Raw genomic sequence first — 65265 nt, forward strand, 5'->3', positions numbered from 1 at the left:
GACATGGTTTAGAACTGGAACTCACCTGTCTGTTGCGCTCGTCCGTGATCCTCTGGATCTGAATCTTTTTCCTCCCCATGTTTGCGGTGTTGCGGTGGGAGGAGCAGGGGAAGTGGCGAGGTCAGAGGTCACAGGTGAGTGTCGTGTTGTGCGTCTTCCTCCTCCTGAAGCCTCGGATCAGTTTGTTCTCTCCGTGCACGTGGACTCTGTCGGAAGCGGCCGGGCCGAGAGGCTGTCACCGAGTAGAATGAAAAACAAAACCCCCAAAAAAAGAAAAAGAGGGAGAAGGAGGAGAGGAGAAACGGGGTTCGGTGTGCGGCGCCCTCTTCAGATCATGGTCGTGATTCCCACAGCAGGTCATCCGCACTCAGGCTGAACTGGGTTCCTCTGCCCTCCCCTTCACCTCAGCTGGGCAGCTCCTGGAAAACAACAAAGAGGAATTCATCGGACTGAGATAAACAAACTGAGAAGTGAGTTTGTGTTCTGTGACCCACTTTACTACAAACACCGTCTTTGCCCTGACCCTCATAGACGAGAGAATAAATGATGCAGCGATGCATCGGAGCCGCCGTCAAATCAGGAGGACTTTGGGCTGGAACATGAAGGGGTGCGGGGGTGGGGGGGGTGTTTGTGGTGCCTCATGAGGCCCTCAGGGGCCCGCGAGGAGGGAGGCTGTGCTGTGTCAGCTTCATTAGAGGCATCACCGCCACATCACTGATCTGCTGGTCGCCCGCGGCAGAAGGCAGCCCGGCCGGGGCCGCCTGACACGCCGAATGTGAATCCCCCCCACCCACCCCCCCAATCGAAAGCAGAGCAGAGATGTGGATTCTACAGATTGTCCGTCTCCACACACGTCCCTGTTCCTGTTAGTTGACAGGAAACAGGTTCAGCGTGTCGCGTGCGGACGGAAACGCTTCCACCATCAACTGCTCTTCACAATCCAGGCACATCAGCAGCCGGATTAAAAAGCAAATTTCTGCAGTTTTCAGATTCTGGTTTTCTAAAGATCTCAGGACAGATGTCGGGCGGATTTCTAGTGATGTCACATTAAAGTGGTAATAACATTATTATTAACCAACCTGAACACTGGCCTAATTCCCCGTGACAGAGGGTGTAAAGTGCATCTAACTGACCATGAAATAAAGGTGCTCTGCCAGATTCCACAATGACTGTTGAACTGAGGATGGATCAAAATCCTCATTTTAAATATGGGCAGAGCAGAAAGCGTTTGTGTAAACTCATGAATGAATGAGAAGGCGTCATCAGCACAGGAATGACAACAGAGCGAGGACTGTTTTAGGCCCTGTTGCTACTATTTGTGGTTCAGCTTTAAAAATAGCACTCTATATATACATACAGTCTGTGCACACACACACACAAACACACACCCACACCCACACACACGACAGTCGGAGCCATTAACGACCTGAAATCTGCAAAGTCATGAGAACATGAGCTCAAATCATGACACGTTGAGATTGTTTGTAGATCAGTTTGTTAACTTGATAAATAAATCTGCATAAAATGTAAGGTTTGTTCTCGTGAAGGAAACAGCATGTGAATAAACACCGAGATCAAAGGTTCCACATACGAGAGCTTTGATCCCGTCTTCACACCTGAATCTTATTGGACAATGACTTCATCTCGGTTCCAAAAGATTCACAAGATGGCCGACGGAGCGGGTTCGTCCCAGACCCAGTGCGTTTGCTCACGTCCAATGATGTGACAACACTGAAATGAAAAATGTCCCATGTTGTGTTTGTTGGACGAAGCTCCGGCGCCGCACAACAAGAAAACGTGAAAGAATGATTTGTCACTTCCAAATCTCTTCAGCCTCAGCTTGAGCCCATGTGAGCAGAGACTCCACAGCAGCTCTGGAGCATTGTTTGCATTCCATCTACCTGGGAGAGCGGCAGAAGAAGAACGCCCTCCATTTACATCCATTCTTATGAGATACAAAGAATGCAAAATAGTCTGTCATGGGACTGACGGTCCTTTTGTGCTGCTGTGGGCGCTGTGCACTCGCTCAGAGTGGATGCAATTGACTTAGCTCTGGCGATGAGTCGCTCATGAATTATGCACTGATGGAGGAGAGTGGAGGGGGTTTGAAGAAAGAGGGTGTTATGAGTGTCATAATTGTTTTGTAAAAGGCTTGATAAAGAGCTGGAGGCTGGCTGAGCCCGGTTTCTCCAGCGAGCTGCAGGAACTAAATGTACAAACTACTGGCAGCATCGGTCTCATATTTGGTTCCAGCCCCTTCAGCGCGATTACTATTATATTTTTTAGGGAAATATTCAACTCCTCCCTTTTGACTGGATCAGATTTAATAAGAGAAATCAGTGAAGGATAATGAATCCTTCCTGCACCACCTCATTAGTGCGCCTCTAGAAAGTAATCTCTGTTCCCAGCATGTTGTGAATTCTTCCTTTTCCATTCAGCCTCAGTAAAGAAGTGTCTGCAGCGTTTTTACCACTAAATAATAACAAGGTGTGTGTTCATAACCTCTCGAGCCGTCATCAGCCGCGGAGCGAGCGGCCGACTCGCTCCAGCTGAGATGAAGTTCAAAAGCAGAGCGCTGAGGGATTTGTCTTCAGGCTGTGGGCTGATCACACATGAAAAGGCGGCTCTATCTGCCCGCGGTGGTCAAGTCCCGACCTTTTACCCTTCATGCTGCCGGAGCTCGCTTCCCATGTCTGATGTCAGGCAGAATCTCTGCTCTCACATGGGAAGCGAAGGGCCTGGAGTGTGTCTGCTGCCTCGCTGAGCAGGCGAGAGTGACAGAGCGGCTCTGGACAAGGAAAAGATAAACGCTGATAATTAGGTATCTACAGCAGCCCTAGATTAGATCCCTGGGGAACGCCTACAACGTCTATTTCACACGAACCCACTGACAAGCTCTTCTTTCACATGATATAACAGAGAATATGGACATAAAAGCACAAATTGGGAATAAAGGATTCGAAAGCTTTTGAGGAAACTGCAGAAATATCAAACCCGGAGCTGCTGCAGCCTCGATAGCTCGACAGTTTTTCAGCACAGACGCTTGAATATTACGGCTGTCATGATCTGATTAAAAATTAATCATCCCTTTGGATAAACTCTGTGTCGATGAAGATCTGCCGCGTCTGTTCGCCTTCTCATGCGAGATGTTTCCATGCACCAGGAAAAAATATATTTTCCAAGCAATTTCAGCCCTTTTCTGGAATTGGCTTCGTTCTGGACTGGTTCCAGTGTCTCAGGAAGGAACAGGGAAACTTGAAATCGACCAAAAGGCGGAAATATCAAACAATAAACTAACCTAAAGGAAGACATCGTACACATTGCTATAGAAAGATGTTATTTAAGGGGATAGTGTGCATTAGAAAGGGAATATAAACGGCTTCACTGTGCTAATGTGTCCACTAAGCTTCAGTGAGTTCACATCAGGTCATATCCTCGGAGCAGCCTGCGACAAAGATTAGTCGGTAAAAGAACAGTTAGAAAAAAAGCGTCATTATCCCGGACATCTGTTGCTGCGGCCATTAAATATTTGAAAGCTCCAATCTCCTCCTCCGACCATGTGGGGGGGGAGGGGGTTGAGCCGCAGGGGCAATATTCAGATTTTAGCATTAACTGAGATGTCTTCTTTTCTTTTTCTTTCAGCTACAACACGGTTCAAAGTTCGGCACAGTTGCTGCCGGAAGCTTCCCAGTGCAGCCGCGGCCTCCACAGCTGCAAAATAAGAAGCTTCCCTGGAGCTATCTGGGGTTAAGTGACTTGCTAAAGAGCACGTCCCCCAGATTTTCCCAGCTGGTTAGTGAACTGCTGACCTTTCTCCTGACAACCTGCCCTGCCGTCCTCTCGGCTACCGCTGCCCTGGATATTACTGATACGCCGGCACCAGTGTTCCTGCCACCGGCTGCATGTGTCACAACCTGCAGGGAAGCGGCACAGGGCCGTGACTGAGTCGTGACACACGGGAAACAAGCCACTCACATGCACTCTCAAAGGTAACACATGCTTTCTTTAATAAGAGAACTGCATCTGCATCGAATGCTCGAGTCTGAAAACATGGTGAAAAGGTCACGACTGTGTTGCTGTGTCTTTGATGATTGTTGCAGAGTTAAGAAGACGGAAAATTAAGAGCTTCAGATTTCTCTCAATTGCTGCCGGACTTTTATTTCTTGAAATCTTTCGATCTGAAACTGGGACTGAACCAGTAACTACAGTTCTTCACTGGTCCAATGGAAAGGATCTACTTGAACCCGACCCTGACCAATCTATCAATTGAAAGCTGAGACCCGGACCACTGGAAAGAAGACACAGACTTGATCTGCACTGATTTCACCGATACATCTGATTTATTAAACAAGTTCAAACTAATTCACAAGGTGTCAAAACAAAACTTTGTGTCTTGTCCAATGAAACGTTAGCGCAGCCTGCAGCTTGAAACAAACACAGCAAAAGTGTTCATGGTTTCTAGAATCAGCCTCGGTTTATTGTCCTTTAAAATCTGAAAATTAACAATAGAATTTCAAATTTGCCCTGCGCCCCCCCTCAACGCATTTCCAATGAGCTTTATGGAACGTGTTGAAGATCCTAAACCTCTGAGGACACACAAACGCCTATTCTCTTAAATTCATTCAAAATCAATGAGCGTTGTCGTCAAGCTGCAGTATCAGTGTATTGGTTGGTCCTAAGTGTGTGTTATTCACTTATGCTTTTTGTCTGTGTGTGTGTGTGTGTGTGTGTGTGTGTGTGTGTGTGTGTGTGTGTGTGTGTGTGAGTGTGTGTCTTCTCTTCCTGCCCTGGTGTGTGAAGTGGCAGCGAGCAGCCTGGAGCAGAGTGATAAGGCTCAGAAGTGGGCTGCTGGTTGCAGGGGAGGGAGCGAAGCTGCTGGGAAATCCATCACTTTCCCACTCGGGCACCAAAATCAGCACCAACCTGGACCTATCTGGCTCTTTACGGGTGGAGCGAGGTGCAGGTCCTGCTGACGTGTTAGGAACCGTCTGACACATCAGTGCATATTCATGTGCTCACGCCAGCCGGGATGGAAACAAGTGAATAGAAGGGATGTAAATACTGACAGGAGTCAGAATTTGGGCCAAATCAAGACAAAGTTACAGATAAAAATCTGTGGATGAACTTTCTATATCTGTTTGGAAACATTTTCTACCAAGTGTCAAACATTCGGAGACAAATGACCACGCTAACGTGAGGTACCTATGATAAATCTCACTCTGCTCTGACCTAACCCTACCCCCCCCCCCCCCCCCGAGAGTGAGACGCATTATACCCTGAACCACAGCACCTGCATTTCACAGGGAAGTGCATCCTTCTTAAATCTGCCCTATGAGTCACTGGCCACTGTTCACTAACGTTGACATGGTACTTGACATTTCAGGGTCACATTTAATCCATTTACACCTGATGCAACATCTATGTGAACAGACCTTTGAGACCTGGTGCGAGGTTTGTGTGATTTATTCCTCTAGAGCCGGAGGAGACGAGTGCCTCCATCTCTACGTACATTCTGAGGTCACAACAAACCGTTATAAACACAGCGTTGTGCGACAGAGATGGCTCGGCCGACAAATCAAATCACAATGGACTGAAGATCTTGCTTGTGAAAGTTTCAACTCAAACAAAAATCCCTTCACGTCACATGTTACCTGAAATCTTAGCAGATCACATTAACCGTCAATAGCATGTATGACCAACTCTCGTATCAGTTAACATGCTGTATTGAAAAAGTATCACCGCAGTCACCCCCGAGATCAGGAGGATATGAAGGCCTCAGGTTTCAGTCCTCGGGCGACCTGCCTGCACGCAGCTGATGGAGCGGTGACCTCTGCAGCGGGTCATCAAAGTGACTGATCTGGGCCTCGGTCTGAAGTCAGAGCGGATCAATACTTCACCAATATCCATTCATCACTCCAACCGGCCTGACGTGATGGAAGAAACACGAGCTGACGAATGAGGCTCAGTGCGACTGGGAGTCACGTGGAATCAAATCAGCAAAAAGAATCTGAATCTGAAGTTAAATGAACCTTCAACGCAAGTTTTAATGACAATTTGGATTTACCAGGTGTCTCATGATCTCATGATAAGATGCTGGAGTTTTATTATGTAGGATCCAGTGGTTTTTGGAACAAGCTAATAAAGTCTCATTCTGACAGAAAACACCAATCTAAGTCTTATTCTAACATCTGTCTCCGGTGGTCAATGAGGATCATGCAGCTTATTACTAACATTTGTTTTCCTGTGGTTCCACCAGCTTCATGAAGATAATGATGCGTAAATCAAGACAAATTAAAATGACGTCAGTTTTTAAAAGTTATACATATATTTTGACATATATCGGTTGGAGAGTATGGACTCCGGGTGTAAACACCTGAACTCGACTTCTCCTGCTTTGATTTCTCACGATTGTTTTCCTGTGGCCCCCCCCCCCCCCCCCCCCCCAAATCTGTGAGGGAGCAAAACTAAACCTGTTCAAATGTCTGCTCTGCTCATAGAGCTGCTTGGATCATGAACACATTAATGTCAAGGTTCATAACAACTCACCAGCGTCAACCTCACTTATTAAGAAATCTGACTCACGGTTCCAGGACACAGTGTAAGAGGTGAAACCGAATGGGCTTGTCCCTCGTCGGGTTACCAGTGAGGAACGGGGGGGGGGGTCGATCTTCCCCTCATCTGACCCGGCGAGGCTCGGTTTGCGGCCCAACCTTGAGGCTGTTCTGCCAGCACCAGCTGTGTGATATTTACAGCCTGTTGCCTCATGTTCCCGGGCAACCATTGGACATGGCCCCCGCCGCACCCCGGCCTCACCACCCAGCGTGCGCCTTCCATATATCAACAAAACCCTGTGGCTGATAATGTGGCAGAAGCATCGGCAGGTGGAGGGAAGGTGGAGGAGGGAGGGGGGGGCTGATGAAGCTGCTGGCCTTAAATCTGAAGTCTGGCTCGCGACTGTTATTGTGCCTGTTCGTCTGCACTGCCAACCCTGGCAGTGGAATATGATCTCCCCTTCCCCCTCTTAACCAATCATGGGAGAGACTATGGAGAGGTGGGGAGCGAGGGGGGGGGGGGGGGCTGATGCAGTGCAAGGGCAGCACTTCTAAGGTGGTGGTTCGGGGGGAGAGGAGGGAGGGGTGGGACAGGGATATGTGGCTCTCGGCTCGTGAATCACGCCCGCGCTGCCGTGCCACTGTCAATACCGGAGTCTACCCGCGCACGTAAACACACACACACACACTCCCAAAAACAAACAACCTCACACAAAAGAAAACCACACACCCACGCACTTAACACAGGCGCCCTAACTGACACTGCTCTGCTGTTTGAGCTTGTAGCCTCCAGCTTGACACAAAACATGTGGAGCAGGGAGGACTCACAATACTTTGTGTGGTTTGTTGTTGACTGTGCGACTTGCCCCCGTCACTGCATTACTGGCGTGGACTATGTGGTTTGACCTGTCAGGTGACATCACTGCCGGAGGGAGACGCACTTCTCACGCCCATCCCAGGGAGGCGACTGGGGGAGCCGGTGGAACCATCACAGGCAGGGAGCTCACCGGAGTTTCATGTTTGTTGGCACCGAAGAGGTTCAACTCACAATGTTCCTGCAAACTGCACAGAGTGAGCATCTGCTTCTAGAACGTCTCTGGTTCCACAAGTAAATGATCCACTGACCTTCTGCAGCGACTCTTCAGAAAAGAGGTTCCAACCTGGAACCAGGTCGAGCAGCTACCGGATGAATCGTGACCACGATCGTGATTCAGTGCAAATATTGGAAAATGTTAAAAAAATCAAAAAGGTACAAGACTGTGAACATTATTATACTCAGAGATAAAGAACTACACATCCCAGAAACCAAGAAACAACACAGCGATGGTTGAATCACCTGCTTTTCTATAGTTTCAGTTTGACAATATGAACTGATATCTACACAATTTGCTTATAGATCATTTTAATTATAAATATATAAAATAAAGAAATGTTCAAGTTCTCAGAAAGGGAAGTTTTTACATTTCTTATCTTGGATATTAATCCTTTCAGCTCCGTGGAGTCAAACAGACAGAATAGACAGATGCTCCTGATGAGTGAGAATCTCATTGGATCGCTTCTTAACTTCTATTCCATTAACCTGAAGAACTGAGTGTCGACAAACACAGGAAGTCTCCAGCGGGGACGTCTTGATTTATTCATGTTCACTGATGGTTACGGTTTCTTTCAGAGTGCGCCGTATAAAAGGTCACAAGTTCAATCCCTGCCACACTCGCTTGTCCAGCTGAGCTGTGACCAAGCACGAGCCTCATGTTTATTCAACTTGTGAAATTAATATTCTTGAGCAAAGTGCTTTTTCATCCAGGTCCTCGGAGCCAAGAGTTAAACAAACCTCAGGAGCGACTTCCTCACTTCAATTATCAGGTCAATAAACTGAAGCAACTAGTTCATTCTGTTAATTGTTAATTAATAAACAGTCAAAGTGTCAGAAATTAGCTGTTTTCTTAATTGTCAGTTTTCTGGGCCGTCAGTCGACATTGATAATTATCACGAAATATTTTTTTTCATTTCCTTTTAACCTAAAAGAAGTATGTTTGCTGAGTGACTTTTTTTTTTTTAATTCTCCTTTTACTCAAACACTTGATAAACGTTAAAACATTTGATAAACCTGCACCCCCACAACTCATGAGCATTACATCCATGTTTCTTATTGCTACTGATATGTTGTGATAATCACTGATATTGTTTTATTGCTCCGTCCTAAATATTTCCTTATTAGTCACCATTTTAGAGACTAAATTATTTGACAATTAATTGTAAAATCAACATTCAGACAGTAGATAATATAAACTAGTTAACTTCCTGACAGAGGTTTAATAGTTTCAACTACCTGTTTGTTCACTGTAAACTATTTAACCTCAATTTGAAGAAAACGAGTTAACAATGAATGTATTTACTGTAACTGCTTATTAGTGGTCCAGTTGTCAGCTCATGTGTGATCTGTGTAAAGTGCTTCCTCAGCACAGTGTCTCAGGAATGGACACAAAGACACAAAGTGAGCTTCCTACCACAGCGTCCCTCCCACAGCTTGGCCCTTTGTCTTTGTGGTGCAACAACAAAAAGACATTTTTCTCTATGACAGAGAAAAATGTCCTCTAGACAAAACACTGATGACATCAATGTGACACTCGAGGACGCGGGGTGTGCATGCCGGAGACGACGTGCGTACGTGAAAGTTTGGCGTCACCGGTCCAGCACGTTCTCGCCAGGGAAGCCTCTCACCGGGGCGAGCGAGAGCGAGCGGCCGACATCACACGCGCTCTCGTTTGTTGTCGTTGACGCAGGTGAGTGGGAGGAGGAATGCTGTTGTTTTAATCACAATGATACCTGCCTATTTTAGGATTCACTACGAGATGCTGTGCGAGATGTGTCCGTCATCAACTATGAGACGCTGGCACCGCCGGTACGCTGCAGGCTCGAAACAATAATAAACACTCAGCCAAGAGTCTGGCACCGACGCTTCAAGAAGCCAAATGCAACCGTTTCCACAGATGAACCCTCCCTGAAGACACCAGGGCTGTTACAGAATAAATCACATGTGAGCGTTTGTACGTGCGGTCATTCAGAAGCACGCGCCCCCTCAGCCCGGCTCAGAGAGGCATCTCCCAGTCCGGCCACAGGAGATTGAGCCGGGGCGGCTTTGTTGTCAAGATACCCTTCAAAACAAGTGGCCAGCAGCTGCTGTGAGGCCTGAGAGTAGTCCGCTCGTCTTCTGAGCAATTTAAAGTGCAGCAGGCGACCAGGGGGGCTAATAAACTCTAGAAACAGGCGTGTGGAGCAGTATCAGAACACCGCAGAGCATTCGACTCGTGACTGATTCCTGTTCTGTCAACACGCGGAGCAGCAGAGAGCCCTGCACCACACAGAAGGTTCATGATCTGCAGGTTGAGAGAAGGATCTGGAGAAGATGTGAAGTCAGACAGACGGTTTTTCATGTGAGGAAATGAAGATGAAGCTTCTACCTCCTCAGCTCTAAAGGAATAGCCCCAGGGCGCTGAACCTGGATAAACAACTTCCTGTTATTCATCTCCTGTTCCACTTAACTTGGGTTTCAAAAGAACCAAGATATCAGCAGAGAAAACACCAAAGTGAACCGTCGGCTACGCAGCTTCAAAGTATATCATCCGTGGGGCGACAGGAAGTAAACATCGTGTCAAGGGCACTCACCCGACACCCTAATGGCCGCACAAGCCTCAATTGAGGGGAGAGAAAGAACAGGTGTGACGCCGTCAGCTGCACGATGACACAAGCTATCCACCATAAATCTTCACAGCCCCCCCCCCCCCCCCCCGATGTGGGGTCTGGGGGAAGGTGTCAGCTCGGCGGCTGACGACGGAGAACAGGCCTCACGCAGAAAGTCGCCTCGCTATCTGCCTCGGAAAGTCCTCGGAGGCGCCGGCGGGGGGGCAGTCCAGCTCTGATTAGAGACCAGCTCTTCACCACTTAAACCAAGCATGAGCAATTTGGACAAAAAGGTTCGTTCCAGCTGCGAACATTTAAAAACTGTTTGACATTTTATCTTCAAGTGATCACTGATCCGAGCAAAGCGCCGCTAACGTCGGCTCAATTACAGCCAAAGGAAACACACACACACACACACACACACACACACACACAGACACACATTTAAGAACATACAGGTCGCTCTTACCGTCAAAGGTTAACGGGACCAAAAGGCTCCGACACGAAACCAGAACTAAAAGAGTCTTGATTCTGGATCGAGGCCAGTGCGTTTGAACAAGACGTCCGAGTGGGCGATAGTCCGAGTCCCTGATGGCAGAGGGGAAACACAGGGTCCGACTCAGAGCAGCACATGTGCCACTCGACCATCGGCTGCTCAAGTGACAACTGCTGCTGGAACGCCTCACTCTGGACGCCCCAAATCACCCTCCTCACAGGACACCCCCTCCCTAATGCTGCTGCTGCTTCTCATCACCCCCCCCCCCCCCCCGACCAGCAAACCCCTCCCAGGTCACCCTCTGCCCTAATATGCCTTCAGCAACTGCCACCAATTCATCAGTGTCCCCGTGTTGGCGATTGAGGAGCTTGTCGGTCGTCTCTTTAACCAGGAGATTCCAGGTTGTGTTTCAGACCCTTTAACTAAAAATCATGTACTGACGTTATTCTACAAACAATTTATATCCGTGAAAAGTATTTACCACGATTATCTAAGTCCTGAAAATCTACTGAGAGACTAATTTTGCTTTTGTCAAGGTTGAATTGTTGAGGGGTAGAGAGGTGAAGAATTTAAACGTTTACAAGTGTGAACAATAAATATTTATCTACGTAATATTTAGAGAAATCTCAGTTTTTCTGTTTTCTGATGAGTATCTCGAGAACCAATCCTCTTGTTGGCTTCACACTATGTTAAAGACTGTTAATCCTGCCCCCCCTCCCTAAATGTAATGGTTCTACACAGAATTTAATAGTAACTATAATCAGCAATTTTTCCATAATCCTACTGAAAACTAACAAATCAAACACTATTAAACAGATCTATAATCATTGACTGCAGCTCGACACTGATGGACTAAACATCTCTATCAAGTTTGGCCTCATTGTACAAATACATTTATTATTGTACCGAAAACAAATGGGTTCATAGCGGTGTGTGTGTGTGTGTGTGTGTGTGTGTGTGTGTGTGTGTGTGTCTGTGTGTGTGTGTTTATCCACATTAGCTCAGGATGTCAGATCCTTGTTGTACACCAATCTGTCCCCGTGCACATGTGAGCGAACATCCTACATTGAGATCATGAGCTGCCGGCAGTCGGACGGCAGCTGCCTACATACCTTTTGTTCCAGTGGACCCTTCAAGGCCCCCTCCCCACCCCCCAGATCTACACACACACAGACACACACACACTTGCATGCTCAGCTGTCGGAGTCGAACACACCAGTAATGTCTCGTGCCACTCAGCCCAAACGCCCCACACTTGATTTTAGAAACCAATCCGCTGCTGTCCTGCTCCGCCGGCTGCAGCGTCCCCGGCGGCTCCGATGAAGAGCGCTATCGAAGCCGTGGAATTCAAAGCGCTCTCAGATCTGAACTTGGCGAGATACAGTAAGAGGACTGTAAAAGGAGAGATCCGCTGTCTGTGATCGCTCTGCTTCCCAACCAATGATTCTCAGCCCTTGCCCTTTCCTGACCTTGAAATCTCAGAGGGAGCTGGGGGGGGGGCTGTGTGGGAAACGGGAGGCCAAGAGTCTGCTAAACAGTTGTGTCATTGAGTTTCCACACAACACAGCGACTGTGTAGTTGCTGCTGAGTGTAGGGGCGCAGGCGTGTCGCTGCCCGGAGCCCGACGGGTTAAACAAGGGGCAGAAATTCCGAGGAACGATTTGGTCCTGAAGCAGCAACTTATATGGATAAATCTGAGGGGGGGGGGGGTGGAAAAGAATGAACTCCCTCCGAGTATCTGGAGCAGGGAATCTGGGAAAAATATACAACACCAGTAAACACAACAATCTAATGTCAGAGCAGTGAGGACACAATTGCTTCAACTACAAACACAAGCAATCAGTAATAGCCTCCCCCCTCCCCCCCCACACACACACGTTTGCTTGCCGACCACACTTGTCGTCCGGGTGTGCGGCTGCTCGTGGGCCCTCCGTGCTCAACACACAGTGTTGGCCCGCAGCCTGACACGGGGATCTGTGAGCCTACCTCCGCTCTTCCCGAGACGAGCGCTCGCCAAGCCTGTGCTGGCTGCATGCGGTGGGGATCCGGCACGGAGGAGAGGTGGGGGAGGCACGATCACAGAGAGAGAGAGAGGATATCTATTCTCTCTCCTCTAACAGAGCGGTGAGAGGAAGCTTCGCCCGGAGGCAAGTGTATTTATGTTGAAAGAAAACACACAAGCGTATAAGCCCCGGCGCCGGAGAAGATAAACCTGCGTCCACGAAGCGGCACATTCTTGGGAACAGTTGTAGGAACGGTTTGTGTTTTGGTTCCGTGTGAAAGGTGTGCCACATGAGGGATGTGCCATCACAAGAGGAACTCAGGAGGTTCCTGTTAAAGACAAGATTATTTGGTACTTTGTCTTTGTATGAAATGAGTAATAGGTTTGTGGATCAACACGTTATGCTTTCAAGGGTTTGACAGTGAATACCCTGCTTATGCAAATCTGCCTCCCTCCAGAGGACTGGGTGAATTAAAACAGTGACAAAGCTTTTCTCTGGTGTGCGACCTACATTATTGAGGAATTCTCCACATTTTTGTCAAGCTCTCGACAAATCTCGCAGCACAATAAAGCTCACAGGAAGAACAAGCTTTTTCCAGGAGGACGTGAGCGGCCACAGGACGAGGAGCCGGAACCTGCTTCTCCTCAGCGTATCGGCTAAGACTTCTGACTTCTGACTTCTGCCGCATGCTCAATGATTTCAAACGGGTTCCGGTTCCCCTGTGACGACAGCCGTGGCTTCGGTTGGTTCAGTTTCACCCACTGACTTCCACTGAGGTCTGCACCTTCAAAGGGAACGCAGTGATCCCGAGCTCGCAGTGTTTCAACGTGCGCTGAGTCAACCCGCCTGAAATAAAAACCACCTACACGTAGTTTGAGGGATCTTTCATTCCAGTCTTCACGCATTCTGCTTCAGACCGTTCACCCCAACACACGGGATTTTATTACATATTCAAATACCAGTACTGTTCTCTGCTGAACCGTCGTTGAGTTGTTAAATGTTGTCTTTACGACAGGCACTGCTTTAAAAGACGGATAATGAGATTGCATTGGAATCCCGTTCTGGATTGTTCTAGATAACGACAGTAACCGGTATCGTGTCGTCTCTATCTGACGCTCCCGAACCCGGGGAGGTTTGGCATCTCCCAGCCCCCGGAGGTGTCACAGTTAAAGGTTAAAGGTCAAGAGCAGCAAGACGAGCCCTAACAGACGCAGGAACCTGTTCCCTTCAACCGTCTGCCCCCCCCCCCCCCCCCCTCAGCTGCCAGGCTCCAACGCCCCCTGAAGCCAGTCCTGCTTTTTCCAGGAACCGTTAAATGTCCGACTGCACTTCTGCACCTTTTCTGAGGACACGCAGGACTCAGAATACTCGTGAAAGCTCTTCCTCTTTAGGATTGAAGGTCGTTTTAAGGTGAATTCTATAAACTCCCGTTGACTTGTCTACTCCACAGTGAGGAAAACAAACCATCTCTAAAGCTGCTACATGCCTCTCTTGGTGCTCGACTCTATTTTAGTGTGTTAGCTCTTTCTGTTCCTGCAAAGGGAACGTAAACAGCACATCAATGTGGTTTTCTAATTAATGCTCCATTCCTGTTGCTGTATAATAATCCATCAAGTAAATTAAAGCCATAAATCACTCTGCACCTGTGGCTCCCAGGCCAGCGTGAGCGACTGGAGAGACGGCAGACATTCAGCTGACGCCCAGAGAAATTACACCAGACGGGTTTCTTGTTCTTTTTACAGCTGCACAGGTTTAAGGAGCATTTCATATTAGACAACTTTCATTTTGATTGATTCTTTTTTGTAGAAGGACGTGTCTGGCAACGTACGGGAAACAAATGCCAGACAGAAAGAGAAGCTGTTTTTAACGCTGCCATTTTCCAAAGAGGATTTAGTTTTAGTTCAACACGTCCATAAGTTCATTTCACCACTGACCTGCCTTTCAACCTTTAACATAGTTGTTTTTTTTATCATTACCCACAGCTTGATGCACTGTGACTTCTGATTCAGAAGAATGATGTTCAACTGCCTCGAGCTGGTCCCAAGCCTCGAGGGGTCGGAAGATGATTTAAGGGATCATTATTTTTCTGTGTCTTCTCTCAATGTTTTGCTTTTGTCCGATAAGGAAAAATAAAACTTCTCCGTTATAGCATCCACGGGACAGAGAAGTCGTAAACAAGTATATTAAATAAAAGTATATTTTGGAGCAGAATAGAGTTGAGACAATTTATCAGGAACTCTTTCAAAAACCCAGAAGTTTAAGTGATGTAGAACTTTTCTTTCGAGAGAAAATTCATTATATTTCTGTTCTGGAATTATGCTCTGTTAAAAATAGACAAGTTCCCTTGGTCTAAAGTATAAAAGGTTATTTTCTTGTAGTTTTAGATTTTGGAAATGAAAACACACTCGCAGATTGCAGCCTCGTTATAAAACTGTTTGTAGAACAGGAGGAAAGGAATTCAGTCAGTCTGGCTCCGGCAGAAGAAACAGCTGTAAACCACAAAGTCTCCATCTGAACCTGTTGAACAAAGTGTCGCCAAGAGTCAGCTTTTCATTCACCAGATCTAAGAACTCTCCAGCTGCTTGTTACCGGTTCCAGACACAAGTTTCCAAACCAACAAATAGTGAAAACTGATGAAACAGAGGAATCTGTTTCGTTTCTTTCATCACGTGTTTCATCATTTAATTTGAAATCAACATTTTGAAATTTTTTAACTGTATTAAAATGGAGTTAATGGCATCAGCCTCAGCTTCCAGAGTGGAACACAGCATGAAGAACCAAGTGTTACTGACCCTGTCGTCGCTGCTAACAGCTGCTGTGCAGTTACGAGTGTTAACATGGAGGAGACGACATGTTATTAGAGCCACAGTGAAACTGAACCTGAAGCTGAACGCTCATGTGGACAGAGGTGGTTTTATTTTGAAAAAGCCATTTTCAAAGTAAAGTGGATGTAGCACTGGTTTTATTTTGTTTCCGAGTTGTGTCAGAACGTCTGAAATAAAAACATTAAAAGCTCAGACAACGTCCTGACACTGAGACGGACAGAAACGATGACATGTGTGACAGGTTCCATGTTTTTCAGATGTGTTTGTTTTTGAGCGTGTTTTAACCGGAGCAGCTTCACATGAGCAGGAAGGAGGCAAAGTGAGACCCGGTGGCACCGGTGCTGGACGCAGGCACGAGGCGCACAAACAACTCCCCACAGGCGACGAGGCGTTTCATGTGCAATGGGGCGGTGAGGGCCACACAGAGCCAGCCCCCCCCCCCCCCCCCCCCCGCCCCCAACCCTCCAAGAGCTCCCTGACATTGACTAACACACACACACACACACACACACACACACACACACACACACACACACACACACACACACACACACACACACACACACACACACACACACACACACACACACACACACACACACACACACACACACACACACACACACACACACACACACACACACACACACACACACACACACACACACACACACACACACACACACACACACACTTCTCCTCAGAAACAGCTGACGTTTTAACAGGCTTACAACAGCTGACAGGCTACAGGTGGGGCAGAGGGGACCCTTCATAAGCCCTCCAACCCCCCTCCCCCTTTTAGTACCCAGCTCATAACTCTCCTCAGCCACACACACACAAACACACACACACACAAACAGACTCACACACACACCTGTTGTGACTCCAGAGGAATTGTGAAAAACCTTCCTTCATACTGTATCACCCACCTACTCACACACTCCCTCCCGTCGGAGCATTAAAACGGGGCTTTATGACCCTCCAGCATGTGTTTGAGTGGCTCAGGAGTGTGTGTGTGTGTGTGTGTGTGTGTGTGTGTGTGTGTGTGTGTGTGTGTGTGTGTGTGTGTGTGTGTGTGTGTGTGTGTGTGTGCTGAGTGCGACTATAACAACAGATGCTACCATAGCACAGGAGAACGGGCTGAAAGCACTAAGCTTCTTTGCTTTGCTCCAGTGGAGCCGGTGGCAGCGTTACGGCAAAGAGAAAACCTTGCTGTCATGTTAATCCAGTGATTTCATCCCACTATGCCCAGGTCCTCCCTTCAGTCACCGCTGTGCACCATCACAGTGCCGCTTTGACCGTATGACGAGGAGCTTATAATCCGGAGGTCGCGCCCGAGTCGGGGGGGTAATTGACCTTTTGTTTAAACTTGTTTTACAGTCGCAGGGTGTTAGCGACTCATCCGTTGTGGAGATCGGTTGCTGCAGCAGCTCAGCAAGATGCCTCCTGGGAAATCTGTCATGTGTAGATACCCCCCCCACCCCCCCATGCACATTCTCCAAACTCTTTTCTCAGACGAAGTTTCCTGCAAAGTGAATTGTGTAGGCGGGATATTTAGGCGGACGACTATCGGTTTGTAGAAAAGAGCAAAGCTGCGAAGAAGAGGGGGGATTTGAAAGCGCAGCACTTCTTTGGATTGGATGAAGAAACCATGGGGTGGAATGAAGAAGACATAACACATCTTCGGATTAGGTATTCTTGCTGGGTTTGCAAAACACAGCAAAAGACAAGTTTTCCTCAACTTCTACAGAGCCGACGCTCTCACCACCAAATGTGTTTTCTTCTTCTCATCGTTCACTCCCGTGGCAGAGGAGATGATTTATCAACAGTCATTTCCATCTGGGAGAATAACTCGATATGCAGAACACGAGGAGGCAGGCTGAACCAGAGTGCTGCTGCTTTTGTGAAGGAGGAGGCCTGTTGCTACCAGAGGCACAGAGCTCAGGGTCCAGCACAGTGAGGGTGAGAGGTCACGTTCTCACATTGACTCCACAGTCCAGGAAACAGAGGGAACTAAACGTACCAGTGGAACACTAACAAGGTCAACTGAGGACGTTAGAAAACTGACAAGGAGGATAGATAGATAGATAGATAGATAGATGGATACTTTATTAATCCCGAGGGAAATTCAGAAACCCTTTTCCAACAGACACAGACTCACTTCAATGGTCTTCAGTGAGGAGAACCACTTGTCAAAGCCCCAGAACATAAACCTGCTCCTGGGAAGATCAGGTTTTCTGATCCTTGCACAGAATAAGTCAAGACGCTGATCAATGCCGTGCAAACACATTTCATCGTCTTCTTATCTCGTCCTCTCACCGCTCTCGCTTTGCCTTTATTCCCTTTCTGGAGAGAGCAGGAGGATTCTTTCTCTCCGAGCCCGGTGCTGTTCCAGCTGTAATGTGATAACCAGTTCAATAACATAAACAACTGCCAGAATCCTCGGGAGGAAAGATGCAGAGAGGGAGAGTGTGTTTTAGTGTGTGTGTAAGTGTATGTGTGTGTGTCTGTGTGTACATGAGTCAGTGGGCGGTTGTCTGTGTGTGTGTTTCAGTTCTACATGGCAGTGTGTGTGGGCTGGAGAGCAGGAGAGGCCTGGGCGAGAGGTGAGAACGAGTCAGCCATTGAACACCATCAAATAAAACGTTATCTAATGCCTGCGATGACACGGCCCGACAGAAAACAAGTACACCCTCCATCGACTGGAAGCACGGCCGTGAAAACAACTGGGTTTTCACATCAGAGCGGAGAGACGAGGTTTCAGCAGCACTTAGCAGAGCCATCAGGGTGTTTGTGCACTTTCTGAGCAGAACTTCATTCCCTCCTAAAGACCTTTTTAATCGTTCAATAGAAAGAGAAACACCGTCTCCCGAGGCCTGACGTAGAGCCTCGGCTCAAAGAAGGTTCTAACCCTTCCACCAGGTCTACAGCCACCTCCACAGGAGCAGGGGGACGGACGACATGCAGCCATTACATCCACATTCAAAAACTGTTTTAGATCTTGAACTCAACTGAATAGGAAACCAGTATATGTCTCAGTGAAGCACTTTCTTCCACCAAGGACCAACAGTCCCTTGGAATTCAATCAGGCTTTATAGCTAAGCCAAAATAAAACCAATTTAGATCATGGAATCATAATCTCCACCGCAAAAGACCAATAGGTTGATAAAACAGACAAACCAAATTAAAGCCCAGCCCCTTTATGAAACCACATTTAAATCAGCTAGATCCAGATTTTTATTTGGATCCGAAACCAAATTACTCACATACAGAAATCACTCTTCTAAAAATGTGGGATTAATTATTCTATCAGGATCCATGAAGGTTTCTCATCAGAGAAAACGTCCAATCACATTGTTAAAGGAAATTATTGATATACATTTCTGGATCCGCCCCTTTTTACCAGATCAGAGCCAATATCTAAACTGTGAAGATTATTATTATAATCATTTTTATTATAGAATGAATTCTTCAGGGCCTTGAATGTGAGTACTGTGGAGAGAGAAGTCGATATTCTCGTGGTCGTACTTTAACAAACTCCGTCTGGAGGATTCGTTTCTGAAACATACCAATAAGCACATTTTCAAAAACGTTGAACTACTCTTTAAATGTAAATGTTCTTCTACGGCTGTTTCATGTTCAGTGAAAGTACTTTCTTCAATAAAAAAAATATTTTTTAGGGGAAAAACATAGTTTGGTTTTGGTTCTTATGGTTTTTACTGCGACTCCAGTGATTTGAGCTGCATCGTAAAACTGAATGAAAATCACACAATCACTCAGATCCAGTGTGTGTTAATGCATGAATACACACAAACACGCACACGCCTACAGTCATGGCAACATCACACACAAACACACAAGCACAGGGAAGTGTGTGACTTTGTAAGGAGGGAGGAGAGGGACCTTTCTTCTTCTCTCTCCATGAAACCACAGCTTCCTCAGAGGAAGAATAGAAAGGAATAAGATACTCATCCACCCCCCCCCCCCCACCCCGCACCACCATGTTAGCTCCGAGCTAACTTAATGAGCCCTGCGGAGGGCTCATTAACGACGCCACGCCCCAGCGAGGAGGAGGTGGACATACATCCACATATTCAAATGAGGCCGTAACCTCTGCGCCTCACTTCGCTGGAGGAGGAATCACTGGGAGACGGGACCAGAGGGACCAGGAGGATGGATGGAGGCTTGATGATGATGATGATGAAGGGCAGTAGAACGCCAGGCCCTCAGATCAAAGAGAGGCAGGCTGAGGAGGAGAGAGGTGAGAAGGCGAGAGGGGGGGGGGGGGGGGGGGGGAGTGAAGCCTGGGTGTACAGTTTCAGCTCCTGGCTCGGACTCTTGCTGTTTCAGCTGTGCCGACCAGCAGCCCCTGCTCCCACCGCTCTGTAACCCCGTCAGCTCGGTGGCACGGCACTGGAAGTTTCCCAAATCGCTTCAGACTGAATAAACAGAGAAATCTGGAAACGCTGCCGGCCCTGTTGTAGTTCGACACCTCAGGGCTGAACGGGCTGAACTGAGGCGTTCGGGGCGACGCCGCTCACGACCTCTTGCTGATTGGCTCTTTGCAGGCACGATGTAGCCTTCGCTGATTCGTCGAGCGTCTATCACATGACCCTCTTCTGGTAGAAAACAACCAGCTTCAGCTACCAGTGTAGACCACAACATGGAGAATCAATACGAGTGCTACTGACTCTGATGTTTTTGCCAACAGCTGCTGTGCAGTTAAATTCTGTATCTTACAGTTTACATGTGGAGGAGACGAGATGTTATCTGGAACATGTGAGGTGTCACGTGATGGAGGGTTCTAGATGTGTGTGTGTTGGACGGTGATTAAAAGAGACGGAGACGAAACGCTCGTGGGGACAGAGATCCTTTTAGTTTGTGGTCTCACAGAACAAGTTAATCTCCAATCGATCATGATCATCCAACACTTTGACACATTCACAGAGAGGAGACAAGGAAACGAAGCAGAACGCAGGTCGGTTGGTTTTTAGGACGAATCGTGACAGAGTGACTGTTTTGACTTCAGGCTACAGTGAAGGGATGTATTGATTACTCATGCGTGACAATCGTGGCCCATTCAGCGCGACTGGGGTCAAATCTATGAAAAGAATGAACTGGGATCCAAAAAGGCACATTTCAGAAGAAACAGGAGGCAGGAGCAGCTTCTTCACTTCTACCTCTTTGTGTTGAAAAGCCTTCAAAACTCAAAAAATACAATATCTGGCCAAAGCAGCAGAAGCAACTGTGTGACTGTCTCAGTTTTAGATTCAGGAAAAGAGCTTTGATTCTGGAACATTTCTGCTCCTGGATCAGAGTAAAGAGAAGTCCTCCTCTCCTGCAGCTTCTCGCAGGCCTGTAGGTGTTCGACTTCTTCCTTTATCATCTCGTGTGAGGCATTGTTCTCTGAGCTTCTTGGAAACACTGTCAGATAGACCTGAGCGGAGCCTGCAGCTTGACTCACTGGACAGAGGAGCCTTAATCCAAGATGAACGTAGAGCGGTCGATCGCAGCCCGTTGTTGATTCTCCATAATCCGCCTGGTTCGTGCTGCTCTGACTGGAGCTCTGGCAACAAGTCACCTTCAAGTGCAGCTGTGTTATGAAACATATCAAATGTTCTGAGCGTGTGATGCCACAATTAAAAGATTAGTGATGTGACAGTGATATAAGAACAGGTTCTGTGTTTCTGCAGGTCAGAGATTTCAACAATAACATAATGAAGTCACAATTGGGAATTAGATCATAATATAACGAGAATGAAGTCATAATAATACAAGAAATTAGTTGTGCTTTAATGAGAAATAAGTTGTAATTTTAAGAGGATAGAGTCATAATTTAATGAGAAAAATTTGGAAATATTAAAAGATTTAAGTTAATTTGAAAAAAGTAAAAGATATGAAAATTTAATCGCAATTTAATGAGATCATTTTGTCATATAAAAAAAACTGGTCTTCGGATATTCCCCCTCTAAAATGACATGTAGCCAAAAATGTAAACTTTATTCTTATTAATATTTCTTTAATCTTGTAATATCATTATTAGTAGAATTGATATTATATAATTTACTCAATGACTTCTTCTCATGTTTAACTAAATGTTATTCTCTTAATACTACATTGTTTTAACAGTATTATGACTTTATTCTCAAAACCTGGGATCTTTAATGGACCCTGATACTCACTGGTTCTCTATGAGCAGATCAGAGCATAAGTCCCATGTTGACAAGTATCTGTCCTCAGATAAAACACTAAGTCTGTGACCTTCACTGTCCCCGGAGCTGAGCCGTATGGGAAAGGTTTCCTGAGGTAAATCACACATCCCATCTACTGCAGGTTCAACTGGTTTATTCACCTGCTTGTGATGGTTGACGTATCAACGTGTGCAGCACCTCCAGTGACTGACTGGTATAAATAAAGCAGTCATTGTATTTGTACTACATGAATATTCACAAATAGCAGCTCCTCTGACTCGTCCTCCGTTCACTTCCCGTGTTGCTCATTTATTTTATCGCTTCTCTCCTTTTCACTCTCTTTCAAAAGCTCCACGACTACTGAGAACTTAATGGAATTTTAAATAAAAGCCCATTTTGCTGAAGGTTGCCAGAAGCTGAACTAAATGGATTCAAATTGAAAGTAAGTGGATTTTGACACCGCGGCCCGTTCAAGGTCGAGCCCGGCCTGGTTCCGAGTTGTGCACCACTCAAGCTCCTGTTATTCAAGGTTAATCCCACAAATTGTGTTGGGTTTAAGTTGCATTTAACCTACATAGGTTGTGTCTTGATCCAGGGCCGCTGGTCTCTGATCCACCACACACTCTGCACAATGTCCATTTGGCTGGCTTTGCATCACATGACCTCTTTGGTTGGTAAAGAGAATATTAAAAGAAGGGAAATACAACTTAATCTGGATAAAGTGGTGCAAGCAAAAGGGAGGAGAGAGAGAGAGAGAGAGAGAGAGACGACGGGACAGCAAACGCCCGGAGATGAAATGTAATAGCGAGGCCAGATTCCTACAGATTCCATAATCCCTGATCAAGATAAATGTAACGTGCTTTCTCTGTTTTCATTTGCTCATCTGTTTCCACCTCACAGCGAAAAAACCAGGTCAGCACAGATTTCCACTTTGGCTCCAAAGCCGGATATTTTCAGCAATTTCTTCCGAGGCGGAGCAGATAAATTTAGTTCCCTGAGCGAGATATTTTTATCAACAAAAACTCAACAACGAGTGGGGATTTACCAGCGTTCCCTTTATTCCTGCTGAACTTTTATGTAACAGACGTTCTTAGAATGAGGCGAGAGCAGATCTGATGAACTTTGACACACAACGTAAACCGTCCCATAATTACATCATCAGTGAAATACCACAGTGGGCGGAGCAGGTGAGACTTCAGCCTCTTGCTCGAGGGCACTTTGGCAGAACAATCAGATGCACTCGGATCCTGTGACCTTTTCGTGTTACAAGAAGATCTCTGCTGCTCTGTTTCTCTGGGATGGAACCGCCTGTGGTCGACCACAGAGCGCTGGTCGTGACTCAGGCCGCTCTGGCGTTCAACTCCACCGAGCGGGAGTGTGGAATCCCACGTTCTCGTTAAACTCGGAGGTTGAACGTGCCGCCCGCACCTGAAAGACGACACCAACAGTTGCCGCTCGTCCAGAAAGCCACAGAATATCAGGTTGTTTTCACGTCAACACAACTTCCTGATGTTTCACCTCAAATCTCCCTGAGGAAATAAGGAGGGAGTGAGCCGAGGTTAAAAAGGTTCTCCTGCCTCAAAACGTCTTCGAGAGGTTTCATTACACGTATGATGCATTCAAAATCAACATGTTGCTCTTCATGTGTTTCTGCTGTTTAACTGGTGTGTGTTGGAACAAAGGGGAAAAGCACTGAAAGCACCAGAAGGACAAAATGTCTCCAGAACCTTTTGGTAATTCTCCAGCTCGAGCACATAAAAAACACAGTAAAGATCTAATTAAGCTTTGTTTTCCCTCTGGATCTCTGCTGCGTTACCTTGATGAACAAACTTTATGTTGTGTCAGAAAACACAGCACATGTTTTTATTTACCATCAGAGACATTTGGGACTTTAACATTAAACTTTGTTAGCGTTTAGCTTATTTATAGTATTCAGGCTTGATATTTTAGATACTAAAATCAGACCTCGGGTTCTGAGATGTTCCTGGATCACTAAAATAGTTATGTATTTAAAGATTGCATCATCTGTGTGTGTTAATAATTTAAATGATGAATTTAACCCGGGAACGCACAGACATGCTTGACATTTAATTGACCCCTTGGTTACAGCAGCTTCCCTGAACTCACCACGGTCCAATGAAATCAGGCAGAAAGACGACTTGCAGGATATTGCAGCATCGAAACCCGGAGGAGTTTCTCTAATGATGATATGAAATAATTATGAAGTAATCTTATAGAATGGTGGCTTGTGCCGGCACAACAAAAACAAACCGGCGGCTGTGTGACGGTTCCCTTCCCGACCCTCGCTAAGTGTTGGTTAAATAAACCAACACACTCACGCTCTCCGAGGACAGATGAGTTCCTTAAACGCATCCCACTTCACAGACAAATGTGATTTGTTAACACAAAAGGCTTTTAACACTTAATTACACACTTCCACAATCGTTAGAGGGAACAGAGAAATGATGAAAAATGAAATTTCAAGTGGTAATCTACCAGACTGCTTTTTGAACTGGTCCCTGTCTGTGCGGCTCAGTGCTCGCTCCTGTTAACATGAGATAATATCAGAAGCTAGTGGTTATTAATCATATTTATGGTTTATTCTGCTGTAATCTGATTGAGCTGTAGTTGAATAAAACTAGTTTGGTGGTTTCAAATCACCAAATCCTCAACAAATGCTAAAGATCCTGAGTTTTCAGCAGCTTTTCCGTGTTTCATATCACCGTTAATTGAACAAATTGTAAAAGACAAACAACCTCAAAAGGTCACGTTGTGGTCAGAGATACTTCAATGTGCAATTTCTGCTGCTTTCAGAAATAACTCACTTGTTCAAAAAGCGTGATCAGACTCGTGCATTATCACTTAGTGAAGGAGATTAATGATGAATCCACATATGCATTTACATTAATACACAAGATCGCATCACTTTATAAACTTCTCTGATGTGGAATGATCCAAAGGTTCAATATCAACTGGAGATCAGTTGTTTTTTCCCTGGATTTAAATCGAATCAGGCCGGAGTCCTGCCGGTGTCCAGCAGCAGCTGAGGAGCTCACCCAGGCTGCAGCCGCTCCAAAACCAACACAGCTAAACCAACAACAAATCACCAACAGGCTGTTTGAAGAAGCCTCCGTCGTGCACCGCTTTAATCAACCCTCCACTCAAATCACAGTGAACAGCACACTTCAGTCCTCCTCTTCCACCTCCTGCTCCTCCTCCTCCTCCTCCTCCTCCTCAGGATGGGCCTGCTTCACCTCCCTGTCCCCTGGTCTGAAGAGGAGCCCCGCCTCTATCTGCTCATTACCTTAATTGATGTTTAACCCGTAGATCAGCAGCTGATGATGGCTCAATTAAGAGCTTGCTGGAGGACAGGGATTAGTCCTGTGTAAGTAAGGCGGTTTGTTGCCTTGCAGCCTCGGCCTCTCTGGATCCTAATCCCTCGCTCCGGCCCCGGGGGTCAGAGCAGGGACGCCGTGTTGGCAAATACGTCCGACCAGATTTCAACGAGGGAAAGATCACCCTGTGCGTGAAGGGCTGGTCAAGTGCATGTCTTCTTTTGATCAATCCGTAAAATGTTACCAGATTATAAATTGTTGATGAGAGGAGATCAAATGAGCTTGAACGCTCTTTCTTGACCTTGGAAATAGAAATTTGCCGAAAGGTTCTTCTCACCAGGTTCAGCAGGTTTGTCTCCGGGAGGTGAAGATACATGTTCTGGTTTTACAGAGAGCAAAGTACTGAAGGTAAAGGTAGCTAGGTACCTGTACCCATTTCCAGATATAACAAATGGTATTTGATGGCTAAAAACCAAGAAATCAATGAAGTGACTGAGCTGTTATGCTTCAGCTTTGCTTCTGCACGTTACACTCTGGCCTGGGCCAAAGAAAACAAACCACAGGCCACATCTCATGTCTCAGCCGACCTGGTTCCTCCAGCCTGCCTGGCGCTTCTCTGGCTGCAGGCACAGGAGGGAGGCCATTTTGAAATGGCAGTGGGGGGAGAGTGGGTTGTGAGGTGAGGCTTGCTGCTGCTACTACTTCTCACATTAAGTGGCTGATGGTTTCCTCTTTGTATAAAAACACCTTTGGCTTCAAGTTCCATTAACGGAGCGGGAGGGAGGACGTTTCTTTGGCTCTTTCAATGTGCCGGGGTAAAGCGCTGCCCTGCCATGATTGAATCATAGCCATAATAGCAGAAGGCAGAGGCCTGCTGTGCAGCTGAGTTCTTCCTGTTCTCCTCGCTCAGCGTGGGAACAGCCGTGGACAAAATCTGCCTCGGAATCAGTACACAAAAGAGGCCATGAAAGCAGCACGGCCGGAGCAGGTAGTAATTACTTCTTTCTGCCGAAATGATCCGTCGGTTTGAAAGGAGCTCGACTCGTGGAGGCTCTCGGTCTGACAGCGGTAAAGGGGGCGCGCTCGTCTAACTGGGCTCACCGGGTTGATTCTGGAGCAGGAGCACGGGTCAGCTTCAGGCGAGCACACGGAAAACACACGTCCAGCTCCGAGGCTGAGCTCAGAAGGTAAACAGACAAATCAACAAGGTGTCGGAGACTCGTCCTCCAGGACTCAGCAGCGTTCTGTCCCTGCTGCTGGAACGTGAAACAGATTGATGTGACTTTCTGCTCCCACTCCCTGATGCAGCCCTGGCTTCAGCAGTGATTACAGCCCATCGATACGCAGCCCGGCCAACAAACACATTGATTAGTGAAAATTAGACCCCAGTTACAATTACAGTGTGAGCCAACGTCCTGGGTCCCACTGTGGAAGTGTGGCGGGCCCTGACTAATGGAGAGCGCTGCAATATCTGTCAGGGAATTAATAAGCTGCTGCTCGCTCTCCAGCCTCTTTCAGAGGATTGGCTGGGACCTGATTCAGCTCTCCACTGACCACAGAGTCATTATAACTCCAACAGTAGGTAGAACTGGGAGGATCTCATCGAGGAGGATTATGTTCATCATCAACACATGACCACATACGGGAAGCTTGAGGAACGACTTCACCCAATCATCTAGTCATTAACAGTTAGTGAATCTTTCCTCTCGATCAACAAATGGATTCATCATCTGAAATCAAAAATACTTAAATTAAACTAAAATCTGATCCTCTACCTCCACCAAGGAGGTTGGATCCATTTCTGTTTGTTATTCTGTCAGCAGGATTATGCAAAAACTACAGAACCGATCTTATTGAAACTTGGAAGATTTCTCAGAAAATAACAGGCTGTTAATTTAAAAAAGGGAGGGAGCGACTTTCTGCTTTCAACACAACAATCTCCATCGGTCCGTTAGAAGCTGATCTGGAGCTTTCACTCAGCTGACCCACTTTTACAGGCGTTTAGAAGACTTCCTGTCCGTGTTGCCCTGAGTGGCTTTTCAACTTTGTCACTAACGTGGGAGAGAAGATGGAATCTTCAACATTTTGTGACAATCAGAACAATTTCATTCTGATTGAGATCATGCAGAAGATTTAAAGCTCCAGAGCAGCTTCGACTAGAGAAGATGGTGAGACTGATGTGACCCCTGCTGTTTCCAAGGTCATAATTAACTTACTACCTTACTTATATATTATCATTTATTATATAGTTATAATATTTTTTTTGTTTTTTGTTAAACTATCATGGCTTTGATTTTTTTACCAAACCAAAAGCGTAATGCTTATAAGAACCTATAACTATTGAAATCAAGCATGAACTTTAAAGTGAATTAATTGATTAAAAATAACAGACTGGATGTTGGGATAAGAAAATAATTCAAAATAAACTGCCAAACACTCACTGGTCCCAGTTTCTCCAGTGAGAAAATGAAATACCCTAAAAGGTTTTCCACTGTTAGCAAGACGGGTGACGACACCAGAGGCTGTGTCACCGTGTTCTGACACAGTGCAGAAAAACTGTCAAGAGAAACTATCAGCCAATAATTGTTCATGATAATATGTTTCTGTAGAAATATAAAAACGTGCACTTGCACATGTGAAAGTTCACGTCTGTGCAGTCAGACGCTCGTCCCCTCACGTGACTCCGACAGACCCCGGCGCTCGGTCATGTCTGGAGAGCACGGCAGCCTCTGTTTGCACTTCAGCAGGAAGCTGCAGCAGGAGAGAATGATTGTACTTCCTCAAATTAAGAAGTGAGGAGGGAGGAGGCGGGAGGAAGAGGGGGAGGTGGTTCCCCCCCCCCACCACCACTGTGTTGTGACTGTAGCCAGCGGAGCACACGATGCAGCACATGGCGGAACTTCAGTGAGGAAAACCAAAAAGCAAAGTCCTGCTCCTACACAAACCTCCGAGCTCTGACTCTGGCTCAGTTTGGACGGACGCTCGGCAGAATAATATCCAAGATGATTTTCACTTCTGAAAAAAAGACGGCTTGGCTCCGTCTCTGCTGAGCAGCTCCGGCTCCGTCACGCTGCTCAGGGACACAAAAGCCCTTTTCTGGAGCTGAGCCTGTAACTTATCTGGAGCTTAAGCTTTTGCACTGAACAAGTCCAGTTACAATATTTTGTTAAATTTGTGGATTGTGTTCCCATGTGAGAGCGTGAGAGGGGTGTGTGTGGGGGGGGGGGGTCCTCCAGAGACTTGAGAGACCACAGCTGCTTTCCGGATCCTGTCCAGATATAACGTGATGTATGTGAAAACGCAAAAGCCAGAGTCAGTAACTGAGGACCTTTTCCAGGCCTCGAGTAAAACGTCAGCAGAATGTCAAAGTGAGAAAACAGCAGAATCCAGAGGGTTCTCCGTGAGCCTGATGAGGAGGTTTCTAACGAGGAAGAGTCTCACGTAACAAACTAATTATGAAGAGCGACTGTTTGACATCATATTTGATGAGATCACAGGAAATAAGAAGACGATTCATGGTGTTGAAATTTGGGTCAAATCACTTTGAACTTCTCATCAGAATCTGGGAAACTGACGAATCTGACTTCTAAACTAAAAGTTCCAGAACACCAAACATGCGTGTGCACGTCAAATCCTCCCACCACCACCATCCCTCAATGGAACCAAACCCAAAGATAACTGAGGGTCACATCTCAGCATCTCATCTTACTGGAACAAGGTTTCACCAAACTCTCCCAGTCTAATCGGCCTGGAGGGATCTGTACGAGCGTCAGACAATCAGGGAGAGGCACTGCCCCCCCCCCCCCCCCCTCTCGCCCAGTCCCCTGTCTCTCTCTCATTCACCTGTCTCTCTCTCATTCACCTGTCTCTCTCTCATTCACCTGTCTCTCTCTCAGTCCCCTGCCTCTCTCCCAGTCCCCTGCCTCTCTCCCAGTTCCCTGCATCTCTCCCAGTCACCTGCCTCTATCCCAGTCACCTGTCTCTCGCCCAGTCCCCTGTCTCTCTCTCATTCACCTGTCTCTCTCTCAGTCCCCTGCCTCTCTCCCAGTCCCCTGCCTCTCTCCCAGTCCCCTGCCTCTCTCCCAGTCACCTGCCTCTCTCCCAGTCCCCTGCCTCTCTCCCAGTCACCTGTCACTCCCAGTCACCTGCTTCTCTCCCAGTCATCTGCCTCTCTCCCAGTTCCCTGCATCTCTCCCAGTCACATGCCTCTATCCCAGTCACCTGTCTCTCTCCCAGTCCCCTGTCTCTCTCCCAGTGACCTCCATTTCCCCCAGTCACCTCCATTTCTCCCAGTCACCTGTCTCTCTCCCAGTCCCCTGCATCTCTCCCAGTCAGCTGCATCTCTCCCAGTCCCCTGCATCTCTCCCAGTCACCTGTCTCTCTCCCAGTCCCCTGTCTCTCTCCCAGTGACCTCCATTTCCCCCAGTCACCTCCATTTCTCCCAGTCACCTGTCTCTCTCCCAGTCCCCTGCATCTCTCCCAGTCAGCTGCATCTCTCCCAGTCACCTGCTTCTCTCCCAGTCACCTGCTTCTCTCCCAGTCACCTGCCTCTCTCCCAGTCACCTGCATCTCTCCCAGTCACCTGCCTCTCTCCCAGTCCCCTGCCTCTCTCCCAGTCCCCTGCCTCTCTCCCAGTCACCTGCTTCTCTCCCAGTCCCCTGCTTCTCTCCCAGTCCCCTCGCACTCAGTTTACTGATATCTTCATTACTGGGATGTAAAACGGTTTCCGGGTCTGAGGAGGAAATTAGAAGTTCTGCTGTGACTCGCTCTCCCGGGAGGAAAGCAATTACACACAGCGACGAGAGCACAATCGTCGGAAATGGGCTCATGAAGGAGACGTGAAATTATTGGAGCGACACAACAGCTTAGAGGATGTGAGGACACACACTCTCTCTCACACACACACACACACACACACACACACACACACACACACACACACACACACACACACACACACACACACACACACACAGTAAACCTGTCACTTTACGTGTAAACTGAATTGATGACGCTATAAAAGTTACAGCGCCGCTCGGTTCCCGCTGATCCACCGGAGGAGCCACCGGCTGCGACACGGTACCGGGGAGAGGAGCTGCCCCCGCGCTGACTCCTCGTGTCGCGCGCGGAGCAGCTCGAGCACCGGGGCTCGCGCCAGAGGAACCGTGGACCGTCCACACACACACGCACCGCCTCGGCGAGCTGACACACGGCTGTCACGGGCTGTCCACACACACACACACACAGACACACACACACACACACAGGAGACATGAGGAGACTCACCGGAGCAGCGGGTCCACATCTGTGTGATGACGCCGCGGACCAGCGTCACTGGGTCGGATCAAAGCGCTCGCGGGCTGGGATCAAAGGCGCAGTGTAACTCTCCGCGCCGCTCGCAGCAGAACCTTCCTGATCCAGTGGAACTATGAGTTCAGGCAAATGGAGCCTGATCCGCCCTGAGCGCCGCTCCGCTGACTGACAGCCACCACGGGCCAATGGGAGCGGGCGGTGCGGCCAATCACGTCGCCGCCTGCAGAGTCGTCGGAGGGTGGGCGGGGCCGGTGGCGACATCATGTGTTAAGACTCCGTATCCCTCCGCCGGTCATGTTTTGACAGCAGCGAGTGACTTTCACAGCAAATCACAGCCCGACCCCCCCCCCCCACCCCACACACACCCCCCACCCCGCCTACACAAACACACACACACACACACGCACGCACGCCCACACTTTAATAACATAATGGACCTGACAGCAGTGATTCTGGACCCTCACACAGAAAAAGCTTGAACACCAGAGTTCAGACCCTGTTGTGATATTTGTTCAGTTTGACAACACAACAGTGTGTATCTGACATCCACTCAACAAACACACAAACTCTGCGTCACTTCTGTCTCCACTCCCACTGTGATAGAAACAAACCGTTCAATCAAACAGCTTTTACTTTCACTTCATGTCAGAGCAGAGGACTACTTTGTCTGTCCTCGGCGGAGGAGCACGGTGTTTACAGTGAGGCAGGCAGTGACGTGGCGGTGACGCTGTGAGGCGCGTGTCACCGCAGCACACGTGCACGAGTTCACTCTCACACGCGCTCAGGTTCACACGAGGATGATGAATTATTAAAAAGTGTTTTATTCTTTATTTACACTCTGTACTCCGAGCTGCGTCACGTGACGTCAGTGAGGAGCAGGCACAGGCTTTTTATACCAGAGTGAAAGTTGAGAACATCTCAACTTTCTATAAAGTTGAGATGTTCAGTAGTTGTGATGTTGTTGTGTAGTTCAGTAGTTGTGATGTTGTTTTGTTGGTGATGGTCAGTAGTTGTGATGTTGTTGTGATGGTCAGTAGTTGTGATGTTGTTTTGTTGTTGATGGTCAGTAGTTGTGATGTTGTTGTGATGGTCAGTAGTTGTGATGTTGTGATGTTCAGTAGTTGAGATGTCAGTAGTTGTGATGTTGTGTTGGTGATGGTCAGTAGTTGTGATGTTGTGATGTTCAGTAGTTGAGATGTCAGTAGTTGTGCTGTTGTGTTGGTTATGGTCAGTAGTTGTGATGTTGTGATGTTCAGTAGTTGAGATGTCAGTAGTTGTGATGTTGCTGTGCTGGTGATGGTCACTAGTTGTGATGTTGTGATGGTCAGTAGTTGTGATGTTGTGATGGTCAGTAGTTGAGATGTTCAGTAGCTGCGATGTTGTTGTGCTGTTGATGGTCAGTAGTTGTGATGTTGTGGTGTTAAGTAGTTGTGATGTTCATTAGTTGAGATGTTGTTGTGATGTTCAGAAGTTGTGATGTCCAGGAGTTGAGATGTTCACTAGTTGTGTTGTTCAGGAGTTGTGATGTTTGTTGTGATGGTCAGAAGTTGTGATGTTCAGGAGTTGAGATGTTGTTGTGATGTTATTGTGATGGTCAGAAGTTGTGTTATTTCAGTAGTTGAGATGTTGTTGTGATGTCCAGGAGTTGAGATGTTCACTAGTTGTGTTGTTCAGGGGTTGTGATGTTGTTGTTGATGTTCAGGAGTTGTGATGTTGTTGTGATGGTCAGAAGTTGTGTTATTTCAGTAGTTGAGATGTTGTTGTGATGTCCAGGAGTTGAGATGTTCACTAGTTGTGTTGTTCAGGAGTTGTGATGTTGTTGTTGATGTTCAGGAGTTGTGATGTTGTTGTTGATGTTCAGGAGTTGTGATGTTGTTGTGATGTTGTTGTGATGGTCAGAAGTTGTGATGTTCAGGAGTTGTGATGTTGTTGTGATGGTCAGAAGTTGTGATGTTCAGTAGTTTGCTGCTCAGTCAAACTCAAACAGCAGCGTTCAGCAGGAAACAGAGGTAACTTCAGAAGTAACTGAACTCTGCAGAATCAGAATCCTCCTGAAGATGAGAACCTGACCTGCTGACGAGGACGAGGGTGACCACTTCCTGCTGAGTGGGGATGAAGAAGCAGAATAAATAATGTGTTAATGAATTAAGGGCCGGGGCAGATGGAGTAAGTGGTGGTGACACCGGCTCAGACACAGAGTGTGACGGAGGCAGCAGCACACACAGATTACACCGTGTGTTTCCTGCTTTACATAAGGAGCTTAGGGAGAACTGCAGCAGTCAGATGGACGTGGCTCGAGTCCAGCGGTCGGCCGCTCGGCCCCCGGGGTCACGGAGATGCCGCGGGAAAAATGAAAAACAAGAAACGACCTCAGTCTGCGGCAGAACCTGGAAAATAAGATCCTGCTGTGAATCAAGCGTCCAGTGGTGTGAGGTCGTTACCACAGGATAACTCCAGCTGCAGTGACAGAGTTTTGTCGTCAGCTCCTCAACAGCCCAGGTTCTAACTACTGTTTGGCGCCCCCTGGTGAAGTGATGCAGAATCACTGTTTTCATCTCTCAGTTGATTTCCTTGATGCTGGTAAGACGTTCTGAGGATTTGCTCGTCTGTGTGATTCCTTTAATTTTTTATATACAAATCAATCTTTCATATCCAAACATTTGAATCTTTGCACATCATCTGAATTTATAAATCAATATCATCTTTATTTATATAAACATGACAATAAAAACATGATGAAATTCCTTCCCTAGCCGGGACCGAGGCCGTACGTGAGTGTCGACCTGAGCTGATCTGATTTATGATAACCAGCAGCAGACCAGTGGGTTTGAGTCCCCAGTGGTAGTCAGGGTTTACTCTGGGTTCGATTCCATGTATGAGGCTCTGGGTGCAGATGGTTTGAGTCCCTGTAAACTAAAGCACATGCATGAAAACCAACAGCTTCATAGCTCCTGCTCCATAGCGAACATGCAAACACCCAAATTCCATAAGCTGCAGCACTTTGCCACTCGTGCAATGTGGCATTTCAAATGCTTTTCACATCTGCTCCGACTTTCTGCTTTCCAGATACACAGACTTTCCAGTTCATTTATTTACCCAAATCTGAGACTTAAGCCGTGACCCGGGAATTCATGCTGGTGGTTCACACGAGGGCCGTGACCTCACCATTTGGGACCGGCTCTGCAGCTGCTGGATTAGTGTTTTCATCTGGACACTGGGAAGACACACACACACACTAGTGTCTGATTCTGCCTCCCGAACAAACCATCAAACTTTAAGTCTGTGTATTAGAACAACCTTTAAATGAACGAGTGCAGAGACTCATTCTGCAGCAGGTTTATCCACGTCCACGTTTATATATAAATATATATAAAACCACTTCAGAGCATCAGAGCAACGTGACGCTCTGCAGATGTTAGACTCTGTGTGAACGGCTGGTGTTTGTGGTAAGTTGGTTGAAGACAAACCAGTGCTGTGAGTGTGATGCTCCATTTCTCTCAGCCCCCCCCCATCCTAAAGGATCTGCTGCTCACGTCTTGGTGCCGTGGTGTACCACAGGGCACCTACCGGGGTCTGACCAGATGTGTTTTGGGACAATCGTTACCGAACTGGCGGATCTGCCTCGTCATCCCAGGAGGAGCGTCAGGAGGAGATGAAGGGGATTTTAAAATCAGCGATGTGAAGACGTGTTAGAAGGTTCATCAGGAACCTGAAGCCTCTAACGTCTTCTTCTCAGTCGTGTCTGTTTTCTGCTCTCGCTCCCGTCACTGAAACGCTTCTGGAGGTTAAAGAGAAATCTGCCAAATTAAAAGAATAAACTGAGCTGAGATTAAAATAAACCCAGCGTCTGACTCCACACGCTCTCTCTCTCTGAGCTCTTCTCTCCTCGCTGTGTCTTTTCTCTTCTTCCTTCATCTGATGACAGTTCCACCCCCCCACCCCCCCACCCCCCCCACCCCGGTTTCTCTTTCCTGTTTACGTCTGTTTGTCTGTTGCTTATTTATCCACCAGGAGAGGATTTTTCAGCTTCATCTCTTCATCTCAGTAGTTTCTGGAAACATTTTTCTTTTCCCTTTCATATTTCCCCTCTCTTCAAACGTCTGTCTCTTCCTGCCCCAGATGAACATCAGTGTTGAGGAGGTTCATGATTTCTGAAGGACGTTGGGATCATCGTCCAGGCTCAATTCTCAGCGGTTGTTTTTCCAGAGTTTGATCTTGAAGCAACAACCGGCTTGTATGTGTTTCCAGCAGCAGGTTGATGTTCCCACTGTTCCCACTGTTCCCACTGTTCCCACTGTTCCCACTGTGCAGCCGACCGACTGTTTGACCTCTGGACGTTGTCCTGAGTTTGTGTTTCTCTTGTGAAGAAGCAGGTCAGACTCGCTCAGTGTTTTTGTTTACAGCACAACCACAGCGGCGTCAGCCTTTATCACCAGAAGCTCTCTGGACGTGCTGGTGGCTCCACTGTGACCAGCACATGATGGTTTGTGGACTGGGAGGAACTGGGAGGAACATCTGTTTTCCACAGCTGAAGTCCCACCTCCAGTGTGGGACTTGATTCTGAGTGAAGCTTCATTCTGTCTCCTCTGTGCTTCCTGTGTGAGAGTCGGTCAGCCAGCGAGATGTGTGGGTGCCCCCCCCTCCCCCCCTCGCCGCTCCGCCTCCACAGCATCCTGCTGGCTGCCTAGCAACACTCAGTGTCCATGGCAACGGAGGCAACAAACGCCCCCCCCCCCCGGCCTGTTTCCCTCAACTAGAGCTGAAGTGTGGCAATCAGAGGGAGGGGGTCACTGAGTGGATTAACAGGGAAGGTCAGGAGGAGGAGGAGCCGGGGGGGGGGGGGGAGCTGAAACCTCCAGGTGGTCTGCAGGGAAATGAGTTCAGGTCTGAGAGACGGAGAAGAGAACTGAAGCTGAAAGCTCTCAATCTAACGTCTCTATTCTGTTGTGAACTTGCTGAAAATATTATTCTTTGGGATAACGGGGGGGGGGGGGCACAAATCTCTGTTGTGATTATGTTGGACTTCATTTCTGGGGTTAATCTTCTGATCTAATGGTTTTCTGTTGAGGTTTAATCTTCTTTATAATTTATCAATATCACACCAGAACAAACCGCCTCACTGGTTTCCAGTAATTCTGAAGAATATTATTTTTGTTGTTTGTGTGATCATCTTCTCTTTCAGTTTGTCTCTCCAGTCGGCTCACTGAGGTCACTGAGGTCACTGAGGTCACTGAGGTCATTGAGGCGCTGACTCACTCAACCTGCCACACAAACTACTAAAAGTGAGCGTGAAGCAGATTTCTGTGATACCGAAAACCATCATCTGTCCACATCTTCAAAAAAGTATTTTTATGATCTGGCTTTTAATAATTCAACCAGGTTCTTTCTTTTCTTTAAATCTATCTGAACTTTATCTAAACAATTTCTTATAATGCATTTTATTGGTTACTTATTTGTATTACTAGCGACAGTTTTTAGGAGTAGTTCAACCTGAATATAGTTATTATTATTGTAGCAAAACAAGTATCAGTAGATGACCTGTTGTAGTGAAGTCAAACAGCCACTAGAGGGAGACATACAACTAAAAATGTGTATTGGCAGGTTCGCTGTCTGTCCTGTAGGGAGCGCTACACCCTTGCTGCTAATTGGAAATCCCTCTGCTCTGGGTGTGAAGCTGTTTCTCTGTCAGGTCACTGGTTTCATGTTTTACTGGGTTTCAGCTGTGGCTCATAAATAATTAAATATTTCACATATGAAAAGTTTCTCTGACTTTACTTGATCTGGTTTTCAAACGATAATGCAGATGATCCCGAGCTGTGACCTCTGACCTCCGGGCTCCTAGAGGACGTGAGAGACTCTGCTCCCATCAGAGACACTCAGACGAGGGGAGTCCACAGAGTGAGAGTGAGGAGTTGTCTTCTCGGAGATAAAGTGAAATGATCCAGAGACTCAACGAGATCCTTCAGCTCCTCTTCTTCCAAACAAACACACGTTCATCCACTTTGACACTTTCACAACTTTTTTTCACATCATAAACATCAACAGCTCCCCCGAGCACTGAGAAGAACAGATCAACCACAAAATGAATATTCTATCACATGTGCATTAATCTGAATCAGACCCCAGATCGTATTGAAGAGATCATTTCTTATGAACAATAAACTTACTGGGAGTCAAACTGCTTCATCATCTGTCCTGTATAGGTTTGTCTCTATTTGTTTTACTCGTGATGTGATTTCCCTGATAACTTCTAAAATTAATAATGTATTTTTATCTAATAACTAATATGTTGTTAGTAAAGTCAAAGTTTGTTTTCACTGTAACTTGTTTCAAGGTCACATTATCTAATTGATAATTGATGAGGAGCAACTGACTGTAATCTGATCCAAACCAGGTTATTTAAAAACAGTCACCACAGATTGTAATGTTTGTATAAATCATCTGAGGGGTTGTTAGATAGATAGATAGATAGATAGATAGATAGATAGATAGATAGATAGATAGATAGATAGATAGATAGATAGATAGATAGATAGATAGATAGATAGATAGATAGATAGAGACGTGAACACATTCATGGTTTGTATATCACAATACATACAAATGCACCAATATTTAAAATACACAAACCACATTTTAAATATTACAGACAATAGAATACAACACATCGTCAAACAAGTTATATTATAAACAAATCTGTCAAAGATCAGCTTTAAATCTAGAACCATGAATTATTCTCAGGGAATTTGGTGAAACATCAAATATCTCACAATGTTACAGAAAGTGGGAGAAAGACGATTTCAACAGCATCACAATAAATAATAATAATACATTGTCATTAATATTATAATTCATACTGATGCTTAATCAAATAAAACAAATGGTGATACACACATTAGCAGCTTGTGCACAAGTCCTAATCTCTTCCTCTTCTTCCTCCTCTTTCCTCCATCATCTCCTCCTCCTCCTCTTCCTCCTCCTCTCCCTCCATTGTCTTTGCAGCATCCTCTCTTCTCCCTCTCCTCCCTCTCTCACCCGCCCTCCTCCTCATCCTCCTCTTCCTCCTCCCGTGTGAACGCACAGAACCTCTTTTCTCTCCTCCTCTTTGGATGACCGCCTGTTCCTGGAATTCACGATCCCCTCTCTCTTTTAATTTATGCGCATATTAATTGTTCCCCATTGTAATTTCCACCGTGGGATACAACATGCAAATGCGCCATTTGTGCGTGCGTGTGCGTGTGGTTGTCAACGTTCACAGCGGTTAATTCAAATTACAGCAGATTTATCTCAAACCCTCGGGATTTATTGTCAAATTCTACATCTGCAAATAAGACGTGATTTTTTAAGTTAAATCTTATTTGCATTGAAAATCTTGTTTATTTACAAAAATGTAAAACGAAATATTGTAAAATAAATTGTTAAATTAAATCCACAGAGATTAAATTATGATTTGTTTCTTAATCCTGGTTCATTTTTTAAATAAACAGAAAAAATAAATCATTAAGATTTTTACCTTTTTGAAAGTTAAATGATTTTCTCTCTTTTAATCTTCTTACACATTTGCTTTTGGCTTTTTCATTTAATCTTTTCAAATTTATTTGTGGGAGAAATGGTTCGAATAAATCTATTTAAGTTTTCATAAAGAATAATGTGGATTTTCTTTTGATTTGTATTCATTTATCAATGATTTTATTTTGCAATGCTTTTTAGATTCTGTTCATTTGTGTTAATTTGACGCTAGAAATAGTGTGTGTGTGTGTGTGTGTGTGTGTGTGTGTGTGTGTGCGTGTGTGTGTGTGTGTGTGCGTGTGTGCGTGTGTGGGTGTGCGTGTGTGTGCATGTGTCTGATTTCTCCTCGTCACTGATTGGACAATTATTTCTGATCTGCCAATCAGAGAACTCAACAAACAACCCATTTATATTAATTATATCCTGTTGACTTCAGTTTAAGCCTCAGACAAAAATCACAGATCTTGAAATAATCTAAATGTGTGTGTCTATTTAAAAACAGGCGAATGTCTGTTGGAATAAAGACAAATATCAACAGGTCGTTTAAAATACATTTTAAACCAATTAAATCTCCTCTTCACGTTAAACACACATCAGGTGATATAAATCAAATGTCCTTTAAATGGTTGAGTTCAATGCTTCATGTGTTTTCACACTTTTCTCACTAGATAATGAAGAGCACACTGGCCACGTGCTTTTAATCTGTATTTGAACTAAAGCTCATCTGTATTTTGTAAACCTTTAATAATGCAGATGAGATAAAGTACAAATTAAAACACTCGAGTTTCTATTTCATTTATTTAATGTGATTTCAAATCTTATTAAAACAGTTTTTCTTCATTGTAAGAAACCAGATGACCCATCCAACTCTCCCTTCATCCTTCCATCTCTCCCTCCATCCATCCCCCCATCTCTCCCTCATCCATCCCTCCATCCAACTCTCCCTCCATCCATCCCACCCTTCATCCCTCCATCAATCCCTCCATCCAACTCTCCCTGAATCCACTCCTCCCTTCATCCCTCCATCTCTCCCTCCATCAATCCCTCCATCCATCTCTCTCTCCATCCACCTGTCCCTCCATCCCTCCATCCCTCCATCCATCCATCCCTCCATCATGTATGAACAGGTCTGTATTTATATCAACAGGTTCGTCACTGTGAGTTATTAAGAAATAACACACAATAATCATGAATGTAATAATTAGACTATACAACACGCACGCGTAAACGCACACACCGCAGTCACCCCCTTTGCGTGTGCGGCCTCCTTCTGGATCTGGACCTGGATCCGGACGCACAGCGGCGCCACTGCGCATGTCCGCTTTGCGCATTTCACAGGACGCATCAACTCATCATCTGTTACCAGAAAATAAAAGATCAGATAAAAGAAGAGAAGTGAACCCGTGACCTGCTGCTGAACATCGTTCGGTTCCCTCTCAACACAACATTGAACATTTAGGAGGATCCTCATCAATTTATCAGGAGATTAAACTAAACACTACAAACTATATGATAATCAATAATATTATTAATAACACTAAAAGCATAATGGGTTTTACAGGTGTACCTAATAAAGTCACCACTGAGTGTAAAGCGAGTCAGAGAATTAAAATGGTGGAGCTGTTTTTAATCTTTAAGACTAAAAACCTTTATATAAATAATTCAATAATTCTTACAGGACATTTATACAGATAAAATATGCACGTTAGAAAAGTCCGTGAAAGCAAAATATGTTTTTTTCAGCATTAATAAAAAATAATTTTCCCTGGGGAAAGATTTCATCCTGTTTCAACTTCCTGTTTACAGGCGATCACACATTTAATTTATATAATCAACAATGATTTTAATAAACTAATAAATTTGTTCTCAACATGATCGATCACGTAGAGTAAAGAAATAATGACCAATGATTTATTCAACTTTGTGTATCTGTGTGACACTGTGTGTAAATGTGTGTAAATGTGTGTACGTATGTTTTAATGTGTGTAACAGTGTGTTCATATGTGTAAGTGTGTGTATTAACAGTGTGTCACTGTGTGTTACTCTGTGTGAACCATGTAAAACACATGGGCTCTCTTTTTTATTACCATACTAATATATTCAAATTTGAACAATATTTCTTAAGCTTTTGTTTTTGTTGCTCTGACGCAAATAAAACGATATTCATGATTTTTTGTTAGATTTTGGAGAATGTATGAACTTTGGAGGCATTTCTGAAAAATGTAAAACTGTTTATGCATAATTTTGCATGAAAGTGTTGAAGTGGAGGAACCGTGAACTGAGCTTCATTTTATTTATGATGTATTTCTCCCATCTGTGATTTAAACCTCGTGATTTCATATTTATCTTCTGGAGGTTTTAAGAGAGGCACGCGTCCTCCGGCCTCGAGCTGCTGCTGCTTCCGGCTCCGTGTGAAATCCTCCTTCAGAGAAACAGACTCGTTTCCCTCCAGCGCGTGAATCTCGGCCTCATTAGCATTTATGCAAATGAGCTTCTAATTGCAGGCGTAATGACTCTGGCGTGGGAGATTTTTCAATCCGCCATGTTTCCTTTCTGTTAGCGCGGGGAAGCATTTCTCCATCTCCTGCTCATCGTGGAGAAGCAGAGCGGATCTTTTCTCCTCCGTGTCTCCTCCTCGCTGAGCGGCTCCTCCAGATGTTTCCTCAGGTTCTGCTGCTGCGGGTCGGTGCAGATGTGCTGCAGAGGAAGATGCTGCAGGAGGAGCTGAGTGACAGGTGAGTGCTGCAGCTCGGTGTGCGCGTGCAGCCGCTGGCTCCTGACGCAACAAGGGGGGGACATGCAGAAGGAAGCAGGGAGCGTGCGTGTGAGGAGGTTGTTGGTTCTAAGGATCGATTCTCAGGATGAGACAGAAACATCTGCTCCGTGTTCAGGTCTGAAGGAGAAACTGGTTCAGGTGAAATGAGAGAAAAGAAGATTTCACTGGTTGCTATTATTTCTTATTTCTTTTGTCTCTGCTCATCCTTGTTTTTTTAATTTACCACCACAGTGTCCCTGCTTAATGAACTGACTGTGTGTGTGTGTGTGTTTGTGTGAGTGTTTGTGTGAGAGGAGGGGGGGGGGGGCTGTCTGGCTTGGCACAAGCAGGCCCCATGCAGCTCCAACAATGTGGACAGATTTGCGGGGACAAAAGAGACGGAGCGTTGAGCTGCAGAGCACGTCTCTGACACCGGCGTGTTACTGGGAACGCTGGGATGTTCCACTGGGGAATCTTCACCTGCTCGACAGGTAGAGCGAGACACGACAGTTCTGCTTCCATCGTGTTTCCTCCCCACATCCTGCACATCCCGCAACACAAAGAAAATATGATAATAATGATAATAACTGTGTTCATGAGGCTCTGAGGATCTGAGGCTGGGAGCTGGAACAGAATGACACGAGCTTTAGAGACAACCAGAGGAATCCTCATCTCATCGTGTTTGACCTCTGCCCCCCCCCCCCGTCACACGAGTCCATATCATCAGCTCGGTCCCAGACAACAAAAGCATCGACACACGTTAAACTCCCCTCAGACGCTGAGGTCAACCTGATACGTTTCCCTCAGATGGAAGAAGATGGATCCTGTGTGGTGTGAGACGAGCTGCAGCTCCGAGGCCTCACAGCAGATCTGCTCTCTTATAAGAAACTGAGGCTAATTTAATGTGAGAATTGATAATAATGAAAATAATCCTCGTGAAAAACCTCAAAGACAAACCCACAAAAATCCTTTTACATATTTGTATATCCTGCGAGCTGCATCGTTTCCTCTCTTCTTCTTCTCGAGCTCCTGAGTCTTTCTTTCTTTCCCCCTGGATCTCATTTCCTCCCTGGAGGGTTTCACTTGCTGCTCAGCGGCTGCTCTACGGAGGCTGCTCTAGGGAGCGTCCACGTCCGAGCGTTAAAACAATAAAACAATAAAACAACGAACCCATTAACAAAAACTGAAGGTGCATTGACTGGAGGAGTTGTCATGGCAACAGGTTAATTTAACATGAGGATGGAATCAGTTCTGCTCTCGATTGAGGTTTGGAAAAAAATATTTAATCTCGGACATTCAGCTGAGACGTGGCCACGATCACCAGAAAACCTCCTGTCACTCAAACTACTGTGGGTTTCAACAGACTGTCTGTTGTTGGTCTGTGATATTTCACCCGTCAGTTCTTAAATTTAAGCTTTGTGAAATGTAAAATCAGGAGAAGGTGATTGTTTTGAGAAGCCGGCCTGTGCACGTAGAGAAGGTGTCTTCACCAGCAGGAGGTCAATCTGCTCTGTGACAGATTAGAGCCTCTGGTGGTTTCAAGTGTTTCTGTCACAGCGAGAATCTGAAGGATTAGAAATGTTCAATGTGATGTAAATAATTTATTTACTTGATTCACAGATTTCCTGCTTTTTTTCATCTTTCCAAACTGTCAGAAAATAGTGAAGAATATTGATCTTTAAATTTAAAACGTGTCAAACACCTGATTTTATTTTGTTTCCTATTAAATAAAACCATGAAAAGTAATAAATCTTCACATTAGATGAGGTGGAGACATTTTGTGTTTGTCAAATTTTTATTGAAATTTTGCTATTTTGCTACTGAGGAAATTTGTTGTGTCATAATAATTGATATGATTTATCGCCTTATTCAATATTTTATAGGATCAAAATCTGATGAAGCTCTTACATGAAAATCCTCCTATTTGAATGCATCAGGGACGATTAGAGGTGTTTATCAATCTGAGTTAAATTAAAGTTTCTATTTAAAAACCCAGTCGTGAACTCTCTTGATCCTAAAATGATAAATGAATTTAGAGTCACTGTTCTTCTTCTCAATCAGCAGCTTTAACGTGTGAGTCTTTATTCACCTCCTCTGAGCCGCCCCCTTCAAAGTCTTTAAAAATATTATTTTATAAGTGTTTTTAACTTTTCTCTGTGTTATTGCTTCATTTCATCCATTGTCTTGAATCAACTTAAATCTTTAACTGCACTTCAAGTTTCTTCTGATTTTATGAGACACTTTGTAAACCTACAGTTCATTATTAATATGAATATTTATCTAGACTCCCTCCCTGTAGCTGAGGAGCTGGAGTCAGGACTCGGGCCTGTGCAGGTTGAAGGGGGAGGAAGGGAGAGTGTGTGTGTGTGTGGGGGGGGGGGGGGGTGCAGGAATGGCCTGATGGGTACTAATGAAGTCGGGATGCTGAGGTCCAGCTCGGTGCCCGGGTTCCCATCATGCAGAAGGAGGAGGGGGGGGGGGGGGGGTGTGCAGCCAGCCTATTGTGCCGGTCCCTCACCCATTAGCCCACACCGAGCCCCGGAGGCCCCGGCCCCGGTAACCAGGAGACACAGCGGCCGTGTTCAGAGGCTGAGCTCCAGGAAAGCGTCCAAAATGTGGAGAGAAAGAAAGAGGGGAGCCGGGGGCACTGGGAGCAGTGGGGACACTGGGAGCAGGGAGGACACTGGGAGCGAAGAGGACACTGGGAGCGAAGAGGACACTGGGAGCAGAGGGTACACTGGGAGCCGAGGGGACACTGGGAGCAATGGGGACACTGGGAGCAGAGGGTACACTCGGAGCAGATACTATACTGGGAGCAGAGGGTACACTGGAGCAGAGGGTACACTGGGAGCAGAGGGTACACTGGGAGCAGAGAGGACACTGGGAGCTGAGGGGACACTGGGAGCTGTGGGGACACTGGGAGCAGAGAGGACACTGGGAGCAGAGAGGACACTGGGAGCCGAGGGGACACTGGGAGCAGTGGGGACACTGGCAGCCGAGGGGACACTGGGAGCAGTGGGGACACTGGGAGCCGTGGGGACACTGGGAGCAGAGAGGACACTGGGAGCAGAGAGGACACTGGGAGCCGAGGGGACACTGGGATCAGAGGTGACACTGGGATCAAAGGGGACACTGGGAGCCGTGGGGACACTGGAAGCAGAGAGGACACTGGGATCAGAGGGGACACTGGGAGCCGTGGGGACACTGGGAGCCGAGAGGACACTGGGAGCAGAGAGGACACTGGGAGCAGAGAGGACACTGGGAGCCGTGGGGACACTGGGAGCCGTGGGGACACTGGCAGCCGAGGGGACACTGGGAGCAGTGGGGACACTGGGAGCCGTGGGGACACTGGGAGCCGTGGGGACACTGGGAGCAGAGAGGACACTGGGAGCAGAGAGGACACTGGGAGCAGAGAGGACACTGGGAGCCGTGGGGACACTGGGAGCCGTGGGGACACTGGGAGCAGAGAGGACACTGGGAGCAGAGAGGACATTGGGAGCCGTGGGGACACTGGGAGCAGTGGGGACACTGGGAGCAGTGGGACCCCCGACAACAAACCGGGGCCTGACGAAGTTGTCTCTTTGCAGTCGCGCCTCCTATTGAAGCAGTAATTTATTCAAAGGAGATTTTTATCCCCACGATCTGATTATTATGATAATCGAGTGACCCGTACCCCCCCCCCCCCCCCCCCTGCTCCTGTCTGGACAGTAGAAGCTGATTTGCACGGTGCCCCCCCCCCCCCCCCCCCCCCTCCGCTCGCATTCCTGGACTGCTCCGCATCACACACGCAGACAATGAGTGGATGCGCGCACTTGATCCAGGCCCAGGCGCGCGCGCGGGCAGGGGGGGGGGGGGGGTGGCTTTGTGTCCAACGAGCAGCCAGACAAGATTACACACACTTCATATGGGAAAGTGCAGGAGACACGCACGGGAGGTTGGTGCGCGTGCGTGGAGGCGCCTCTGTTACCTGAATTAGAGAAGAGATCGTGCACGTGGGGGTCGCGCCTGATGCGGACGCGTGGACACGTGGGGATTCAGACTCGAGAGTGAAGTCAGAGGAAGGAATCCGACATGAAGTCAGATGATTAGTTTCCAGCAGAGAACTTGGATCACGCACGATTCTTCACACGCACGCGCTCATTCTTCAGAGGGTGGAGACACCAGCAGACCTGCACCGTGCCATAAAGGGGAGGGGCCTACCCGCAATATATGTTTTTAGAGGAGGCTGGTCTGGGTTCATATTGCATCTGACGCGAGGAATGGCGAGTGCGAGCGACGGCGGGGGCATGCGGGGAGGGGGCTGGGGGGGCGTGTATGTGACCCACGTCCGCGGGAGATAATGGGGATGATCATAAAACGGAGGGAGAGCCCGTGCGAGGGAAGCTGAATGGATGGAGCCACGCACACGTCACCAGCAGCCGCAGCCATGAAGAGCGTGCGCTCCAGCCTCCAGCTGCTCAGTCGCTCTCCATCTCCAGAGCCGCGCGCTGCTCGGCGCTGAGGAGCGGACACACGCGCACCGGAGACTGCGTGAGTATGAGATGTGATGTGTTCGGTTCCCAGGCGGGTGCGGGCGGAGGATGGCGGCCGAGCGGCTGCAGGACCGCGGGTCCGCAGCCGCGCAGCGTTGCATCGTCAACCTGCGCAGCGGCGGAGCAGGGCGCGTGTGTGTTCTGGACGTGGCGACAGCAGGCGGTGATGGGCGATGCGTGTTTGTGCAGCAGCTTCTCGGTTGTGAGTGTTACACCTGGTCTGGTGTCAGTTTGTGTCCTGGTGCAGAGAGAGCTTTGACACAAGGGGACGTTCCTCTGAGCGGAAGCTGCTGGAGCTCGAGTCAGATGAAACATGTGGTTCCGCTCGGAACTTGAACATTTTGTGTTTTATCTTCATTCCTCTGTTTGTGAACTGCACCAGCGAGTCTGGAAGGACTCCGCTGATCCGGTTCCTCGAAGGGAGCAGAGTCCATGTGCAGCGAGAGGTCACCGGTGAGTTGTGGAAACACTCTCTGGGTGAAAGAAGAAAGAAATGAGTGAAAGAACAAGTCGTGATGAAACGAGCTCCGGCTCCTCTTTGAGGGACAACTCCTCGTTTCACAGCCTCAGTGACGCATCGTGCTCCGGCTTCATATGCGCCATTCACCGGGAGCCACAAAGGCCGAGAGGCGCTTCCAGCCCTGATTTCATTTCTCACGCACACATCTCCAGGCACTTAGCAGGGTCACTTCTCCCGCTCCATGGCCCCCCATGGACGCGTCCAGTCGGGCCTGCGATGCGTAACAAGACGAAGTGGAGGCGTTCACACCCACAGGGCCGGATGAAGGGATCACAAGGCCAGAGATCCAGTGCACACGTGTACGCGCTCCGGACACACCGCGACACCACTGAGGCTCAGGAGCTTTAACAAATAAAATAGAATTAAATACAATCTGACATTATGCAACGTTTCACGTGATGAACACGGAGGTCAGTGCGCGAGGAGCAGAGCACAGAGCGAATCTGCACAGAATCTGGTTCATGTGCAATACGAACGTTTTGAATTTAATTAAAACTAACCCTTATTTTAAAGAAACATATTTATGTATTTAAGTCGAACAGACAGACACACACGTCAGGTAGTGCATTATGTTTGTGTGCAGTAATGTGTGTGTGTGTGTGTGTGTGTGTGTGTGTGTGTGTCCACAGCTGAAGTCTCGTCAGTCAGAACTGTGTTTAAAATAATCCTGCTTCTCGTTCCTGCATTATGACGAAATAATAACTGTGACGCTTTAGGGTCAAACAGTTGTGATACAGTTATTTCTATAATCACAGCTGTAAGGTAAAATAGTAAAGTAGTTCAACATGTGTAAGACTTGAACATTTATAATTCAACAACATGCGATAATTTGATGGCATTAAATATCCATCTATTTTCTGAATGCACGCACGATCAGTCACAGTAGTTCTGTTACACGCAGGATTTGTGACACACGTCAGATGGTTGTCCGCCACTAGGCCTGCACCGCCTGCACCTCAGGTCATCTCTCACACACCCACACGGACACACACTCACATACACTGACCCGCTTTTAACACGTGCGTAATACACCTTTATTTCGTGCGTAAAACTCGCGCGTAATTGTCTCTTGAGAATTCTCAGGTGGCGTGAAAGGAAACGTTTAACCAGGATCGTACCACGTGGTGTTAATCAGACAATAATCTGAATAAGGATAAATTTCTTCTCATCACTTCTGCACCTTCACTTGAAATATTCCCAATTAGAAGCGCTGGATTTGTTGACGTCATGCACGTCTTGGCCAATGGCGCAGCCGGCTGAGGTTTGTTGAAAGATGGAGAGAGAGAACTTGGATTGAAAGGCCTATTTTTGGATTAAAAAAAAAATCTGTGATCAGGTGAGTCAAAGCAAAAAGGCTTAAAACTGCAGAACAGAATCTTCCAGTTAATCTGAGTCGTGAAATGATAAAAACACACAGGCCGTGATAATGAAAGGACTATTAATGATAATGGGGAAATAAGTGTAAGCTGCATGTTATTATCTTTGTAACTATCCAGCTTGGAAATCGTTTATTAAAAAAAATATATAGCAAACCAGCACAGAATCAGAAAGGAAATCAAAAAGAAAAAAGACTGACCTCCAACGTGAAGAATTTAAAGGAAAGTGAACAATCAGTTTGTTTTAATATATACATTTTTAAAGATACTAGAAAAAATCAGCTTTTAAAATGTTAATTATTATTATTATTATATTAATAATAATACTTAGCCTTCTTTAAAACTGTCACTGAAAAATCACAATTATCGTATAGTTCGGATTATATATTAATATTAGAATATATGTATTTTAAAATAACTTAAATGTAAACTATCATTCCTTCTGATGGATCTTTATGAAGTAAAATATATTTCTTAAATGTATGACTGCAGCTGTGTGTGTGGGTGTGTATGTGTGCGTGTGTGAGAGAGTGTGTGTGTGTATGTGTGTGTGTGCAGCAGCATCATTCGGGGGCATCTGTCTTTTCTTGCTTTGTCCTTGTGGATTGAAACAAAAAGCTCCTTGACGAGGACGTGTGTTGTGGTCGCAGCCTCCTGGACGACAACAAACACATAAAGAAAAAAGTGTTGATGTATTCAGACAGTAGAAGAAGAAGAAGACCAGCTGTTGGAGCGAGAACAATGATGGGGGGGGGGTTTGACTACAGGGATGTAGCCGTGGCTGCTAACGCCATGTTGCTTGTCCAGTGGAGAAGGAGAGCTCAGGTTGGGCCGTGTGATGGAGGACAAGTTCCGTGTCTCTCCCTCCTCTCACTCTCCCTCAGTATCACTCCATCTCACTCTGCTTTCAGTGGTGCTGGTGGGGGAGGAGCCTGCCACAACAGGGATCTGGGCACACAGGATAGCTTTAATTAGATGGGGCCTCGTGCCATGTGGCTACATGGTGTGTGTGAGAGGGATTGTGTGTCTGTGTGTGCGCAGAGGGATTGTGCGTATTGTCTATACCCGTACAAGTAAAGAGGTGTTTTTACTGCGTTAAGCTCGATATTTGCCAATTTTTTTTGAACAATTTTCGCAAAAAACATTGTGTGCTTCAGGCGTCATCGTGCTTTGTTCAGTTTATTTGTATGACATCACAGTTCGTTTGTCACAGTGGCGGGGGGGCGGCGTTTCAAGCCTTCACCCTCCTATGGAGCCGGTCAGCGGGTGACAGGGGTGCGCCATAGGGATGGGCGCCTGGCCGGAGAAAGGGAAGGTTGGGGCCATAGCCAGTTTGGACTGGTTCATCAACTTGTGTACTTTTTATTGGGGCCTCTCGCTGATTGCTTGACGTGAAGGGAGGTTTCTTTATGAAGGCATTACTTGCAGGCCAATCACAGCCTTCGTTGCACAAAGAGAGGTTTCCTATTGGCCTAGGGGGTTTGAGGCGGGGCTAGGGGCCACTTGGTGACATCAAAAAATTAAGGGTCAGGACATTTAAGGGCCACTGTAAGTTGAGTGAGGGAAAAGGCCCCGGGCCTCAAGAGTCACGTCTCTGTTCGGAGCTGATGTTAACGGTTATTTGATTTTTTTCGTCCAGGCTTTGCTCGCTTTTAACACGAAAAATCTCTTGACATGTAAAATCAAAGATGGAGACTTGTCATCATGTTTTATTAACGACTCTCTCCTCTGCTTATAGGTCAGAGCCCATGTTGCTGCGCCTGCAGCTCGAGAGGATGGGTAGCCTTAGGGGTTGGCTGTTATCTTTGGTTATCTAGCTGTATGAGTGATGTACATTCTTCATAAAGCTAGATAACCGAAAGTAACAAGAATCCCATTACACTCCTGAAAAAGGCATCAAGACCCCATATGTACCTCCCTCAAAAAAAATACACAAACTGCCACAGGAACAGCAACACGTGAAGAAAATGGACGACAGTTACGAGGACACGGCAGCGGCAGATTGCAGCAGGAGGTACGGTGCATGACTCAGGTCCGTGTGACTGTTCTGTAGGTCTATTGTTTGTGTGTGTGTGTGTGAATGGGTGTGAAAGTGTCTGAAATCCCGCCCACAAGGCCGTTAGGTAAGTCTGCTGTGAGGCTCCGTCCGTGTTTGTGATCCGTCAGCATTTAGAAATGCAGAATCCTGAAGCAGCCATGAACGTGTCTCCTGCAGCCGGGGGTAGTGATCCAGAGCAGCACGGTTGGTGCAACAGGATCACTTTTAATCTAATAAGCCCCATGATCCTTGTGTGTGGGGCTGCATGCGGGGGCTTTAGTATCACATGGCCGGGAGTGACGGGCCTGCTGAAAAAGGCCCACACTGATTCACCAAAGCCGGTGGACTTTGACAAGTCATTTAACAAGTTAGCTAATCAGTTTGCTGGTCAGCGCCCTGTTCTCTTGTCTCCATGAATCTCAGCTCTGCTGCTTCCATCTTTGGCATCAAGAGAATATTCTATATAAAAAAAACACAGCAGGCCTTTTATATCATGGGAGCTGCATACGGTGCCATGAATTATACATATGTTCCGACTTGGAAGGGATTGTGTGAGTTAAGAATGCTCCCTCCGAGTTAATCCGGGCTCCCAGTGCCCCGCCGGCTCCAAAGTGAACAGACAAGAATCTGTTTGAGGCCAGTTTTGTTAAGTTAGCCCTTGTTGATTCGTTTCCCTCCTTCCCACCTACTCCATTCTGCCTTTTGCATGAAAAGATGTTTGATTCGGGGTCCTGGGGCAGTTGTTTGATTTGACGTGACAGTCGGCTCGGTTGTGAATGGGCAGTGGCAAAGCCTCCATTGCACGAGGGGCTGCCATGTGGAAAGGCCTGATGGGATCTCACTGAATGCTCCTGTGTGTGCACGCAAGTCTTCGTGGGGGGAGTGGTCCAGGGGCAATCAGGCAGAAGGTGCCCCCCAGTGACGAGATCCATGAGTGAGAGAAGGAGAACAATTTCAGCCTTTAGGTTCTTTGCCTGGTCTCATGGTGAGGAGTAATTGGTCAATCAGATCCTCAACCTCAAGGCCCCTGATGGCTGATTGAAGGTGTGATTTCCTTTCTGCCCATCAAAGCTAGAGGGTCACTCCTGCTGAGAGGCCCCAGAGGATTGTTCCCGAGGTCTGAAGGCTTTGGAGCTACAAGCCGAGCAGTGAACTCCAATTGTCATACCTATTTGGCATGGCGGTTTGCCATTTCAACACGGCTCAGCGAAAGCACCACCCCCAGATTTGGATGTATTCAGCCTGACGTGGTGCTAACTCTAAACGCAGGCACGGGGCCGAAGTGAAATCCCTAAAAGCTTGTGTGGCAGACCCACCTCACAATGTCTATCCCCCCCCCCCCCCCCCACCCCCCCCCCCCCCCCCCCACCCCCCGCTGCATTGCAGGTGCTCAGTGTGACATTTGAGCTCTGGGCTCCGCTAATAAGAGAGAGGAACGAGGGCCTTGACAGGAAGTGACAGCTTCCTGCTTGGACGACAGCGCAGTCCCTGGTTCCCTCTGTGTTGTGGTGCTACCACCACCACCAATGTGTTTGTATTACAGCGTTGACTCATGAACACGGCACGGCCTTGATCTGCGATAGGAAATGACAGATTGACAACTGTGCCTGACTTATATCCAAGCGCATGTGTCTGTGCAGGTAAATTCAGCATTTTACAAAGTAGGGACCATGTAAAGATAAACGGAGTCTCCTCCTGCTTCCTTTTCTGTGTCAGTGTGAGTGTCGGGGGTGAACAGGAGCTGAAGTCTGGGACAGATTGTGTTTATACCCTAAGCAGTGCCCTGGGAGACGCATGTCATGGTGCAAATGCTCTGTGCTGGCTCTGTGTGTGGCACAGTTATCACTGTCAGTCCTCACTGGGGACCCCAGAGCAGAGACCGTCTCAGCCTCCGCCCGCCTGCAAATGGCACCGAGATGGGAGAGTTCCTACAAACCACCGTGGGGCCTTTGCGCTCTCTTTTTTTTCTGAGTCCCATGGCAGAGTCTGAAATAGAAAGAGGGCGCAGAGAGAAAGGGTGAAGGAAAGAAGGGAGAGAGAGGAAGGAGGAGGAGGAGGAGGTTGGTTGGTTTGTCTTAGCTTTCATGCACCAGGCAAGCAGATTTAGACTCAAGTGTCAAATAGAAAAACAGCCATTGTGGACGGGTCCTTCTTGTCCCCCCCCCCCCCTCTCACCAGTAGACTTTACAGTCAATAGAGCTCGTCCACTTGTCACGACGGGACAATGCGCCCCCCCCCTCCTCCCTTACAGCCCTGCCAGGTCCGAGCAGCCAGCCAGCTTTCTGAATAAGACCCAGTGACTCTTGCCCCTTTTCCTCTGCCTCTCTTTCTCTTGAAGGAACACACCAACAGAGCTTAGAAAATGGCTTCGCTGTCGGGCATGAGCAGAAGGCCAGACCCTGTTATTCTCCACAACACTTGCATCCCCTTCACCCAATACACTCGCAGAGAAATGAATGTATCTAAGGCCGTTTCAAAAGTCAACGGGCCTCCCCAGAGAAAGGAGATTAACTTTGGGAACTCAGCAGTAACAGTTGAACTGTGAGCTTGCCCGGACCACACGGAGGCGCCTCCTCTCCTCGGCCCGGCTGCTCCGGTGGCCTCCCTCTTGGTTTGGAGTCGTCTGGAGATAAAGATGAAATGGGCTTTGTGTTTTCAGCTTCAGACCTCAGAGAACTACTTTTGACAATGTAACTCAGCTTTTGCCACATTTCTCCACCGACTTGCCAAGTTCTATCCGAAGGGACCGTGCAGATATCTTTAGATCTCGTGCCCCCCCGAGGGAGTGAGCCGAGGGTAAACATAGTGGGCGCACACAGGAAGCGAGGAATATCAGCGGGAGCGTGGTGCAGCGCTGAAGCATGAATTCATTTTCACACGTAGAACGGAGACAGTGATGTTTCAAGAATGGAACCGTCTTTCAAAGAGAATAAGTGAAGCCTGTTCTATCCACACCTTTAGAACTTTCAACCACAATAAATCGAGCCATTCAGCAGCCGCACAAACAAGCCAGAGCTAAACAGTGCATGCATTGGTTTGTTTCGGTTGTTAATACAGCTTTTACTGAGAGCCTCTGTCCTCAGAAAAAAGCCATTCTAGTGAAATGACTTGGCAAAGCATCCGATGGAGAGTCTGTTCAGACTGAAGCTGCTCCCGCTGCCATTGTCTCGCTCGCTCTCACACACCTACGAGTCCAGAGTGAGCACACAATTTCATTGTTGTGTGAGCTGTTAATATCAGAGGCTTCACAATAGAGCCCATTCGCCATATTTGCATAAGGCACTCTTCCAACAAGGACCCGGAGAGGGCTTGAAAGCTGGCCCACTCCAGTGCCAATGGCAAAAAAATGTCAAGTGCCAATTAGGAGAGGTTTGCCACCATTCAGCAGTACCCCACCCACCCCTGTAGTCCGTCCCCTCCCTGCTTACCCACCACAACTCTCTCACACTCCAAGTCACCCCTGTTTTACCACCTTATCCCAATTTCAGACGCAGACCCTTCCCCTGCTGACACCCACAGACAAAAGCTGCCTCCCTCCTCTGCCGGCTAATGGAAGATCCTTTCTGCTGGACTTGGAGTATTAGCCAAATGAGACAGTGTGCCCGGTGCCGCGATTAGTCAGCTTTCTTTGTTGATGTCTTTGAATAGAAGGGTTCAGGAACTACGTGGCTGAACCTACGAGACACAGACTCCACCTGCTGAACACTGAACTTCATCAGCTCGGGACAATGTGCTGCTTTGGTCTCAGACTCACAGGTGTGAGGCGATGAGGGAAGGTTTTCTCCAAACACAGACGCAATTACAAATAACCCTCTGAGCTGATATCTGTAGTGGTAGGTCTGTGTTAGCTCTAATAGCATCCGGCCTCCTAAAGCTAGTCCTGCTCATCATGTTGCACTAACGCACAGAGCCTCCGGTCCTATCAGGAGAAGGTCTCACAGATTTAAATGTGGAGCACACGCTTTCTGTCGGCTGTTAAACGAAACACACACCAACACGGATTCAGAGGTGCTACGTCAAATCCATGTTAGCTTAACTGGTGAGTGTCAATATCGCCGAGCAGCTGTTTACATTTCTACCGATGCTGGAAATTCTGCGTTATTTCCTCTAACGCTTAACAGCAGCTGTCAGATGCAGAGCAGGTGGTGACAGGAATGTAGATCATCATCAGTGACCCTGATTTCATGTAACGTCGTGTTTACGTTGCCTTCGCTTCAAAAGACAGCGACGTCAAGCAAATGAAAAAAACAACAACAGTGTCCTGTAAAACGACAAGAAGGAAGGAAATTAAATTAAAATAGAATGAAGTCGTAGACGCATTAAAAGAAGGTAATCGTGTTTGCTCAAGTGGGCTAGCGTTGTTTAGCACAGAGCGTTTACCTAACTTACCGCCTCCTGCCACTCAAAAGGATTTTTCTCTTGTCCTCTTTTCTCTTTCATTCTTTCATTCAATCTCTGTGTCGAGTTTTTTTTTTCTTTCCCACCCTTGATTCTCAGATGGTTGGATCTGATTTGCATACATTTGCATAATGAAAGTCATTTGCATGCTCAGGGGCAGACTGTACCATGAGAACAGACATGAAAAGGTGTGTGTGTGTGTGTGTGTGTGTGTGTGTTTATACGTTCATTCACGTGTGTGCGTGGCTTGCATTCGTATGTTTCCCTGAACTATACATGTGTGTGTTGATGGATAAACCACGTTCTTAAATGTTTGGACGACCCTCTGATTTTTCTCCTCCTCGTCTTCTGTGCAGGCGACGACCAGCGGACCCCTGGAGGAGAGCTGGCAAAAGGAGACTGAAAAACAGAGAAGAAGAAGGAGGAGGAGGGGTTGCTGTTGATTCTGCCCTCCCTCTCTCCTCGCCCTCCTCTGCAATCGCCTCCTCCCTCCACCTCCCCCCTTCTTCCTCCTCTGCTCCATCCTCAGCAGACTGCCCTTTTTTCCTGTACAGCAAGACGCAGCCCGCGCCACCATCTTAGAGCAACGCTGGCATGAAATGGAAGTGGGAAGACCGGCCAGTGCAGGTAACACGCCAAACCCGCTGCGCCCGCCATCATGCGTCTTTCCACCGGCGCCACCCCCGACGCTCCATCCTCTCCTCCTCCACCTGCCCGAGTCCTCGCCCCTCGTATCCAGCCTCGGTTTTAATCATCTCGGATATGTTTGTTAATTGCACGATTCCCGAGATGCACTGATGGCGGAGGGGAGGGTGAGCCGATGTGGGCGGGGCGTGTTTAGTGTTTGTGTTCACATTAAATCACTCTGCTCTCAACGCCTCTCTCAGGAGGCTTTCAGTGGGCATCTGGCCTCCGACGCGCAATGTTTCCTTTCCCGTTTGGGATTTCTTTGTGGCATCCTCACATGCGTGCCCTGACATGGCGGCGGCTGCCATTTTGGAGATAACTGACGAAAACTGTGCACAATACAGAGCCAATATTTGTGACTGTGTACCTGAGCGCTCTGGGATTTGTGCACTATATTTAGTCATGCATCAAATAACAGTGACAGTGCTTTAGATAATTTTTGCAACTGAGTTACAGCGTCAATATAAATTCTAAAAATCTAAACGTTTCGACTCAACTCGTTAAATGAGGTCAGAAGAAACATCTGTGGAGTGGAAGCTGATGGTTTCCCTGAACCACTCTTCACACTCTCAGAGAGGAACAGTGCAGCGTGAGACAGACAGACGGACAGGAGGTGGTGGACAAGTGGGCGAGTGGGACCTCGACAGGGCTCGGTCCTGGAAAGCCTCTCGCTGCTCAGACAAGTCGAGTATTGTTCTCCCTCAGCGAACTCGCAGCATTACTCCAACCGAGGAGCTCCCGACTTTCAAAACCCCTTAATCCAAAACTCCAATAAGCATCAACTGGGCTTAATTAAGGAAGCAAGGCGGTAAACAATGCACGCCATTGTCCCCACAACAGAAACCTCCCATTGTGTGTGTCTGTGGTGCAGAGGTCAAGGAGACAATGCTAATGCTAACCCTACAGTAGGGTGCTAGCACAGAGACGGCTCATTGGGTCAAGGTGAGAGAAAACTGTCCCGTCAGAGAAAGTCAGAATCAAAAGAAAAAGTCTTCAGTTTCTCTTTGGCACTGATTCCTCTACTTACACAGACTAAACCTAAAGAAATGCTAATTCTAATTAGGTCAGGCCGACTGCTCTGTATTAAATATTCTGAAGATGCAGCCTTTAAAAGTGGAGGCTTGGCTTTCCAGAGAAGTTCTGCAGTAACTGTGTCAAACCCGAGGCGCACTAATCACAGCCCCGCCGCCATAAACAGGTGGTAGATTGAGCAAAGGGGGTCGGGGTCCTTCTCAATTTGCTGTGTAAATTATGCAGAGCCCAAAACAATGCACACAGTAGACAGTGGAGTGGCTGGCGTTGGCTAATGAGATGATGAGAAGCCTGGGAGGGCTGGGAGCAAGCGGAGGTGAGGGGGTGGGCACGGCCGGCAGCTTGTGTCTGGATCTGTGTGTTGGTTTGTGTGTGTCTTGTGTGCGAGGGTCTGGAGGAGCTTTGGCAGGGGAGCAGACACTGTCCCGTCTGCACACACCCCACCGCCAGCACAGAGGGAGGGGGGGCAGGCAGCTGGGGGACCCTGCCCCCATTGCACCGGCAAGAGCACCAGCCTTGGGAACCTCTGTGGCAGGGGTCCCCCCCACACCCCCCCAACACTGGCACGTAGGGGCCCCCCAAAAGTCTGGCTTCAACCCCCCATCACCACAATCCCTTCCTCCCTCTTGTCTCCCCAACCAGCACCACTCCTCCCACTCTGATGGGAGGCTGGGGGCCTGGGAAGGACTTCAAGTTCACGGCCAGACCTCCTATTGAGCTGACAGCCGACTGTTTGCTCAATCCAGCTCCTATTCAGGGCCGGGCTGGAGGATCGGGGTGGGGGGGGGGGGGTTGCTAGACGGGACACGGTGGCTCTGTTATAGCCATTCATTCAGCGGGGGGGAGACGGGTAAAGGGCGAGGGAGAGAGTGAAGAAGGATCGGGGGTTCGAGTCGGCGTGCATAAATAAAAAGTGAGGAATCTAAAGTTTGCTTTGAGCAGTGTGCGCCCCCCCCCCCCCCCCCCCAGACCCTTTAGACTCTTAATTACTGGCACCTTCCTCTTTTCTCTCCCACTACTCACTGCCCCCCCTCCTCATCCCCGCCATGAACACACACACTCACACACACTCACATACACACACAATAACAAAATTGCAATCATTCTCATCATCCTCTCCATCCCCTGGTTTTATTGGGCCACATGCTGGGGCTGTAAATTTACCATTAACAAGCTTATTCACTGTTTCCTCTCGACAAAACAAAACCACGACGCCAATAACTCAAAGCAACACCAAAACCCAAAACTGACTTTAATGCCACCAACCTGCGCTGTGAACCCCCCCCCCCCCTCGCCGGGTGCCAACGTGGTCCTCGCCAGGAGCTCGGTGGTTGTTGGTTTCTGCCGTTAAGCCGGACGGCTGCATCATCGGGTCACTCTGCACTCGCTGACCCGCTGTAATATTTTAAGTTGCTTGTCTGAGCCGCTTGAAAATGCAGCAAAAAAGAGGGTTTGATGGTCTCGTGGAGTCCGACTCAGCCGAGCTTAGGGGGCGTCACATGCTTCATCTTTGTGTGAGCAGCTCGTACCAGGCTCCGGCTCAGGCCTTTCACCTCCAGCCTCAATCCCCTCGCAGCTACGTGGCGCTGGGCGTCCCTCGGACAGATTTAGGACACACAATGGGAGACTTTCTCCAGCGAGGACGAGTCCCCCTCAAATTGGCATTCACAGCCAACTGTCTCAGATAATTGTTTTGACATTCGCATGATTGGCCTCACTGTGTGTTTTGACTCCCTCTGAGGAATGGCAGCCGCATTCTTAATGTCATCTTTCTGTCTGCAGGTGAGTGCTGTCGGTGCAGGACGACCGCGGCCAGACAGCGGAGGGGCAGCGGGGGGGGGGGGGGGGGGGGGGCAGCGGGATCCCTCCTCCAGCCGCCGTCTTCAGCCCGGAGTGAACACGTGTCCGTGCACGACTCGACGCACACTCCTCTCCGTGGCTCTGGAACACTTCGGCAGCGACACGTTGACGTGTGTGATTCGTGATTTGACCCGAGAGTCGAGCTGGACTGAGAGTGAGGGAGCGAGGTGCAGACAGAGCGAGGGACGTCCTGGTCCACAGCTGTGACTCTTCTGCTTTGGAGGGTGTGGCCCTGAATTTTGTGATTTTCTTTCATCCACTTACTTACACGTGAAACTATGTAAAGCTCCACTTACTGCAGGTCACAGTGTGATTTGTGTTAGTTGCTAGGACTCAGAGACACGTGAATGTGAGACCCACGGCAGCCGTGAATAATACTGCACTGCGATTGGACAGCTCCGTGTGTCGGCCGACACGATGGTGAAGGCGTGAGCTGTCGTCTTTAAACTCTATGCAACTGTTTTATCCTTTTTGTTCTCATTCATCCTGAACTCCTCTCTCATCCTCCCTGTGTAGTTGTCTTGTTTCTGGGGCTGTAGTGTGTAGACGTCCCTTCAGGCGTCAGCAGCAGAGATGGATTCTGAGGAGTTAATAACTGAGGAGACAGTGAGAGCCTGAGCGTCAGTGTGTGACAGATGACAGAACGCAGCTCACTTTCATCACTGCATGTATTGAATCTCATATTTGCAGCCTTAACAGACTCGGCAGCTTTAAGCCACAGTCTGAGTGAACGTGGACTCACACATTTAATATTCCTGATGGCAGGAGTGTGTTTGATCAGCAGGGAGCAGCTGAGCCGAGCTCGGTGTGTACAGAACCCGCCGCACTATTAAAACCTCCCAGCATGCTTTGAGTCGCAGCCGCTCGGCTCCTCCCTGCGTCTCTGTGATGGCCTTTGGGTGAGACACGACAAATACATCGGCTTCACACACTGCCTTAATTTCCTGTCCTTAACATTAACACACACACACACACATACACACACACACACACACACACACACCCCAATGCAATAAAGCAAGTGCTATCGCAGCCTAATTCATTCTATATTAATTTTCAGGAAGTGGCAAATTTTTTATTACGATTGATAATCTATGCAAATCTCTTAAATATTACTTTAAACAATCTATGTCTATGCAGTGCTCTTGATTCAAGGGAGACTATCTTAGTCTAATTTAGAAAATGTATTCTTCTGATAATCATCCCAGTGCTCGAGACAATTACTTATCTGCCTGGATAAGCTTGAAATTATGTTTGTAATCTCTAGAAAAAATAAAAGAGTCACTTGTCTGATACCAGTCGAGTGGCGTGAACATCATGAATTGTCGTCTACAATAATTAAATCGGTTGCACTAAACCTGCAGATCCGACTGTTTGTGTTCAGCCGTGCTCTGTTGTTTCCAGTGAGCAGCCATGTTGTTTCCAGTGAGCAGCCATGTTGTTTCCAGTGAGCAGCCATGTTTGTGTCACGTAGTCGAATCGCTGCGGACAAGAATTCACCTCATGTGCCTTTCTATGGAAAACTGTGTTGGAATAGTAATAAAGGTTTACATTGAAAACAGAGGAAAACTGGACCTTGTGTGTTTTTTGTTTGAGCTGATGATTCTGCACCATGTGATAAGAAAGGTTGTGTGTTCAGCTGCTGGAGTGTCCTTGAGCACAGCAATCAAATGCAACCCAGTTCCAACATGATAGAGCCAAATGAGAAGATTATCATAATGAGCCTGAGATCCAGCTGTTATCACAACACCATCAGGGAAGTGGGTTTATTTTCTGTGGTGTTTGGCATCAGGCGGCGAAGGAGAGCGACAGTCGAGCGTGCCCCCCCGCTCAACACGTCCCCACCGTGATCTGCTTTCTGACGCCACATATGGCAAATGCACCAACACTGACATATGGGCCCCTCTCAATTCATTAGCTTTGTCATGTAAAAGAGGGAAATCCCCCCCCCGTAAAACAAATGAAATGTGTCCCTGTACAGTACGGGTGGATCACACGGCTCCTTTCATTCCTTTGATGAGGTCGTGTGTGATTCAGTGACGGAGGTTTTGAACGCAGCCCCTGGGTGTCGGCCTCCTCCTCCACGAGCCGCTCTCCTCCTGTTTACAGCTGTAGTTCACATACACAGCAGCCCCATGCAAATATTACAGTGCCCTTATTAACCAGGGCAGTCGGCAATTACATTAAGTCCCAGGCGTTAACATCCAGAGAGAGGGCCGGGGCTCGGCGGCAGCTCCCCTCGGCCTCAGTGTGTCTTGGCGGCATCATGGCTCTCATAATCTGATTCAGTTCTTGTCATGCTGCCAAGAGGCGAGTTGCACTGGCCAAGCGCTACAGGCCTTAATGAACTGAGAGCCGGTGTTCAGCACACGAGAAGAAGCTGGAGTGACGGAGAACCACCCGGCTGTCGCTTGCAGCCATGTTGGATCACGGTCTAAGTTATAGCTGAGGTCTGTCAGGTCTCCATTGTGCGTCCTCACAGAAACAAACGAGACAACGTGTTGTGTAGCAGGAGCGGCTCTTACACTGAGCGTCGCTTCCTTCTGACACCAAACACAAAATGGCCGCTGGCTTCATCAGATCCTGAGACTGAAGGAATCAGATCCCAAGATGGCGTCGAAATGGCATCAACGCCGGTTGGGTCATTGAAAAAAAATGGAACAGTTGCTGTGTCGGCGGTTTGAGTGACAACTACACAGGGGCCGATGGCGGGCGGGGGTGGTGGGGGGGGGGTCCAAAGTGGGAAATGGCGGGTATTGGTGCATGTCCAAGGTCTTGGAACACGGGTGCTGCTCCTTTCACGAGTTCCCCCCCCCCCCCCAGGAGGCCTTTCTGTACGGTGCTGGAGGGGAACGTGTTTGCAACGGGTCGCCAGGACAGAGGATGTGTGTGTGTGTGTGTGTGTGTGTGTGTGTGTGTTTCAATCTACCTCCACCGGTGCCAAGAGAGAGTGGGAACCTGTCCAGACCAGTCCAGCTCTCAGCGGCCTCCCAGTGTCGAGGCCCATCAGCACAGACACAAGATGGCCACAGACACTGTGACGGTTACGTTCTTCTGTGAAACTTTGGGTTTAAATAAAGAGATGATTATCAAAGAAGTGTGTGTGAGTGTGTTTGTGTGTGTCTGCATGTGTGTGTGTGTTTGTGTGTGTCTGCGTGTCCGGTAAAGATTATTGACGCTTTCCAGATACTGGTGAGATGCATTGAAAGCATTTCAGCCACTGGTGTGGAGGAAGCTTCAGTTTGACTCGTGATTGGTCCTCGGATCAGGAAACATCTTCAGAATCATGATCACGTGATGAAGAAGCTGAAACACTGAACTCAGTGTGTTGCATTCAGGTGCTAACGGATATTTTGGATTTTTAAAAAGCTACGGTTGAGTCTGACCTTCGTCGTGTAGTCGTCTGTGATCGGCTCTTTCCCCATTGAGGTATTAATATGTGATATAATATTATGTATAATAATTTACTGAGGTACAGGTTCTCAGCTCTTCCTTCACCTGACTGTGAGCATGTGGTTATTTTCTACTTCACATTAATTGAAATCAAAACACTTTCCCCCATTTTCAACCACATTTAGCACAGTTCATATTTTGATATTTGTTGAACTTAAATCAAATTAGTGCAACTCTGATATTGAAATTTACCAACAAATTAGAGCGTAATTTAAAACAACAGTGAAAAGGCAGGTGTGTGTGTGTATGGAAAGTGTTTAGATTAGGGTTGTAAAATTCCGGGAATATTCAAAGTTAGAAACTTTCCATGGGAATTATCGGGAATTAAAGGGAATTAACAGGAATTAACTGTATTTACCTTGTCATATACAGACATAAATATAAACATTTAGTTTTGTCATAGGCTGATTTGAGCCCTGAGGAAACTTTGGGCACTTGACTATATGCTTTCTGCATCTTAGTGTCTTAGTTCTTAACATAGGTCTTTGCACAGTATTTGCAAATGTACACAGCCTTTCCTTCTACATTGGCTGTGGGTGAAATGTCTCCACACAGGAGATAGTGCACGTGGCATTGTTCTGTAGAATAAGATGAATAAAAAGCTTGTAAAAAAACACTAAAGCAATGCCAGAGATATAAATAATTTGCCCAACAATTGGAATTGTCTTTAAGAATATTCTACAATTAATGTATAAATGAACAGAAAGAGGCTATATGAACAGATGAACCATCCTCAATCAGCATGTTAATATATTTTACCGGTAATATCACCGAAACTTACCTGACTAGTCCTGCACACTCCAGCAGGCCTCAATAGCCCCGCTGTAGAGTGAAGGATGCTGGGAATTATCCCTGCATGTGATGGAGTAATGCTCAGTGGAGGGTTGAAGATTCAACGTGCAGCGTGTGTTGCATTCCATCTTTAAAATAGAGTTTTGAATGATGTTTTTATTGCTCAGCGTTTAATTTGCGTATATATATATATTTTTTTTTTTTAAATTCCCAAAATTCCAGAGCTGAATATTCCCATGGAAAGTTTCCGGAAAATTACCGAAAATGGTCCGCCCCTTTGTAACCCTAGTTTAGATTATAACTCTTTAACAGGTGAAATCTTTTAGTTTCAGATTCTGATGGATTTGGTAACAGAGCCTGCAGAGCTCCAGGCCCGGTGGGTAGAACACGACTCAGGTGAGAGAGACGAGGTTTCACAGGTTCGCCACCGGTACACCCAGCGCCAACACTGCGCCTCAGATCCACTCACACACTGGAGCGACTTCTTGCAGCGTACTTATTTGTCTGTGAAGGAGAAGCAGCTCCAGCCTGATGAGTCCGACCCACTGAGGAGCTTCTCTTGATGGCGAGCGAGTCCTGTTGTGGAATGTCAAGTAGTCTGGCCGGGCGACTGGAGCGGGAAGTGATTTGACTAATGTTTCCCTTTTCATGGCGCTCCTCTCCACCCCCCCCCCCCCCCCCAACCGCCAAAACCCTCCCCACAAAACTTTACGGTGATGTCATTCATATGCAAAGCAGGCGTGCTTTCAGCGGGCTGAATGTGTGTGCATGCATGTGTGAGCGAGTGTGCACGTGTGCGCGTGTGCATGTGTTGCTTGAGTGGCTGATTCCATTACTTGAAGGACCATTACACTTGCCTGTCAACAGCCAAAAGAACTGAGAAAAATTAGCAGATTAAATCACTCGGATCCTTTCGTCGTTCTCCTCCTCCTCCTCCTCCTCCTCATCCTCCTCTTCCTCATCAGCAGGCTGTTTGCACCATGGGGCCGTAAAATAAAAAAATAAATAAATCAGAAATGTATTGCATCTCCTTTTAAAGGAGATGTATTGTATTAGATCCTAATTTGGGCGACAAATCTCTCAGAAATGACAGAAGCTAAAAACAGGGATAATTCTGTGAGACACAATCAGGACAGAGCGTCTCTGAGAGCAGCTCCGAGCCACAGGCCTATAAACAGAGGCAACCAGGGAGACTGGAGCTAAATGTGGTTTTACAGCCTTGTAAAATTAAATCACAGTGAAACATTAGGAGGTCCAGTACACGTTTATTGATGCAGTTGGGCAAAAGTTCAAATGCCGGGGAGGGTTCAACAGATTCATGAGGGTTTGTGTTTGGTTCCATGAATTGAACTCTGCGACAGATTTATTCCCCGACGCCACGGATATAAATCCTGATCACACTCCAGAGGTTGCACCGAGTTCTACTGATCCCGGTACGACAGTATCCAGCCGAGCGTCTCACCTCAAAAACAAAAGAATAAATCCCAGGTCCCAGAATGTGGGAATGAAACCCCCCCGCGGGTCAGATTAGCATTCTGGGAAAACAAAATTCCCCACTGGTGCGTTTGCCACAGACCAGATGGGTGTACCCCGAAGATCTACCACACAGGGGGACGTGGCTGCAGGAGAAGAAGATGAAGAAGAAGAGGCTTGGCTCCCAGGGGAAGATGGAGGAGGAGGTTGTGAGAGAGGGGGCGTGAAGAGTTAATGCCGACAGCTCAACAAAAGGCCGCCACCAACGCCAAGGGCAGAGAGGAGCCGAGGTCAAGGGGACCTCAGGGGTTCAAGTTCAAGGCGACTATCAGTGTCTGCATTTTAATGGCCGCTCCACTCCCTCCTTCTACTTCCATTTGCAACCACAACAACTGCACCCCCTCACCCCCCCCCCCCCTCACCCCCCACACACTTGTCCGTTTACTCCCCAACTTTAAATCTAGAGCTGCACTCAAACTGGCCTTTGTCTCACACAGAGGCAAAAGGTAAGAGCGGCGAGGAGGGCGAGGGCTGACCGGGCGGCTCTCAGGGTAACGTGTGTGTGTGGGGGGGGGGGGGGGGGGGGGGGGGTATTCAGCTGACTGCAGGTCTGTCTGGAGGTTTGGAGAAACTGACATTTCAATAAATTATATTTGTAAAGCTCATATTCACACATCAGAAATGACCTCATAGATCTGAACAAGGTGTGACGTCATATGTTCCTAACAAGAGTGAAGAGGAAGAACCAATAACTGACCTCAGGGAGAGAGAGTCACATGTGAGAGTCGAGCAGAACATGACGCTCAAACACCGTCTCTGACTGATCAGGTCTTCACTGATTGGTTAAGGCTCCCGTCACATGACCTCCTTCCAGGAGTAACCAGATTTAAAGTAAATTACGTATTTCATTTCTGCTCCTTCCTCATGTCACAGGCGACATTAAGATGCCAACAGGATTCAGTTTGGAGGGAGGAGTCCTGCTTTCGCACCCAGATATGAGGTGTATGACATCAGCCAGGAAGTGATGTCATCAATCCGGCTCTAACTCATGACACATTTTTGTTCTTTGATGTTTGTTCCCATGTTTGAAATGTAATGAGCTCAGAGGCTGAACAGGAGTTTTATCATTTTAAATTCAACATGGTGGACGGAACTGAACTCACTTCCGACTCCTGTTGAAGTTTCACATTTAAAAGATCACGTTCAGCTGAAAAGACTAAAATGTGATTCTAAAAGTTCCGGGCATGTTTAGAGAATTTCTGTTTTATAGCTTATTAATGAATATATTTCAATATCAGAGTTATTTTTACACATTTACGGTGTTTTACAAACAGGTGGATGTAAACGTGTGATTCTCCTGGCTCCGCTGTGACATCACCGCCGACTCGTCTTGACCACGGTGCGAAGGTTCGAATCCCTGTCATGAACTGAAACACCACCAGGGGTCCCCGGTGATTTAGAGCCCATTGAAGAAAGAGCGTGTTTGTTTTCTTTCTGGTGACCAGGCGGAGGTCAGAGGTCGTGCAGACCACCACCATCAGCCCATAAAGCACCACATCCCGCTGACCCCTCGTCACCTCTCCGTCTTCCACACAATGGAAGGTTAACCGCTCGGAAATGTGTGTGTGTCCCCCCCCCCTGCATCTTTTTGTTGCCCTCTAACGGACGGGACAAACCACAACATGTCCACAGGCTGACCTCTGACCCCTCAGCCTGCTCGCCTCACACTCCAGGATCTGCTGCTTGTCTCGGTGAAGAGAGGAGCGTCTGAACTTCAGCCTCCTCGAAGCGGCAGTGGCAGCTCCTCATTGTTATTGTCCATGAAGAGACCGAAACCAACAATGACCTGAAACACATGTGTTTATATAAATCATGTTCAGATCCTGATGATCCCGATGCAGCAGAGACAATCAGGTTCTTTCACTGACGGCACAGTGACTCATCATTAACCTGGACCCTAAGCCTAACTAGGGGTTGTTGTTCTGAGACCTGTGTCCTTATTGTGTTGTTAACCCCCCCGCCCCCCCTTCGGCCTCTGACAGGTCAGGATCCAGATCCAGGAGCTGAGAGAGAAACCTGATTAGGTCTCGATCCAGCCTCACGTACGTATAAACAGCGACGTGTCACCGGAGAGAAGCAGCGGCTAATGGACACAGTCTTTTGTTATTTACTCTTTCTGGATGTTAATGTCGCTGCCCCCCCCCCCCCCCCCCCGCCTCCTCTGTCTCATTATGGGTCAACACAAAAATATGCACAAATGCACACATTACTGCATCACCTTCACACACAAACACACACACACACAAAGGGTGGCAGTTGCTCATCAGACTGGTGCCATGCTCCACCTCTCCACACAGCTTTCATGCTAGCTCCTGGTCGCCTTGGCAACTGGCTGCGTGTGTGAGTATGTGTGTGTGTGTGTGTGTGTGTGTGTGTGTGTGTGTG

General features: G+C 47.4%; 1 protein-coding gene and 1 long non-coding RNA gene across 10 annotated transcripts in view; one reads left to right on the forward strand and one right to left on the reverse strand.

Moving 5' to 3' along the window:
• mef2d (myocyte enhancer factor 2d) overlaps window positions 1-30506 on the reverse strand; it is a 73375-nt gene extending 42869 nt beyond the window's left edge. For 8 of the 9 annotated variants that reach the window (XM_062398483.1, XM_062398482.1, XM_062398485.1 and 5 more), the window contains exons 1-2: window positions 30369-30506; window positions 26-419 (exon numbers count right to left, since the gene is read on the reverse strand). In XM_062398483.1, coding sequence (XP_062254467.1) covers window positions 26-79 — 54 coding nt within the window. In that variant the 5' untranslated portion in view covers window positions 80-419; window positions 30369-30506. Of the gene's footprint in view, window positions 1-25; window positions 420-10701; window positions 10953-30368 lie in introns of those variants that run through there. The other variant, XM_062398480.1, reaches the window with a different exon arrangement.
• A 14481-nt stretch (window positions 30507-44987) lies between these two features.
• LOC133964375 (uncharacterized) lies at window positions 44988-58661 on the forward strand. Its single transcript, XR_009923768.1, has 4 exons — window positions 44988-45189; window positions 48826-49101; window positions 53880-54150; window positions 57025-58661. It is a non-coding gene; the product is annotated as an uncharacterized LOC133964375 (long non-coding RNA).
• The last annotated feature ends 6604 nt before the right edge of the window (window positions 58662-65265 follow it).

This window comes from Platichthys flesus, chromosome 11, assembly GCF_949316205.1.
Source record: "Platichthys flesus chromosome 11, fPlaFle2.1, whole genome shotgun sequence".
NCBI lineage: Eukaryota > Metazoa > Chordata > Actinopteri > Pleuronectiformes > Pleuronectidae > Platichthys > Platichthys flesus.